Raw genomic sequence first — 60,948 nt, 5'->3', positions numbered from 1 at the left:
TCTGTCAAAAAATTCCTCCTGATTTTTGTGGCACATGGTCAAATTAGCCTGGGAGCATGCGACTCGTTCCTGCATTTGGAAAGGTGTGAGTAGCCGAGGAACCAATCGGGCAGACACCTTCCGCATGTGCAAATGGTCATGGATGATTTTTTCCACAGACCTCACACTGATCTTGACATCTTCAGCTAGTTGGCGAACGGTTATGCGGCGATCCTCCAAGATGGCGGCTTTCACTTGCTCAATGGTGTCTTCATCAATGGCTGACTGGGGTTGCCCGGGAATGGGGTTGTTTCTACTGAAGTCCGACCACACCTGAACTGACGATGCCAGTGCTTCACTACGTCATACGATGGGACATCCTCTCCATAGGTCACTTTCATCTCATTAAACGTTTCCTTTGGTGTGCGGCCTCTCAAGTAAAGAAACTGGATGACTGCTCGGTATTCCACTGGATTCATCACTACACCTTGTCTCAATTCAGTACTTGTAAGAGAAAAACTAAGAGGAGTTCAGAATTGCAAATTACCTCATGACCTATGCACATATGTATCATTACACATATAAAATTTCAGTATTCTACATTCACTAGAACTGGGTCAGGGGAAATCTTTAATGAACGTCCCTCGTAAATCAGAAAAAAAATATGTATAGATTAATCACATGAAGAGCAATACATTATAGAAAAACAACAAGTATTGTATTTCAATAAGTAGGGTGCATAGAAATCGTGAACAAGACTTGACATCTCCGATAATACAAAGAAATATATATCCTTTTAACAATGTGAAGATTACTGACCGTTTGGGACATTTATACCTTCAGACAATAAATCTTTACAATTATCTATAGATTACTACTAAGTAAATATGCACGTCGGAGGGTGTGGAGGGGTTTCCGACGAAAATCGACCATCGGTTGGCTACCAGTATGAGAGATACGTATGTATTCCCGATTTTCAATCCTCGGGCCGAGCCTAGCTTTGTTGTCATCTACGCAGAGAACATAAAGAGCGCTGTGCTCGCACCCAATTGTGGAAATGAGTAACACAACGGTATCTGACTTAATCATCGTTCTGATCGTTTGCAGAGCGGTCCGTCATGCAGATGCACAGACGAATTTGGTCTTTACGATCAAACCAGTCCTGGCGACGGGTTCGAATCCCACTCGGGCTTGGTTGTTTGTGAATGTCCATTCATCAATTTCATCATTTCATCACTCATCCGCATCATCGCAAATTAGCCAAGGGGCACAAAACGCGAAGTAAAATAAACTAAATCATTCAATCAATCAAACCAGTCCAGACGGTTATTTTAGGCCGCCCGGTACATGCTTCCGATTAATGATTGGCTGGTTTAAAATATTATCGGGTGGGTATTGGTTGATTTTCTGTACGTGAATGGGTTGAGGGAGGGTGGGATTACATTTTTCCATAATTCGAATCAAATCAAATCGAACCCGAGTTTGAAAATGTTAAAAAAAATGACCAAAAGTTGGATATATCATCTTAAGATTTCACCATGAATGTCTCAAGAATAGTATACTCTTTTTCATGTAACCTCATTTAGACGTTCATGACTTATGAAAGCATGCACTACAACACTGCTGCAAGTTAAAGCTAAACACTCTTAATTTTGAACATTGTGTCCTCTCATTCGTTTAGGTTAAAATCATTTACTGTACAAAATCACCAGATTCCTTAGCGGAGTGGTTAATAAAGCACGCTTTCCGACGCGAGAGGTCCTGCGTTTGAATCCTGGGCTTTGCGTGAGTGTTCCTTGTGAGTATCCCGTTATCAGTTTCATCATATATCATCTTAATTGTCGCGATTAGCCGTAAGTGGAAAGAAGCGACGATACATAACAAAAGTCAAATCAATAGAGCTCACTACAGGGTCCGCCATATTGTTGACACGTGCAATAAAACTGTGTATTCCAATTTTATTAAAACAAAATCTTTGTTGACAACACTGTTGATCATATGATAATTGTATATGAAGATTACATGTGATATCATTATTTACAATCTTGTCATCGCAGAATATTACTTTAGATAAGGCATAAGTTCCACCACAGGCTATCATTTCACTCTGTAGGTGAAAATGAATAAAACGTAAGTAGATGCCAAACTAAACTTGATCTACTTAGTATTAATGATTTGTTTTCTCTTCGACATATCTGTGCAATAGGTATTAATTTTTACATCTTGATACTGAGGAATATGCCATCCTCAACCCACTCCTTGGAAACGATACCAGTCTAGAGCATAGCCTGTTGGTAAGCAGAGCAATATACTCCACAGTAAGTGAATTTCTGCTTGATTCTCTATGTATTGCTGAACCCCTTCTTTTGAACATTTTCGTCAATATATTTTTTCAAAACTACATATTAACTTCCCCTAGATATTTATTTATACTCGAAACAAGATGTATGGCTCTCGAAAGCGACTGGTACGTTGTATTCGGGTCACCCCCTCACCTGCGAGCTCTTTATGCTTCAGCAAGGTTTCCTAGAGATCCCACTAGCTTGTTGCGAGCTTGCTGTGTTCACAAGAGTGAAAAATGCATACATTTTTTGGAAGTGTAGAAATTAAATTAAATGTTTTTCGGGAAAGTAGTCCAGTAAATGGAAATATCAAATATTCTTCTTCCCTCTGTTCAAATTTTAGGGGGACTTTGATATAGAAGTGACATACGACAGGTGACAAGGAGGTTTCCCACCGAAGAGACAAGCGACAAGTGATGCTACTATTTTACACACAATTTACATACTATTTTGTACACAATTTTCCGCATAAGCGCGAGCAACACATCGGGACGACATGATGCACAATCTTGGGAAGACGGGCCAGTTCAAGCAACATGAGAGCGACAAGCAAAACATGTAACTATCATGTCACTTCGATCCGAGAGGTTAGATTTATTTCTGAAGGTTGGTTTCCAAACAACACTTGTCGCTTCGGTCTGAAAGCTCCCTACAATTTGTTAATGAGTGATTTCACAGAATTTTGCGACCTAAATTATCCCGTAAACTTACGCAGGTTTAACGAGTAAAATGCTGAAATATTCACTGGCACCCAGGAATATAATAGATTTTAAAGATATTCTGACGGTTCACGATTTTTTAGTTCACCCTGTACCTACATTTAACACAGCTTGATATTTAAAATACATTTTTAATAAATCTACTGTCTCCCAATTTTTATTTTTCACAATTGCACGTGTTTTATTGACTATTGTAAAGGGGCTAATTTTAACTAAATTTAATCTTAACTATCTCTTATTCGAAAAAACACAAAAACATCTGCACATGTTCAGCTTCAGGAAGTTTCATTGTGGTGTAAATTTTAGATTTTTCCTCTGTCCCCCATTTGGGTTACAGAGCATCAAGCTTTTAATTTTCTTCAATTTTTTCCATTTTGGGGAGCTTATAGAATAAAAGGGGGCCCAAACACATTATGTGTTTCATAATTTTCGGACTTTCCTGACACTGCACCGTAACCATAAGAAATATGTTTGAGGTGTTTTGTTCCCTTGTTGGTTATTTTGTGCCCCAAAGAAGAGAAATCATGAACATCGGGTTCATTGTAGTGTAACATGGAAATTATTAATCCGAGGGAAAAATAGTAGATAAACCAGAGGAGAATTTATTTCTGAATTATTATTTTTTGTTAATAATTATATTTCAAATTACATAGCAAGAGTTATAAAACAAAATTTACAAACGTCTGAAGAAGCTAAAATCACCGTATGTGGATAATTGATAATGGCCGCCAGATCTAAACGCAAGCCTGAAAAATATTTTGGAATGACCCACGAGAAGGAGAAGTTGACATATGACATAGAGTAAGGTGGGGCAAGACTGCGCAGTTTGAGTTCATAATTTTATATTCAAGCTATGAAACTACAGACACACATGAAAAATGCAATACACATTGCACTATCCTTTGCTGACTCACAGTAAATTTCCGAAAGCTGAATGAACAATATTTCTGCATGAAACAATTACAAAACCGTGACCATGCAAATGCGCAGTCTTACCCGCACCGCGGGGTAAGACTGCGATCAAGTTGGGGTAAGAATGCGCACTTTCTACACAGAGTCACATTTGTATAAAAAGAAACACAAATCACATAAAAAAGTTCTTCTATCATATGGGATACATTTCTCGTGGCATTCTCACAGTAGGCACAGTGAATTCCGTCCTTCACTTGGGTTAGGAATCGCTAACACAGATCACAAATAAAGGTTCCTGTTTCATACGAGGTGCAATTTTCATGCCACCACTCGTCACATGTGGAACACTGGATCCAATCCTCTACTGAAGGATCGCTGTACTTCTCATTACAACCTGGGCAATTGTACTCTTTCTTCTGGCGTTTTCTGCTTGCTACATTGCTTCAACAATGATGTTCCGTTTCTGTTTCCCCTGAACTTTCTTCTTACTCTTCTCAGCCAAGGAGGCTTCCAAGTTGACTTTGAATGGAGATCCAGTTAACACCTGAGACTGCCTTCCCTTTCGTCGGCGGTGCTGAATATGCTCTGCACGTGGAAGTGGTGATATCTGGTTAACGGAAATGTGCCCGTATGATCCAGTATTGTTAACCCCACTTGTTGAAGGCTGCTCAAATGGAGTTGGAGCTGATACATTTGTCACAATAGAGGGAAGAAACTCGTCCTCAGTGAAGATGTCTTGATTGAATGGGCATAATTCAGTCACTTCAAAGCCCTTCATGGCATTCCCAACTGTAGCTGCCTTCCCATATTCCTTTGTAAAAATGGATGCCACTTGGAAAACTGTGATTGGGCGACCCGGATGGTTACTCATCCACTTATCACACTCAGATGAATGAAACGACTTCAGTGGACCAAAAAATGATCTAATGGCTGGGCCTTGAAAGCCACACACTTGCACCTGCAAGCCACACACTTGTGGGGTAAAATTGTGCACGTGCGCAGTCTTGCCCCGTGCTGCTTTCCTGAGCAAATCACGTGATGCTGCCCAGCCATTGCACAAAGCAATGGAAACTAATACACAGGTGGGCTCGGCATTAACACAGCTTCTTCTATCCATCAACATCGTAATATTGTATACATTCACAGTGACGTAGTACTCAAAACACGAAGTACCAAAATAAATAGCAAACACCCTCAAAATCTTTTCACTTACCTCTCTCAGCACAACGAATTTCAAACGTATCTTCACCACTGTCCACAGCTAGCTACCATCTTGGACGAAGTAACGGTGGCGCAGTGGTGCCAACTGTGTGTGATTTTCACCTCAAAAAACCGGTGCGCAGTCTTACCCGCCGCGCAGTCTTACCCCACCTTACTCTATGAAGGCCCAAGAGGAAGCTGGGGTCTGATTTTAATTCCTTGGGCAGCTTTCAGATCGAAGCAAGAGAGAGCTTTCATACTGATCAATCCAGTCTTTATAAAAAAGCCTTCCCTGAGCAACAGACGGAGGCAATGCGATGAGAAATCGGCCCAGTCCGAGTGTTACTACTGTATGAAAGGTTGCATTTATTTCTGAATATTAGTTTCCTTGTGACGCGTGTTGCTTGTCGCTTCGATATGAAAGCTTATTCTCGGACATACAGAAACAAAATTTCAAATGGGATCCTGTTCACAGCCACGAACATTTTCAAACTACCAGAAATGTACTGGGAGATTTCAATGCTCGAATTGAAAGCTAGCTCATGATTACTGGCGTACGCAAGAGGGGAGCTGATAGGACTGCAGCCCCTCCAGAAATTTTGAGAATACCAAAATTTTCAAATTAAAGCAATAAAGAACTCGCAGGAAGAACGACAGTGGAAATTACAAACTACCTTCTAATGACCCTCCAATTAATTATCATTGTTGTCTTTGAACAACTTTCAAAACGAAGTTTTAAAATTATAATTACGGAATATCTTATAATGCATCCTGCCACCTATCTAGAACGCAGTTTTACAACTACAGCCCCAGAAAAAATTCTGCGTACTCTAGTAAACCGAAACCGATGTCTTGGTGGGGTTTTCAGGTACGTGAGTGTCAGTCATCCTCGCAGACTCTGACCTACTGCTGTCAAGTTCACCATTTGCAATAATAGCTGGATACGAGAGATCCCTAGAGCCTCCCTGATGGCGCAGTGGTTGCGTCGTCGCCTTGTAATGAAGGGGTCCCGGGTTCGATACCTGGTGGTGGCACATAGTAGTTCGGATCCCACTTTAAACTGTAGGTTCAGTAACAATTAGCCTTTCTGTGCATAAAGTCGACTTAAACGCCAATTCAACTCAACGAGAGATAACTTGCAAGTATCGAAATTAAGGACTGCAGATCCGTCCTCACCCTGTACCACAAGGTATTTGTTCCTGGAGATTTGAATGCCAAACACCAGCACTGGCACTCACGACATCCAAATGGTGCAGGAAAACGACTCTACCACCTAGCGACCACAGTGGGATTTGAGGTAGATGCCCCTGCGGTGCCCATGGTCACAAATAAATACGATTATAAGAATGGCAAGAGTCTTGATTGATTTGGTTTATTTTGCTTCACTTTTCTACCACTTTTGGCTAATCGCGAAGATGAGGCTGAGTGATGATATGAAATTCATGAAGGGACTCACGAAGAACACCCATGCCCAGGCCGGAATACGAACCCGGGACCCCTGGTGTCGTAGCTCGTTGTGGTAAAGAGTCTTAGCAGCGAGATGTAGAAATAATGAATTATTCCGATCCCGGTATCGACTTTTCGCAATCCCGCACACCCCTGGTTAGAGCAACCAAATGAACAAAATTCCACTCGAACGCCTTGTGCCGTGGAAGGCTGTATTTGGAATTATTTGTTAAATAAATATCGCGGGGCTCTGGGCGAGATTAGAATGAGAGGCCCCAATCCGTTCTTTGAATTTGAAATCTCAAAGTGAATCCATACAAAATCGTAGCTCCCCAATTTCGTCACGATGATGGGTGACCACCGGTCCCATACACAGGCGAAGTATCACCAGAAACGTTATTACTCTTTCCCCACAAGACTCGAACCTGCGCGCGTCCTGTAGTCACGGCCACGGTGCGGGATTATACGTCAGCAAAGGTATAATGGCATTTAAATGCCTTATTTCTTCGAATTCCATGCGCACCTTTATCTCGGGTCTTCGGTCTTGAAAATTTAGCTGCGCCTTGGATTGCATGGTGTATTGATCCAAGGTAATACAATGGTATTAGTGTAATATGGAATGAAGTATTTGCACACTTCAATAATCAAGTTTTCTCCACGAAGTGTTACCGAAGTACACGTATTGGTAAGGAACCACCCTTAAGGAAACTTTGTTTCCTTTAAATTTGTTGTTAAAACAATCAAAATTTCACAGTGAATTAGCAGTGAAGCACGAAAGGAAAGCAAAAAGAGGGGTCGTTCTTATGTTGTTTGCAGTAAATAGATGGTCAGTGAGCCAGCTTTTGTAGAGTGTGCATTAAACGGAAGTTAGAAATGATGAGACAGAAGCATCACTCGTGTGATGCAGCACTTAAACATAAAGCTATTTAGTGCGCTAAGGATTTTGGAAACCCCGAATCTGGTCTGAGAAGTACCACAAGTGCCCATTCGTCGTTGGAGAGGTCAACGCCGGCACTCGGTCGCCATCCGCATCTCTCTTATACACGGGAAGAAGTGGGGGCTGTTAGTCCATTCTTCCTGCCACTCCTTGATGATCTGGGAGCTTAATTCTCCAATTACTTTGTAAACTCTCTCATTTGACAGCTTTCTGTGTGATTTATTTTTGTAGATAGGGCCATAACCCTGTAATTGTCGACGTTGTTCGAAATGCATCTGTCATTATAATAATATCATTCATTTGTGCTGATCTTATTTTTGTTATATAGGTTGCAAATTTTTGGAAGTCTACGCAGATTAGTGCGCCATAAGAAACAATCGCGTTGTAGATTGTAGATTTTTATATGTTCGAACCCATTGTTTCAATTTATTTATTAGCAACAGTCTCAGCTTTTGAAGTTACGTAATCGTTGTGATTGTTGCATATTTTCTTGTAACTTTACACCTAGATATTTAGCTTCCTTTACTATCGTAAGATTATTTCCTCCGAGTTTTGTTGGTTGGTGTCTATTACCATTCAACTTACTCTCGAGGATTGTAAAGTGCATCTTCTGGGTGACAATGGGCAATCACACAAGTCTTCGGAACACTACTATTTTACAACTCTGTTCTTGAATTACCTTCTATGACAATTATTATATCATGTACATGGTCTATTGTGCTTATGATCTCCTAAATATTTCCTAATGTTTCGAGATGTTTCCAGATGGCACAATTCAGAAACTACTCGTAGAATGGATCTCTGTGAACCTCCTTGTGTTGTTGATTTTGAGGCCGTGAAGTTTAGGACATCTGATGTGCTTTCCTGTCGGTGCAAAAGCTCTCCATAATTCTCTCGATGGTTCCCGGGCGATCTGTCCTGAACAGATGTGGTCAACTAGCGTTGGTACAGGTAGATCTTTGTGGAAAGCCTCACAACGCCGTCAACGTCTCTACCATCTGCGAGGGCCTCTTTTTTCAGTTGGAAGATGGACGCAAGGCCATTTGTACCTTACAGCCTTGTGCCGGAGAACCAACTGCAACCCACACAATATATCGATTGCATCTGTGTATAACAAGTTCTCGCTTTCATGTCCACTGCGATATCTTATATTACAACATGAATTATTTCTTTCTTTTGAGTCTGCAGCCTACTGACATATGTAAATCTAAGGTAATAAAAATTGCATAAAGCACTCAACCTAACCTTCAAGCTTGTCTGATCCAAAAGGAAGAACCGTTAGTGGTCTTACATTATATACCTACTATCTGCATACCTAATATACTGGCTACCAAGACTTACTACATTACATACTTACATTTGCCTGAAGTGACGTGGGAAAATCTCAGGGATTACTGTAATTACTGAAATTGTACTGTGGCAAGCTGGCAAAGTTTACAACAGCATAACAACAGTGGATGTTAAGCAAACGTGGAACCTTCCCGACAAGGTAGTATTCTAGAGCTGACGATCTCGTACTAGCTCGGAAAACGTCGTGTACTATCACATACTAGTATAGAGAACCAACGCAGAAGCAGGCTCAATCGTTGTCCTAGGTGGAACTTCCACGACGTCTCCTACGAAACAAGCAGGGAAGAACCTTATCGGGAGCGCACCTACAGTTTTACGTGCCATCAGAATAACAAGAATCCATGATATAGGGTTGAAACGTAACGTACGAAGTGCTTTTAATTTATAATGAAACTGCCTTGGTCAGCAACTGTAATGTATTTGATATGGAAACAAGGCTTAATCATGTTTCCGCGAAACTCCAAGTTTCTCCATGCAAATCGTGTGTGTTATCTTTTGTACACTATACAATAAGCTACTGTCAAATATAAAAATAGCGATGAAGAGATTAACTAGCATTCATCCTGTGATCTAGTAAGCTAGACAGCGATAGGACTTTATGAGTTGACTAGGCGCCATATAACTGGAAACTGGTTGGTAGACCTTGGCACTCAAAGACATGTTGGCGGCGTTCATCTATTTTGACAGACAAACACATTTGAGCACATGTAGCATTAAAAAGGGTCCCGGGTTCGAATGCCGGCATGGGAATGGGTGTTCTTTGTGAGTGGCCCGTCATCTCCATCTTCGCGAGTAGCCAAAAGTGTCAGAAAAGCAAAGTAAAATAAGTCAAATCAATAAATCAATGTAGCCACCGACCGAGTGTTAAGTGGTCGGCTTTCGATCTTGACACCGAAGTTCCCGGGCTCGAATCTCGATCTGGGCATGAGTGACCTTTTATTAATTTAATAACATCATCACTCATCCTCATGGTCGCTATTAGCCAAAAATTGCAGAAAAGCGACTGAAAATAATAAAATTCTAAAACTTACATACTATCCTGCATCTGCCAGCATCTCTCCTCTCTCTCTCTCCCCATCTCTCATACGTGTCGAGCCGTCAGTTTTTAATGTAGTTTCATAGCTACTGTAACGAGCTTCAACAATGAACAATTACTGCTCAATGTTGTTAAACATTGTTGTGTTCCAAATACGGTATAAAAGTCTTATGTCTCGTTAACGTACAAAATAATGGAAGTACGCAGTTTCGAACTTAAAGAAAAGATTAAAACTGAACATCAAAGGCCGAATCACACGGAACTGGATAGCCAGTTAGTTGGCGCTGAACTGGCTACCTACCCGGATGTGATGGCTGCTTGGCTGGCTGCTTGACTGGTTTGGAGGAATAAGAGTATAGGACATGTTCTAATTGCTACTGGCTTTCCTCAGCTGGATTCTGTGGAACAGCCAATCAGAGCAACGTTTGGTCATGTGAAGAAATCAGTGAATTTGCAAAGGGGAGTTTTTGTCTGTGATTTCCGAGTGTTGGCTGTTTTTGTTAGTTTCTCGATAAAAAAGGAAAAAAAAGAGATGACGTGCAGTACATTCGTGTTCAGTTCATTAATATTTAGGTATTTATGCAAAGCGATGACATGTGTACGTGTCAAATATGATTAGCCGAAAATGAAAATCCTTATTATTACAAGTGTATTAAATTATTATTATTATTATTATTATTTTAATTGTGAATGAATCTTGCGAATCTCATGTATGAATATGCATACCCGAGTTAATTAAAAAGATTGTTCGGAACGCATTGATTACCATATTTTTTTGAGCCAATCTCTAGTACATACCTTTTTTTAACAAAAAAAAAGATAATAAAAGCACAAAGCAGTAATTCTCCTAGAATTCTTCAAATTGCTCGTCCATCTTTACAGATTGTCTGTTCTGCGCAATGTCTTATAGGATCAAAAGTCTATCGACAGAGGGCCTCCCCCATGGCGCAGTGGTAGCGTCATTGCCTTGTAATCAAGGGGTCCCGGGTTCGATACCCGGTGGAGGCACAAGTGGTTCGGATCCCACTTTAAACTGTAGGTCCAGTCCCGATTAGCCTTACTGAGCATAAAGTGGACTTAAAACACCAAATCAAACCAAACCAATCAATCGACAGGTACGGTGTGAGGCGAAAACTTGCAAATGGGTAGCCAGTCCAGCGCCAACTAGAGCATTCGTACTGGATTTCCAGTTCCGTGTGATTCAGGCTTTACTAATTTTACCTTTTTGAATTTAGCCATTTTGACTTTGTTGCTCATTACTTATAGCAGTTCATTTTGAATTTAAATATTGTGAGTAATAACTGTGAACTTCGTTTCATTATATACGACTATCACCCGGCTTATTTAAAATACCAAATATTTCACATTTGATTCAAAATGTAACGTTTAACTAAAACTTAAAACCGGATAAAGAGAGAAGGTTTTAATTTTATTAGCTCTTTTCATATATTTTTCTCACTTCTATTTATTACATTAAAAAAATAAATAAGCCCCACAGGACACGGGTGGGCGGCCTTCAGGTGCGAGGCCCACTTCGCCCACCCTTTGCTACCTCTGCTCCCCTCGATTTCAAATTTTATACAAATAAAAATACATTTCGTAAAATTTTCTTGATCGTTTCGCTCGCAATATCTGCTTTTCTTACAGTCTCGTCAAGTTCAGAGCCGTAGCTAGGGTGTAGCGGGAGTGTTAGCGTGTTGTATATGTATTTTCTTATCTATGTTGCTTATGTGTAAAACATATGTTGTACATTAAAGTTGCACATGTCACATGTACAAAAATAATTATATTCATCATGCATTTACTGTCTTTCAAAAATACAGTTTGTGTGCTTGTTTTCCATTATTAGATAATGTGAAATTGGACGTGTTGAAAAAAAATATTTCAAATCGTTTGTTCCTTCCAACACAAATGCTTTAGCACCAACTTCTACCTCCTTTTTCCTTGATTTACGAGGATACTACTACTATTATTACTATCAGCACTACTGCTACTACTACTATTATATTTAGATTTATTTAAGAGGAATAAGACAGATCTAGCTAAATCAATCTGTCTGAGGGCAAGAAAGGGATACAAATGAGCTATAAATGAATCAAAGAAATTGTATAATCTAACAAATATTGAGGCATCCAGGAATAAATGCAAGACTGCCTGGAACTTAATTAATTCGATTCCCAAATACAGCAAAAAAAGATGTTATAGAAATCTCCCCTAATGACTTGAATAATTTTTGTATTAATTCTGTTGAGGAAATTCGTAACAACATTGTACGACCCTCTGAAACAGTTTCCGACTTACTTGAACAGTATAGCGTAAGACATTCTGAAATATTTTTTTTTTTTATGAAATAACTCCAGAGATAATTATAGATGTTGTGAAAAAGCTGAAACCATCAGATAGTGTAGATATCTATGATTTATCCAGTAATCTTGTGAAAAAATCATAGATTGTATAATTCTTCCACTGACCTTTTGTATAAATACATGTCTTAGGGAAGGAACTTTTCCAAATGTATTGAAATTATCAAGGGTTGTACCAATTTATAAAAAAGGTGAGGAAAAATGTTTAGCCAGCTACCGTCCCATCTCCCTGACTCCAGTGTTTTCAAAAGTTTTACAATCAATTAATCATTCTCAATTATGCAATTACTTGGACCATAATAACTTATTTTGCAAATCACAGTTTGGTTTCAGGAAGGGTAAGTCAACAATTGATGCCATGGACTCTCTAGTCAAAAATGTACTTAAGGCTTTTGAAACTAAGGACTTTGCTCAGGCCTCTGTCCGTGAGCTGAGCAGGGCTTTTGATTGTGTACAACACACTACACTTTTAAAAAAGATGACATACTATGGCATTGGTGGTACAGATCTTAAACTATTTCAATCATAGGCTACCTTCAGAACCGTAAACAAATTTTCCGCATAGGAATGGAGAGGTCAAATGTAGCTGAGGTCAAATGCGGTGTACCTCAAAGTTCGGTTCTTGGACCTTTATTGTTTGCTCTCATGATGAATGATTTACCATTTTGCGTCACTGCTCACACAATACTATATGCAGATGATACTACCTTATTTAATGCCAGCTCTGACTTTAACACTCTTAAAGCTATAACTGATAATACCCTGTATCAATCTTCTTTATGGTTCAGAGCTAATGGTTTCTTGCTGAATGAAAGTAAAACCCAGCATATGTTTTTCAGTCTTAGAGACATCCCGATCGATAATAGCTCAGACAATGTGAAATTTCTAGGTATTGTCATTGATAATAAATTATCATGGGAGCCACATATTAAATACATAACTGCCAAGCTCTCCAGGGTTATACATTTGTTAAGGAATCTAAACAGTCATGTACCTGAAGATTACGTAAGATCAGCTTACTTCGTTTTCTTTCAAAACATTATTTCATATGGAATTTTACTTTGGGGAACTGCAGTTATGTACAAGAAATTTTAATACTGCAGAAAAAAGCCGTGAGAATAATTACCAACTCACACAAATCAGTTCATTGTAAGCCACTGTTCATTAAGTTAAAATTTATGACTGTGATAAATCTATATATTTACACTGTGCTGTTGTATGTAAAGAAAAATTTGCCACAGCTACAAAGTAGACAAGATGTACATTCCTATACTACAAGGAACAGCAGGCGTATAAATATACCCTATCATAGACTCTCAAAATCCCTGAATAGTTATGAAGCTCTAGAATTAAGACGATTTAATATGCTACCTCTTGATGTGACAAATATGCCTATGAATGTATTTAAACATAAACTGTATGCCTGGTTAGTTGCTACACCATTGTACTCAACTCAATAATTTCTTAAAATTAAAAATATTGTATTTTAGTGCAACTTAGACATAAAACGGGTTATAATTTTATATTATTTTATAATATATTTCACATGTATTTTGTTCTTGACGTTGTCTATTGCTGTACAAACTTAATGACAATAAAATATTATTATTATTATTACCATTGGCACGTTTATCCTGGTATTTGCCCCATTACCCAGACAAAAATTCGTGGTTGCGCCTCTGGTCACTAGTTCTAAATAGACCTAAACTAACAACGAAAGTTTTCCGGGCTTACGTCAGACAGACGAAGGGCGGGGCGGAGCTCAATTCGGTGTGCGATGAGTGAGACCCCTAACGAAAACACATCAAGAAGAAAATCGTTCATCAGTCAGTCACCAAGTTGAGTTAGCACATTTGTTTGCGCTTGGTACTTGTTTGAGAATCTGGTGAGTTTTTGAACAACGCTGAGTCAGTGCAGTCATACAGTTCCAAAAACGCGTTGACTGAACGCAAATATTCGACTGATGGGTGTTATTTATGGGCGTACTGGAGCTTGCGTACATATGCGTTCAGCTGTCGTTCGCTGTGCAGTAAAAGACGGGCACCATCAACTCGTAATCTGGAGGTTTGCAACGGGCATCACAGTAATATTTGCATTTATATTTATACATTACTTTCTAGTTTTAGGAAGACATTTTTGTTGTTAATTATGTATAGTGGAAACGAATTGAACCAAGTTTAATTTTTCGGTTGAATTAGTTTTATTTTTATTTCACATTGAAGACCTTGTTTGACATTCATGCATTTTCCTGTTGTCCCCTTTCCTCCGTCGTTGCTGTGGTGAAAATGTAATTAACTTGAAAATCGAATTCTTACCGACATTGTTCAGCTAACACCACGTAATATTTTTTATAACAATAATCGCCTTGCACACAGCACAACAGGCAGTAATTTGTAATTAAACATGTAGGCCTACATGATTTAGAAAGGTTAGCATAAGGAATTAGTAATAGAAGGTTTTTTTTTCCAGGACAATGCTTCCTCAATTTTGTCACAGACTTTGTTCTTGATGTAAGAGAATGCTTGATATAGGCCCAAGTTCCGATTGTTTAATTCCGATTTCATCATGGTACACATGCATTTTTTACATAGTTCGATTTCTATTTATGTCTGTTAACGCATACGGAATTTTAGCAGTTACTTACTGCATGTTTCCTTTAAAATGAAATTTCACTTCTGAATACTCCAACATGAGGTACTATTATCGTATGAGGGAAACACCTACGAATCATATATTTCGGACTTCTTTACATTGCTAACGTGTTATTTTCGAATGCGGAACATTTCTTAAGGTGAAATAATGCATTTCTAACTAAGATAATGTCTATTTCTTCTATTTACGAGTACTTACTGTTACTTGTTGTTTCGAATCTGTAACACATTATGGCCGTGATAGCAAACTGGTTTAGGGGGCGTTCTGTGAGTGTTTTGTCGATTTATGCAGTGTTGCAACCTCGTTCACCGGAAAATATCTACTTTCGTGCCCGGATTTGAAATTATGCTAATACGTCGCAAACCATTGACGTTAGCCCCAAAAACCATTCACGTTAGCCCCAAAAATCATTTTCCGTAAGGTTAGGTTAAGTTAGGTTAGGCAAGCATAGTTAAAAAAAAAAATTAAAAATACTCGACACGTGGTTCTAGTGAAAACACGGCAAGGCTGAAACACTGGCTACGGGGTTGCATCATCTTAACACATGGAACATTGCACTCTCATGCAGAAAGCAAATGGCGGGAGCAGAAACAGCTTGTCGGACAGAGATTTTCGCAGAAAACAACATGCATTCACATTAAAATGGATCAAATCTATATTCAGGAACTTCCACAACGCTAAAGAAAATGATTTCCGTAAGTACTGTCTCCTGTAAATTTGAAGGAATCCGTTTCCCTCATACGATAATGTTACCCAAACATGATACTCACACTTGCTACCAGCCATTTGCTTACTCTTGTCTTGGTTAGGGACTGCTGCTGCCACCTAGGTCACAAGAGTGTGGTGTGAAGTGTTTTCATACTTAGGTTAGGCAAGATAGGGGTACCAGAACACATTTAACTCTTTTATTTCCGAATTATTTACATTTGTACTTACCTTATATGCATAGCGGAACATTTTTCAACTTGGGATTATGTTTTTTTCCCTGAAAAAAAAGCGTAATTTTTCACATTACAAGTATTTATTGGTCGTTGCTAATTCACTTTCGTTACACACAATATGGCGGGCAAATCTGGACTCACGTTGTCTACCGTCAGCTGATATGCAGTGTTTCTAAACTTATGAACCGAAAAATGCCGCACAAACTATTCACAAAAGGTTTTTAAGCGAAAATTGACTCACAAACCATTCACGGAAGGTTAGGTTAGGCAAACAGAAAATTAAATTGGGAAAAAAAACCGTTGACACGTCATCTTGTAAAACTACCGCGTGGTTGCTACACTAACACTTATTAACCGAAAAATGATGGTTTTTAGGCTAACATTGATCCACAAACCATTCCCAGAAGGTTAGGTTTAATTAGGTTGGGCAAACATAGAAAATTAAATTGTAAAAAAAAAACCCGCTCACATCTTGTAAAACTACCGCGTGGTTGCTACAGTGACAGGGGGTTACATATTCGAACGTACGGAACATTTGATTTACGTAGTCGATGGTAATGGTGGCACGAGCTATCATGCAATGGACATATCTTAATGTCGAAAATTACATTATTTACCGGCCGAATAAGTTGCACGAATGGAAAAAACACTATTGCCAGCTTCCAAAAGTCCTCAAGAACTCAATTCCATAAGTACTTTCCCATCATTTTCTCCTGTAAATTTGAAGTAATCTGTTTTCACTATATCTAACTGTTACGAAGTCAGGTATAGTGGAACCACAAGCAAAAAGACCTGAGCAGACCCGCAACTCTTTGGCACCGTACTCCCGTGTGGAGGGGAGGGGGAGAGTGGACCATGCTTCCTTATGGCCTTAGCTGAACGGAAGAAGGGAAAGCCGCACTGGGTCTTTTCATCCAAGGTTCTTTTCCTAGTGGTTGCTCTATATAACATATCTTAAATGTTTCGTGGGCTAGGTTTAGGGCTCTTAGCATTACAATTTCCCAAAATGCTTCCATCTTATAATGTTGGTCTCAAGCATGACACCTTTTGAGTCTCATGTTGGCAGTAGTCAGTGGAATCCTTTGTCGATGGGATGCGGGATATTTGGGTAAGGTTACATCATCTTTTTGCCAATAAATAGGACTTTTCATGTCCCAAGTTCCTTTTGTTTTATTCCGATTTCATCATGCTACAAATGCAATTTTTACATGGTTCGATTTCAATTTACGATTGTTAACACATAGTGTGGAGTTTTAGCGATGACTTAACATTTTGTTCAATATATGCTTTCATGGTTCGGTTAGCCAGATCAGGTTTGGTTCTCTTAGCATTAAAATAAAGTCCCTAAATCAGGCCCATAGCCACAATTGGTCTCCTATGGGCTCACAGGTTATCAGGGGGAGCTTTTGAGCAGAGTTCATTTTTCTAAAGTTTAAAAGTATTAAATAAAGGTAAATTATGTCATTAAGTAAATATAAATTTTAAAATTTAGAGATATTGAAGAAACTAGTTTTGTATGTCTTCTAGAATTGTTAATTGACTGGTCATGACACCATCCCTTAATGCAGGCTCCATACTATTTTTGTTGACAATTATTTATATCATACAAGTAAAAATGAACAATGTTCACTTCAATCATAGTTCCTACCCATACATTCCACCCCCAGCAGACACAATAAGACTCACCTTGGTTCCCAAACTTGTGATCTACTGACATTTTACGCAGATATGGATGATGACGTCAAAGTCTCAGGTTTCTGTCAAACGAGAGGCCGCAACAGGGGTTGGGAAGTTACAGATAAAGAAGTTCCCCTCTGGAAAAGAAATCTAAAGTCTACAACTGGGATTCCCAAACTTTTTAGTTTCACGGCACCTTTAGTATTTCAAGATTATTCCACACTGCCCAATCAGAATGTAGGCCTATCGAACACTTGCAACGCTCACCTAGTGTGGTTGGGTTGCTTCAAATTCAGAAACATCTTGTAAAAAAGTACTAAATAAGCACATATTTAGAAAAATCATATCATTTCTGTGAAATATTTGAACATTTCGATGCTCCCCTGCAAGCTAGCCACAGATCCCCAAAGTGGTGTGGTGCATACTTTGGAAACCACTGGTTTAGAGAATCTTCCAAATACTTACCGCTAATTAGACTTTGGCTCATAAACAAGATGGAACAAATAGGTATAATAGCTGCTGTTCATGTTCTGTAAATTTATCTTTCAAGTTGTGAGCTAAATCTGCTGTCTACGAGGGTCACTATTTATATTTTGAGCCTAACAATGAAAAAACAGGAATTTGGCATCGAAAACTGCTTTATTGTTTTTCGAAGTATTCTCCTTTATGGTCAATACACTTTTGCATTCGTTCGAACCATTTATCAAAGCAGTTTTTCCAATCTTCTTGAGACACCTCCATAATATGGTTTTTGAACGCATCAACGGCATCTTCCGCCGACGAAAATCGTTGTCCACGCAATTTATTCTTGACATTCGGGAACAAGAAGAAGTCATTGGGTGCCAAATCAGGACTGTACGGCGGATGACCAATCAATTCGATTTTTGACTGTTAAAGTCGGTTGTTAGACGAGATGTGTGGCAGGTGGCATTGTCTTGAAAAAGAATGATCCGACGGCGTTTGTTTGTTTTCCGTATTTGACCGAAGACCTCTGGCAAACAAATTGTTGTGTACCATTCAGAGTTGACCGTTCTACGTTCCTCTAAAGGCACACTTGCCACATGACCAGTTTTCCCGAAAAAACAGGCGACCATTTGTTTCGATGTGCTTCGAGCACGAACAACTTTTGTTGGATTGGGTTCATCTTGAAACACCCATACAGTCGACTGCTGTTTACGTTCCGACTCATATGCATATATCCATGATTCGTCACCTGTTACAATCTTATATACGTCTTTTGAAGCACCACAATTGTATTTATTGAGCATTTGTTTGCACCAATTGACACGAGCGTCTTTTTGAGTTTTTGTCAAATTGTGTGGGATCCAACGAGAACATACCTTTCTCACAGCTAAATGATCGTGTAATATTTTATATATGCTGGTGGAACTAATGCTTATGGTTGCCTCAATCTCACAGTATGTCACATGACAATCTTGCAGTATTAGGTTTTGCACAGCATCAATGTTTTCTTGAACAACAACTGATTTTGGACGACCTTCGCAAATCTCGTCATTGAGCGAATGGCGGCCACGATTAAATTCGTTATACCAGTGTTTCACAGTGGCAAAGGATGGGGCTTGATCGCCAAATGTGGAAGTAAGTTGATCAATGCACTCTTGTCTTGATAATCCACGTTGAAAATCATAAAAAATCATCGCACGAAAATGTTCACGAGTTAATTCCATTTTATTGTTGTCGCGCAATCTCCAAGGCAACATAAACAACACAAATGAAGCTATTGACAAAACATTTGAAGTATGTTATGGTCAATAATGCCAGACGATTCTGTGCAAACGTCAAATCGCGCCTAACTTCAATCAGTGTTGCCAAAGCTCAAAATATAAATAGTGACCCTCGTACATTTTCACTCTTCACTGCAAACAAATTAGAATACAAAATAGTTTTACCTAATGTAAAGGGGCTGGTGCCAGTGCCAGGGGGGCTGAGAATAATATCTATAATTTGAAACAGAAAATTTTGCTCCTTTTTAAATTCTTGGATATTAGAATGAAACATCCCCATAAGCGAATGCAAATGTAACAAGTAAATTAACTTATTTCAAAAATAAGAATTAAAGTTTTAGTTAGTTTAGATTGGGACAAGAAATATGAATTTGATGCCCCAACATTTCTAGCACCCTTTCAACAACAGGGAAAAGTAACAGCCACCTTACACTTTACCTCATATTTGTTTCTTCCTTCCTTTAAAAGCTGGATATTGCCATACTCCGTGGTGGAGTGGTTAGCACATCGGGCAACGATGCCAGGAATCCCAGGTTCAAACCTCGGTCTGGGCATGGATGTTTGTGAGTTTCCATTCATCAATTTCATCATGTCATCACTCATCCCCATCTTCGCAATTAGCCAACAGTGGCACAAAAGTGAAGTAAAATACAGCAAATCAAAAGTTGGATATTTTCATGCAACATCATTTTTTAATTTACACTTTCACTTCACTGTATTTATTAAAAGTAAATATTATTTAATAATCAAAATTCTCACTACGTGTTCCTGTATTGCATGCATATAACTCAAAAAGGAACTGTCCGACCTCCGTGGTGGAGTGGTTAGCACAAAGGGCTAGGATGCCAGTGTTTCCGGGTCGAATCCTGTCCTGGGCATGGGTGTTTTTTGGGAGAGACTTCATCATATCATCGATCATCCTCATCTTCGCGATTAGCCAAAAGTGGCAGAAAAGAAGAAAATTAAACCAAATCAATCAAAAAGGAACTGCACAGACTGCATGCTTTCCAGCAGTCTGGGATGGACTCAGAGGCAAAGCAACGAGTCTGAAGTAATAGTTCTCAGCTCCAAATTGCGTTGATGATCATTGCTCGAATACATAATGCACCCCAAGTGATATGCGTTAAATGATGATCGTTATGTGTGGAAGCATTCCGTATGCAGCTCATTGTGATATACTCTTTCCAAAAAGGAGGACATTTACCAATTATTAAAAAATCCAGACGGACACATGTCTGGATAAAAGATGTCTGGTAACCCTACCCGAGATGAATTCTACTAAGGTTCCGATTTACTTCTATATTAATTCTCACAAGTCTAGGATACTTACTGTCACTTATCAATGGGAAGGTAATTTTTATTTTTTTTTCAACATAAATAACTTTTTTTTTCGAATTCTGCTAGGTGAATTTGAAAAAAAATATAAAACAATTTGAAACTGTTACCCTTTTCAGAACTTCAAGAAGCTTCAAATTTACTTTCACAATCACACTATTCTGCAATACTTCTCTTTCATCTATGAATGAAAAATGCCTTGACAATGGGAAGACTTAATGTACTTTTTTTTTTTTTTTTTTGCCAATAAATTGTATGTGGTAATTACTTTCACCAAGGTTCAAATTTATTGTAACAACCATTTCTACAATTCAGCAATACTCCATCTTTCTCATGTAAACTTTGAAAAAGTCATTAATTTTTTGGAACTTTACCAATTATACTTTACCAGAGGATTTTGTGTAGCAGAAATAATTCTGTATTATACACAATATAATGTGAAAACAGGGTATTTTCCTTGACTGACCTTCCCTCAATACAATGCACACTTGGTTACAAGGCAAGTGAAATGTTTCTGAGTCTGTTGTGACTGTCCACCCCTTCAGATTTTCGAAATAAAATTTCCCCCACATAATGATTAACTGCTTTTAAGACTACTCCATGAAGTTTTTTGTAGTTACAAAGCCAACACATTCCAAGAAAGTGTACTATTTTGCACAACAGTACTCTAAATGTTTTTTTTTTAAATGGTAATTTTCTCAGCATTTTACCACTTCACCATTTTTAACTGAAATCACTGCACCTTATATCTACTTATGAGGCATTCCGCAAAAAGTGTAAATAATAAAATTAATTAATTGGAAAATTTTTATGGTTTTAATTCCATGAAGGCTTAAATATATGTGAATGCATATCATTTGTATATTTCACTCTCTCGTCATCTTACTATTATCAAGGCTAACGTTAACTTAACAATGTTCTTTATTGTACAACACGAAGTATAACAAGAAGTTACAAACCAGGACCATTCACTATCGGCCATATTGGCATTCACACTGGTGCCAGTTCCTTCTGTCTGAAGTCACTGTTCAGTACACATGTATTACATTCACCAACGAGAATTATGCCGGACCCTGTGGCTGAGTGGTTAGCATATCGTGTTGCTCGAATTCCGCTCGGGCTTGGTTGTTTGTGAATGTGCATTGATTAATTTCATCACTTATCTCCATCTTCGCCAATTAGCCAAGAGGCACAAAACTCGAAGTGAAATAAACTAAATCAATCAAACCAACGAGAATTACTTGTAACAAGCATCTGAAACCTATGTGCTTCACAGAAAAATGAAATCAAACTTCGCTACATTTTTAAAGCATCACACATGTACCACATTTTCATTAATGCTATTCATGAATTCAGTCTTTGTCATCATACTCAAGTTTTCTTCCATTTGGTAGCAGACAACACAAAGTACTTGGTAATTCTATGAAATCAGTTCAGTATGTACCTGCTAGGTCAATCAAAAAATAATGCTCTTCGATTACCAAAACTTTAATAATGAATAGATCAAAGTAAGACTTCCATGGATTGCACCCTGGTATCTCCTGTACACCATAGTTGAATCCTTGAAATCCATTTTTGATAATTTTTTTATGTTGCTTTCGTACCCATGACTTTACAGCTGCTGTAATACCTTCCAAATTGTTGAACTAAAACCAGGTGGGCTGTCCTTTATAGGCTCAAACACTTTGGAATCAGAGGGGGTCAGATCAGTGCTGTATGGCAGATAAGGCACCACGGACCACCCCATTTTGCAATAACCTGAGTTGTGAAGAATAAGGTGTGTAGTCATGCGTTATCATGATGGATGTGTGTGGAATGTATCTTCCTGACGGCCTCTTCCAGCTTCTTTAACTGTAGTGATGCAGGTCCACAGTCTATGTTCCCCATGCATCAGAAAGCTGGTGGTTCTCATCTCGGCAATAGAATAATTTCTCTGGTCTATTCATAGTTCTACTCACGTAGGCTATCTGATTCACAATTATTTTCTTTGATAAGGGATCTCTTGGATTTGGTCTACAAAGTACTACACCTATCCCAGAATCTGAAGCATCAGTATGTAACAGACAACCTCTCCTCGGCTTATGTTATTTCGGTTTCTCCTTGAATGTCATTCATTGCTAATGTCCACTACAGCATCCACATAAACCTTCAACAGTCGAATATGGATGTCCTTTTGTGAGCAACCCTCTTTCATTATAAATTAAGTGACAGCTCATTGTTTTAGCCTAACATTAATGGTTCTAAGCACTCAATCCGGAAAATGAAGAATATACACTAGTTGGGTAAGGACACATCTATAACATTCTACATAGATATTTATAGCAAGGTGATTTGATTTAAATCAGGTCGATTTATAGTATATTGTATAACGTACATAAGGATGATGTAGATAACAGAATCGCTTTTGGTGAAAGTACATTAATCTTGTAATCATTTAATGGTGTTTATTATGCTGTATGGAAGGAAAAGAAAGGAATTAAAATATATGCACTGATGGGGTGAAGCTCATATGAAAGACACTGAATATGTATACTATAATCACACTTAAATTTCTCTTGATTTAAAATTCAATAATTTTTATAGGTAAAAATATCAAACATTTTGTGTAGAATAATATAGAAAATACTATAGTCGTTTTCACGTTCAGAAGACACAACGGCACTTATGGAGAAACCGCACAGTGTGGCCAATACAGAGCTAGCTCATGTCGCCGGGAAATGATGAGCTTCCTTCACAATGAAGGTGTTACATATTTTGTATATGTAATGATAATTATATGTAATTATTAATATTAATATTATACTGTGAACGTTACAGTTCATTAGCATGTTATTTTCCCAATAGATTTAATTTAATACACAGGCACATTTAATATTCATTCGCCTTTCTCTGTAATTATTTCATAGAATAACATTGAGATTATTGTATTTGCGACAGCACTAATGTTGCTCACAACAGCAGCATTGGAAATAATTGTCAATTATTAAATTTAAGTACAGTAGAGCGTCGATTATCCGAAGTAATTGGGGGACATGGGTGTTCGGAAAACTGGTTTGTTCGGATAATCGAACTGTACATGTTTATTTGCCAAAAAGAAGTACTGTACAGTAAATTTATTCATAAAAACAGGCATCTCTTTAAGTATTACAAAGTAACGTACAAAGGCAACTTTAGTAGGAATATATAGTATGTGGTACAGTTTATTAAACAAAAATATGTACATATTACATATGCATTTTGCATGAACAATACACACAGTACACAAAATTAACGTTTAAAAAAATCCTTTATTTTGGTCAGCAGCGCCTTATGAAGGCCCCATTAGAAGCAATGTTCCGCCAGCGGTGGCTCAGTGCGGCGACTAGTGTGGGAAACTTGGTTTGGGAGTGAGGGGGATGATGGACGGTAGGGTGGGAGAGTAACAGGTGCGAGCGAGTACACAGTTCGGTTAAGCGGTCGTTCGGTTGACCGACGTTCGGATAATCGACGCTCTACTGTAATTGCAATTCTATTATAAGAAACTGCATGAAATTAAAATTTTTACTGAATGGAAATAAAATAACTCGAAAACTTGGTGGTGATTAGCCGGAATGCTGCGGTGAGTCAGCTCAAGATGGCCAGACAACGTCTCCTTACTTTGCGCATGGTTCGGTTTAAAAAGAAACTCAAAATGCATGGAAGTAATATTTCTGGGAACCTTTGAGTGATTATAAGAAATAATTTCATTATTTTCTCCACAACTTTGTCGCTTGAAGTTTTTACTTGGAATTACAGAACAAAAAATGGCCAGCAACGACATTTTCTACTGCACGAATATAAAAAATCTCCACATACTTTATTTGAATATTTTTTAATGCAAATATGCTTTAAGTATTGATCAATCTGAGCACCACCATCACCTATGACAATTAAAAAACAGTCAATTTTTTTCATAATGAATGCTTCAATTTTACAGCATGTTTCAACGTTAGGAATGAAAACAATATAAAAATTGTGTTTTCACAGAAAATTTGCATTTTTAATTTGTCTAAAAAAATGTAAGTAAGTTACCAGTTTTTTGAGTTCACCATCCTATTCTCTACAAAATTTCCTGCAAAACTGCAGGTACTGATTTTACGTAAGCTAAATTTGTAAATCGAGAAATTTCACAACAGCGTGCTCGTATTTTCCCATAAGAAAAGCATTGTCCATAAGAGCCCATTGTGTCTTCTGAACGTGAAAACTACTTTAGGTATGAAATTTTGGCCGATACCGATAAAGTACCGATATAAATTTTACCGATCCGATATAAAATTAGAAATGGTTCTTGAAGAAACTGAAAGGTTCATTGACCTCCTTAATAAGTGTGTGTTTCAAAGTGACTGCAGTGAAAAAGAAATTGCATATTTAAACATTTACTTTTTTAGACAATAGGGCAAGAACATTATCCATAAACATTACAAAAAAATGGCAGAATTTTGCACTAAATTATCAGATATTTATCGATATATATCGGATCAGTAAAATAATCGGCAATTTTACGGATAAACCGATATGCCTATATCGGTCGATACTGATATAATACCAATTAATCAGTCCCATCCGTAGAAAATACTAATCATGTTAAACCTTAAATAGGCCTAGAGTCATTATCAGTAAACTGGAAATATACATGGCAGCTGATATTTTGCACACCATCATTAAAAACATTGCTAGAATTCAGCTACAAAGACTAAAAAATGTTTTAAGTTACAATTATATAGTACATCCAGAATGTTTTATTTTCACTGGAAGAAAAGTTACTCAAATTATTACAGTTTCATTAACACACTCAACAAATATTTCCATGGTATTTTCACATATACAGTATCAGAATCAGAAATATGTATATTTACATATAGTTTTTTATTTGCTTTAATCAAACTGTTCTAATATTTTACAGGGTCGTTTACTAGAAAAAGCCTTTGTATAAAAAAAACACACATATCTATATGTATGATGCCAAAGACTATACGAGCAATTTAAAGAGTGTTTTTTTTTTTAGAAAAAGTCAAACCTTTTTTTAAATAAAAATCATGATTTTTATCCACCCTGTTCATAGTCATTCTACTTGATCAGAAATTACAAACATGGAGGCATTATTTATTGATTGCCCTGATATATTTTAATCCAATTGCATCTAGATTAAACTCGGGTTATGTCAGGTGTATGTGGTAATCTTATTTTTTCTATTTAAACAAATTAGGCATTATTACTAATTTGCATTTAAACACCACCTCTCCCCTTCAATCTTCATTTTTGTGCACATTTAATGCTATTTCAGAGGAAGTGCTACAAGTTCTAGAGGTGGGGGTGAGTCACATGTGGCCTTAAATTCACAATTTACAAGAGGTCAACATATTTTGATGAAAAACACAACTGATGAATTTAGTCCTTGTCCCAAATATCTTGCAATTAAAGATTTTATATGTGTGAGGTGAAGATAGTTACAAAAATTGAATGTAAATATTTTTCAGGTTAGTTAATAAAGATAAAGATGTTGAGCTTGGAACGCATTCCTGATCAAGTGGGATACCTTGTTATTACAGAAGATGGAGCTGTTGTGGCAGTAAGTGATGTTTCTTTTCTATAATTTAAGCCAGTGGCATTGTATTTAGATTATTCTTTTTGATTCCTTTTTCAGAATTCACCAGTGTGCATCAGATTGATGAAGCAGAAATTAATCAAAACACATGATGGTGATGATATGGTAGAATATATTTCATGAAAAAAGCATTTCCTCACTTTACATGCTCACTACAGATGTAATTGGTAGGGAACGGATTTTTAGGTACAGAAAAAATCTTTTTTTTCTTGCGTCAGGAGTTGGCCATACTTTGTGGGGGTGCCGACCATGTGACTGCAAAACAATATGTGAAGTATTATTTCACATAAATATGCATAATTTTACATTTAGCACATACAACATATTTCTAGGAAAAGAACAAAAAGTTACATATTTTAGACATTACAGACAAAATAAAGTCTCTCTGTATAAATGCATATTTTGAAATTAATGCATAAAATAGACAAAATACTTTGTGAAACTTCAAGATTTATTTATTAAAAGATGGATGCTTACAAAATGATTTGTGGTTTATGTCTGCAAATCTACGATTTTTTGTGTGCCTTGAAAGGAAATTGAACACACTATCAGGGACATGCTTGCAGGTACTTGGAGACAAATTCCAAAGTCTGTTCGAAAAAATCACGGGGTACCAAAAACTGTAAGTTGTTCAGGTTCTGGGAAGTAAACGTGTGTAGGTGAAATTGATGGTGTAAATGTGCATGACATCCTACACTTCAGATATGCACATCTGACTACGTGTGATGCGGAAAGGTCGTTTTTACAATACATGTCATTGTTTAGAGATAATCAACATACATTTCAATGGCCAATTTGGAAATATGCTTTGTTATTCATTGTAATGAACAGAATGCAACAAGCAACTAAAGTCCTGCTGTTACGGGTAATTATTTATTTGAGACAGAATTTTGAAAGAGAATATTTTTTACTTTTAGCTACAAATTTTCATTGTTTTTAGAACAAGAAAAAAAGACCTAAAAAATCTGCTCCTCAGTAAGTGATATTCTGTTCAAAAACAGTACTTGTGACATGTGAAGTATTTCCTGCCCATAACAGCATAACACTGATGTATGCTTGTGACGAATGAGCATATTTTAATTCATTTTACATGCAGTTTCTTCATCTTTAGTGCAACTAATGAGAAACATAGGTTTCAAAACGGATGCCATTTTGTTGCATAGCCTTCACCATCTCTGTGCAATAGTGCAAAAGGATAATGCAGTGGGTAAATCTGGCCAAAAATTAATGCATACACCTAACAGCATACATAATAGTAGGCGAATTGTTCATCATCATGTCCATTCATTTTATTACAAGAATTGAAATAAAGAGGACGAATAAACAAGCACTGTGGTATTTCTTAATACCACATAGGGTGAAGAAGGAAAAAGGACAAAAATAATGGACAATTTGACTGCTGTTGTCGGGGCTGTTCACGTGACATGTCCTTTTTTCCATTCAAGCCTCTTTGAGAGTCTTAAAGTGTTTTTTTATCGTGCTGTTTGTGTGTTTTGTGTTGTTTGTAACAAGTACGAGGGTGTACCCAAAAGAAACCTGATTTTTTTTTTTTTACAAAACAACCTTAATCACCTTCAAAGTACTCTCCATGACACTTAATACATTTGTCCAATCTGTGATTCCATTCTTGGAAACATTTTTTAAACTCATCTGTTATGATGGCTGACAGCTCCTTCCTCGTTTTTTTTCTTCACCTCTTCTACATCGTCAAATCGCTGTCCCTTCATGTCCCTCTTAATTCGGGGAAACAAAAAAAAGTTGCACGGAACGAGGTCAGGTGAGTTAGGGGCAAGAGAGTCATGCTGTTTTTTTGCCAAAAACTTGCGCACTGAGAAGGCTCTTCGTGCTGGTCACTCAGATTCTGAGGCACAAATTTTGCAGTGACCCTTCTCATTCCCAAATCTTCCATTAAAATTCGCTGAACTGAGCTCCAAGATAGTCCAGACAACTTCCCCAGCTCTTCAATGGTCCGACGTCGGTCCTCAAGCACAAGTTCACGAATTTTATCGACATTTTCGTCCATTCTGGAAGTTGACGGACGTCCAGAACGGGGTTTGTCATCAATCGACATGTCACCTTTTTTGAAGTGAGAAAACCAGTCGTACATTTGAGTTTTCCCCATAGTGCTGTCCTTGTAAGCTGTGTTCAACATCACAACCATTTCTGTGGCATTTTTCCCGAGCAGGAAACAAAATTTCACAGCCGCACGCTGTTCTCTTACATCGGCCATCACAAAAAACGAGGTGCGAGCGAAACTGCTTTTACGAAAAAAATCGCCGTGACCAGAGACAACCTTCCCCGGCGAAGCCACTGGGTGCACTGAACTCACAACAAGTTGATCGACGCTTGCCTAGCGGGAATAATTCGTACTACAGAAACTCCGCCCAGCGCATGGTTATTCCATTTTTTTTAGGGTACCCCCTCGTATGTTGCTGGCACGTGACATAAGAAGTTTTTTACTGTCATACCTCTAATTACACTTGTCTCTATGCTTAACCCTTAAATGCCGAGTTGTGACATATTGTCACAGCAGGTATTTACACCAATGCCGACTTGTGACATATTGTCAGAAGGAGCTTTTTCTCGTAGTATGTGACTTTTTGGACATACTGTGTCTCGGATAATGCTTGGATATACATGTTTTCAGTTCTGCACGAGTCTAGAGGTAAATTGTGATACTTTTTTTGATATTTATTTTCATTGGTTTCGAAAACATCTCTTCTTTCTCAATTGTGGTGTTTCAAAGCCAACTTTTGGTGCCAAAAGACGGTGGCTCCTTTTGGAGATCCACGTCCTGCCGAGCCTGCGTGTAAAAAATAGTTACTTTCCCTTTTTTCTTCTTCTAACTGATTACGGATTTTTTCCATGAGGATTATAGCCCAAAGTATGCTGAACAAAACAAGGTATCATTCGTACCTCTAACATTCTTAGTTTCGGAAATATAAAATTTCATTTAGAAGCATGCAGAATTTCAAATTTCCCACTGAAAACATGCTTGGCGTTAGTGTGAATACCTGGAAAATCAGCCTCGACTTCTAAGGGTTAAGCACTCTGCTTGCAAGTTATCTATCCCTGGTGCTTTACTATTAAGCTGCCTCCCATATTTCATCTATTGTTGGACTTTCAATGCTCTTCTCTTCTTCCTCTTCCACTTTCTTATTTAACCTTTCGTCCAGCATATCTGCTACAACTGCACTGCACTGCCATTCAATAAATTATTAAAATGTGTTCTCCATCTTTCTAAAGTGTCATAACTGTTACTAATATCATCGCCTGTTTCATTTCTACAGATTTGTGCTCGACTTAAAAACATCTTTTGTATTATTTACTGGCATATACATCTGCCTTACTCTGTTCTCCTTATGCAGGCTTTCCAACTGCTTCATCCATCCCCTTTTTCTCCTCCTAGGGACTCTTTTCTGAATCCTTCTTTTCTCTTGACATTCCTCCCTAACTCTTCTTGTTGCTGCATCCTCTTATGTGCATCATTCTTCTCTTTGGTTACATATTGACATTCCTCATCGAACCACTTTTCTTTCTTTCCTATATTTTGTGTTCCAAGAATTTCCTTTGCTACATTACCAATCCTAAGCTTATATCCATCCCAACTCTCATCTACATTTTTCACTACCGCATGTTCCATTCCGATGAATCTCTCTTGTAATTTGCTTCTGTACTTCTCAACCACCGTTGGACTTCTTAAATGCGCGACATTCAATTTCATCATATTAGTTGCCTTCATATTTTCACTATTAGATATTTTTGCTCTAATCCTTGCCATAAGCAATCTATTAGCATGTGGTCTATTTTATTATCTGGGGCTCTCCCTGTCACTTTATGAATATTTTTATGCTGGAATAGAGTTGTTCTTATTACTTGATTTCGAGATGCTGCAAACATTATTAGCCTTATTCCATTGTTACTTGTTACTTTATGCATACTTTGTTTACCAATTGTTGGTTGATAAAACTTGGGTTGTACTTGAAAGTTAATGGCAGAGTTGCAATCGAGAACTGTCCGTGACTGTACAATCCAACAATGGAAGATTAATTCAGAGCATAGGCGTGTGCAGACCCTCTGATTAGGATGCAAAAGCCTTGATGAAAGTTCAGTGGGGGGGAAAAAAAACACATTTTATCTCACAGTTTTAGTTTCATTGCATTGATGTGTGTGTATAAATGGTGGTCATTTGTCTGATTTAATTGTATACCATCCTCTCATCATATGCATGCTGTTAAAATAAGATTTTGCAGGTGTGTCTACAATTCAAAGAGAGGAGTGGGGGGGGGGGGTAATGGGACTTTTGGTACACCCTGTATATATCAACATGGAGGCACCATAACAAATAAATAAATTGTCTCTAAAATATGCCGCACTTCTTTTCCTCCAAATAATTGTGTTCATGCATTTAAGACAAAACTTTTTAGCAGCAAGAGCCTGAAGTACTTAGTAGTTTAACTTCTCTCTCTGGTAATTTACAATGCATTACAGAAAACAAGAAATTTGCAAGCGAAGCGAGAAAGAAAATTGTTAGATCCAAATTTTTGCAAACTGAAAACACTATTGATTTAATATGGCACAAAATTATCCATGGCGTGCCATGGCATTCTCTTTTACAAGTTTCTTGATTTAGATCGTTCGGCACCCAGGGCCAACTCCTGCTGCCCCTTAGCTACAGCTCTGAACTGGACAAGACTGTATGAAAAAAGAGAAACTGCAAGCGAAGCGAGCAAGAAAATTTTACGAAATGTATTTTTATTTGCATAAAATTTGACATCGATGGGGACAATTTCAGTTTGTGCCACTGTGCAGATGCTCTTGGCCGTCTGGAAGAAATAATGCAAGAAAGGCGTAAAAACTAATTCCATCTTGAGTATCCTTTTGTTCTGTTACTCTTAGATTCTAGTAGTCTTGCATTCTGTTACCTTAATGTTTGCCCACCTTGCCCCCTAGAATTGGTTTCCATCCAAGGTTGGGGAGGGGCAATGCTCATTGCCCCCCTGTGGTGGTTGCTCCACTACACTCCCTTCTCCCGTAGTTGCCTTGAACTTTAATTGGCTTGAAAATACTTTATTTTCTTTAAGAGTATAATATCGTTTAATAACAGCGATAAGATTCCTCTACACTAAATTTCTAGGTGAAAGCATAATAATATAGGGACATGGACGTCTGGAAGGGGGAGCAAGGATGGCCACACGTCCCCCTTAGAAATCAAATGTCAAGATAGAAGTATATATTTCACATGTATAATTTGATTTCAGTCATAGTAATTTACATTAATGCAATAATTTCAAATTCAGTTGTTGTTTTTTGAGGGGGCAACACTATTATCGGGGTAATATACCTTGCTTGTCCCTTCGTTGAAAATATCTGCGGACGTCCATGATTAGGGGAGCAACTGCCCCCCTTGCTCTTCCCCCATTAAACAGAACAGGGCAAATGTCTACATTCTTTCCATGTTAATTGGTGCATGTTCTCAAGGGTCACAAGCCCAAAAGTGGCAGTAAAGCGAAGGCAAATAAACCAATCCTTCAATCAAGGTTCACAAAAATATTTGATCCAGTCCCTTTGAGCATTGATGATGCATGAATACCAGTGTCGATAACATTGCAATGATTAAAAGAAAACTACATCAAACTTCAATGTTTTTGCATTTAGGTATGTACTCTAATAATTATATCATTTTTACTATTGTGTTACATAAATTAACTTAAAATCAAAATGGTTAAAAGTTATCTAGTTCAACGAGAGAGATTCCCAAATAGATAGTTTCTAGGGGAAGGGGGATGAAACCATCCGTCCCTTCCAGTCACCCATACTTACTATATAGTTAAAGTTTGAGCCGCTCATGGACTTTCTATTTGATAAAACAGTAGTGCAGGCATAAACTCCATAACACCAGTGTTGATATTATTTTACATAACTGTATTGTTCTTTCCATTTCAAAATGGGGATGTGGCTAATTTTTTTAATTTTCCTTTATTGTTTTTAAACCTTTGTCTCTTCATCCCTCCCCAAAGTACATGCTGCTGGGTGATGCAGTCACCATACCCAGAGAAAGGCAGGCTGCTGACAGATGAGAAGAGGGAAATGTGGAAATACTATTGACTAGTCACCTCTGGCAGGAGATGTGGTTTTGGCATGACGAGGGATGAATGAAGGTTTTTTAACCCCATCACACAGAGTACTTGTTTTGTTTTCTCAGCAACATGAGGCAATTCATTCATCATGAACATTCTTCCTGCCACATTAAAGCTTCGATATAATCACCACACTGTTGATTCATCCATCAAAACCTCACCACAAATTTCCTTTATTTGATGATTGGTTAAATAAATAGAGGAGTGTTTTCCTTACAGGAATAACACAAACATCATTGGAGCAAAAGGCTTTACACCTGCAGCTGTGATACACAGATTTAATCTATATTCCATATATCGCCCATATATTAAGAGTGGCATCATATAATAAAAACATGCGTAATTCCTGTAACTGTATACAAAAATTATGTAAGCATAATGAACAATTTATTTTTACATCTACATTTTAATTACTTGTTTTATAGGTATTTCTTGTCAGAAGATTTTAAAAAGTGCATAGATTGTGTACAGAAGGATAAAGATTATGGTTAAACCGATACTGATGTATCAGTATTGGCCAATACTAGTGGTATCAGTATCAGAAAGTATTGGTTGGATATCAGCCAATACTTTTTTGTGATTTTGGTCTTTCACAGGCTCTTCAAAACTATAATGTAACATTTTCGCGGAGTCTGGTTATCCTGAAAATTATGCAAAATTCAAAGTTTTTTATATTACACAAGCTTCACGTGATAAAACTGAATTTTGTGATAACATAACACGTAATTTAATTTTCAGATGCAATTCTTGAATAAAGAAATAATGGAAAAATCTTTATGATTGCATATAATTAGAGTGGAGTACTTACACACTAATATTAATCAATATTTTGAACAACTTATTATTACAATTTTCAAGCATCGGTATCGGTTCAAAGTGGAATCGGCAAGCACTAGTCATCATCATCATCCTTTGTCGTTGCCTGCCTCTGGCTGGGTCGGCATAGAAGTCAAGCCTGTCCATTTTTTCCTGGTCTTCCACTACTCCTCTCTTTCCATGGTGTTCCAATCTTGTCCTCTTCTTCTGCCACTCTCCGCTATCTGCTCTTTTCACTGACATCTTGGTCTCCCCCTTTTCCTTATTCCCACTCCTTGTGCATTGTAAGCTCTTACTGGTAGTCTTTCTGCACCCATCCTCTTCATGTGTCCGAACCATCTCATCTCTGCCTGATCTATCCTGTCCTGGAGCTTCACCACACCCACTGTCTGTTGGATATCCTCATTCCTTATTCTATTCCTTCTAATCTTCCCCACTATACTACTTAAAAAATTCATCTTCACTGCCTGCATCTTTATTTTTCTGTCATTGTCCAAATCTCTGCTCCATACATAACTATTGGCACACAGTATGTGTTATACACACACTTCCAGTATCTGCTGTAGAGCTGAAAATTCCATTCCTGATGCATCGCATGGTTGCCAGATGCATGTACGTAACACTATTTTCATGAACATTTCCAAGTTTCTTTTTTATTGTTTTCAGTAATTGATGTATACAGTTTCGAAACACATCTTTTGTGGCACTGAAACACCAGCAGTGTTGCCAATGCACAGTCTTAATTTCTAAAAACAACAATTTTCCTAGTTCACCTTAACGACACCTCATCCGATTGGCTATCGGTAGAAATGAACATATCTTTTTCACTGCCATAGATGCCGACCTAATCCACCTAACCAAACTGAAAATTACCGACAGCATGTCCATACATGTGTGTTATGTGCATTTTTCATGCTTTGTAAAAAAAATTATTTACACTTCCCATTACATCTGGCAACACTTCGTGGACACTAATGAATGGAATCATTGTTCCCCGGTTTAAAAATATATGCATGAACAAGGAGGCTTCAATTTGGTATAAGGATTATGTGTGTACCACTTCGGTTCAAAAGTTGTACTATCCCCTACTCCGGGTTGCATTGTAAATGGAACACCCAGTATATTATCTTCTTGCATTTCATAGGTACATCCCTGTTCCATATTAATCTTCGAACACTTTGATATAGTCCACCACCCATTTGTCCTCTTCTGTTTACCTCCTCATCTATTCTTCCACTTCCGTCAATTATGCTTCGACCGTTGAGGTGCAAAAAAAAAAAAAGTTACAATTTATACACATTTTCTCACATTTATTAATATTTTTCTGTAAATAAAAATTGAAAGAAAAATTATAACATTAATGAAAGTTACTGAAAACATACTTTGAATAGGTAATATAGTAATATTTCATGAAAATAACCTAAATCATCATCTTTAGATCGAAATTATCACTAATTGCAAAATCTGAAGTGAAATCCCGGTAAATAATTTCTATAATGTGCACATAAATTGTTCAGTAGTATTCTCAATAATATAAGCAAAACTGCAAGGTAATTCGACACAAGTACAAGGTAAATTCAGCAATGAAGAAAATGAATCATCTATCAGTTGAAATTTGAAAGAGCTGATTTCAGCACACATGCACAAGAGACACTTGCAATTATCGCCCATTGCTCATTCGGATATAGTTATTGGTGAAAATAATAAGCTTTATAGTTGCAAACAGTGTTTTGAAATATTACTGTCTAGTAACAGTTTTAGGAAATACAATTCTGAGTCAAGACTTGGATAATACGAGAGAGACGGAAGTAAGATGCAGTCAGTGGAGGTGGAATTCTTAAGGACTGCTATAGGGAAGACATAAAATAAGAAATTGTGGATGCTTTACATACATTTTTTTAACTGGAAGATACCATCCCCACCCTCTGAGCACTGGCTGCAGATGCATTATACAAGATTATATTTCATGCCATGTGTTGTAAACATATTAAATAATAATTCAAACTGTGATAGAATCACATGTTCTATAGGACTACTATCCTGAAGATTCCAGTAATAACTATAATCAACAACTAATAATAACCATCCACGATCCTACTGATGATTATTTCCAGTTAGATTATTTTCATTTATTTTTTCATTTTACTTTTTTCCTGGTTTGCAATAGATACATTTTCTTCCTTCTTTACATCAGCTAACTCACATTCTTACCATTTTCTAACCTTCTGATATACCCTTATTTCATACTTCCCTTACCCACCATCAACTCGACTACTAACAATAATCGTTATATTGTTGTGGTTACCCAAACATAGGACCTAGTATATGCATCATATGCAGTATACGATCGCATGTATGGCACCATGAATATCCACTTTACACACCATGCATCTTTCATTATTTTTTTTTTATATTTACTCATTTTATTGTACTGAATTTTGAAATAAAAATAAAATGGGGGAACTGTAAAATTCCACAGTATGATGCTCTGGTTTTATTTTATAGGCACCAGGGCACTAAGCACTAATGTATGCAGGTGGACGTTGGGCTACTTTGTTGGTTCCTCCCCTTTTCATGTTCTTTGCTTTGTCCTCACAAGGTGACTGCAGAGGCAGCTGCAAAGAATAGCTGTTCGCTGCAGAGAAATGATCAGGTTATCAGTTCTTTAATCCATTTTAAAGAGACAAGTGATTTTTCTTGTTTTTAATATGCTATTATTATTATTTTTGAATTAATTAATTAAATTTTTGTTTGGCCATATGTGTGGTGGCACAATTTCAGAGTGTACAAGGAGAAATAGTCTTACATAAAATTCTCACCTTAAAGTAATTTTCTTTTTTTTTCAGTCCAGTGGTGAACTGGAAAATGATGAACACATTGCAAACATTGTCACGGGTCTTGTGACAATATCGGAGAAAATTGACCCCATTGCTTTTCCTTCTGGAGAGAAGTTCAGGAAAATATCAGGTATGTTACATGTAGCACTAGAAAAACACTAAAGATGCTAAGGTAGACTTCACAAGTATCGTTCATTTGAACCGTGTATCAGGGTCTCCTTCAGACTAAGAACCAAACAATGCTTAATAGTAGGGCTAACATAGGCATCGGAAGTATCGTTTGGATATTATTTACCCATACCAGCCTATACTGTTCCGATGTTTTGATCATGCCATGCAACATTTTCATGGAGTCTAATTTTCCTGGGAATTGTGCCTAATTCGAAATTTCCTATGACTTTGTACCAATTTTGTGAGAAATTGTACTTTGTGATTACATAACAGGTATTTTTTATATTCTGATGTATTTTTTTTTAATATTTTAAAGCGAAACCCTGGTAAATTGATGCTTATATAATTTGTTGTGTGAGCCGGCCCCCGTGGTGGAGTGGTTAGCACATTGTGCTACGATGCCTGGGTTCCCGGGTTCGAATCCCAGCCTGGGCATGGCTGTTTGTGAGTGTCCATTTACCACATCATCACGAAGTAAAATAAAGCAAATCAATCAATTAATTCATCATGTGAAAACCAAAGGGGATGTTACTCCAGTTTATCAAATTTACAGGAGAACCCACCTTGCTCCTAACGATTAGAAGTGGAGATATGCCCATCTCATTCCAAATAGACCTCTTCAGAGGAGTTTATTTAAATAAAGCTGAAAACTGCATTTTTGGATTTATGTTCCTTTGGTTTTCATACAATGAATTGGAGTGAAATACTCACCAACTCCACTAATATTAATCAATATTCTGAACAAATTTTAATTGTTACAATTTTCAAGCTTCGGTATTGGTATCAATGGGAAGTGGTTAGAGATGGTGCAGTGATAGGTAGCTTTGTCACCTTGCAATCAAGGGTTCCCGGGTTCGATACCCTGTGGAGGCACATAGTGTTTCAGATCCCACTTTAAACTGTAGGTCCAGTCCCAATTAGCCATACTGTGCATAAAGTGGACTTAAAATGCCAATTCAACCAATCAATTATGGTTAGAGTGTTGACATTGGTATGGGTATCGGTTCAAAGTGGTATCGGCTCAGCCCTATCCTGTAGTGTTACCCTGTAGCACTCACTAAACTAGAGAACAAATACAATAGAACCTCGATTTTACGTTTTTCAGTCGACCAAGTTGAAAAAATTTAGAATGTGGGAAAATGTAAAATCTCTGAAAAGCGAGCGAAAGTAATCCCATGCAGTACTCCAGTTACATATACAGTACATCCATCACTTGTTGAAAATGATATCTATTAATTGTCCTCCATTTGCATTTAAGCATTCCTGGAGGCAATGTGATAAGGCTTTCATGACATCATGAAATCATATTGTCGATCGATGCATATTACTCACTATTAAATGAAATAAACAACGTTAAATTGTATAAAGTTAAATTTAGCACTACTTATGTGAGTGAGTATGAAGCTTTTTTGGAACAACGTTTCAGGGTCCTACTGCCCTATTCAACAGGTTCGTAAATATTTTCCTAAGCACTGAACATAGTGCCACGTTAATAAGTGTTAAAAGAGGATTAGGTTGAGGGTAGGGTTGAAAACACTTAACACTTTCCCTGACACATTCTTAATTAAAAAAAACTCCACATATTAAAAATCCCGTAAAGACAAACCACCTATTTCGATAAAAAACACTTAAAAACGGGAACACTTGAAATCGATAAAAACCCACTCAGTTGCGAGGCCAGCACTGGTGAACAACACCAATCTGATTTGAGGTGAAAGCTGCTTCCCCTCGGGGTAGATGTGTGTGTAGATTTCATGGCAGATAACTTATCTCCAACTAAATAATTTACAGCTGATTGGTAAAGACTTTACCTTGAGGTATCCCCAGAGAAAGCAGTATGGAGCTGTGAAATCCGAGAGAGCAGGATAGCCAACTCAAATAATCCAAATCGAGTACCAGATGATTGGGTGAACAATCCCCACAGGAGTGCCACATGGATTCTGTCTATATTCTCTTGCATAATGATGTTTTGTGTCTGACCTGGGGACATCTGGTTCTCAACTTCCATTATGTGATCCTACCTCGTTATACTGTGCTGCTCTGAAACGGGTTGATGCCAATTGTCATTGGGTCACTGCAGTGCCCTCTATGGATCCAGAGTGTATCCTTTTCACCTCTGCTGTCATGATTCATGTCTGAACTGATCAACATTCCATGGCAGACTGATTGCAAGCTTTGCAGCTGTTTAACGTAGGATAGTTCTTGCACATGCATGTTTGTGGTCAGACAGGGCACCAACTAACATTAGCAGATACAATACACACCACCTTGTAGTTCAAGATATTGCTTGATTTTCCATTGCACATAATTTTCAAACTGAGCCAACAAAGTAAAAATGCCCCCAAAATATAAAATGACAGCTACATAATTTTTACTTGGTAGTGACGAATGGTCCATATTTCAACCAGCAGTTCACGGCAGTAATTAATACACCATTTCTTGAAAACTGTATATATTTCAGTTCTGTCCTTTTTTATCTTTAGTATACGTGTGAAGGTATGACCTACTTGAATTACAAAACAATATATCCATTGTTATTACTATTAACAAGCAAAGTTTGAGAAAGTCCTTATTTTCCCTTCATTTGTCTTCATTACCACCATATTATTATAGGATAGATTTATAAGATGGCTTTAACTCCAAAACTACTGCATCTTTTTGAAAAATTTTAATTCTACAAGCAAGAATGAGTAAGAAGCAACATTTTAAGCAACGTCAGACAATTAAGGATTCGGGGGGGGGGGGGGGGGGGGTCAAATTAAGGTGGATTGATCACGATTTAAATCAGGTATTTTTTTTAATCACTTTAAATAAATAATTTATAGAATAACGTTCCTAAGGATTTTGCAGATATCAGAATCAATTTTGGTGAAAGTACATTAATCTCGTAATCATTTAATAGTGTTTATTAGGCTCTAAGATAGGAAAATAAAGGAAATAAAATAAATGTACTGATGGTTTGAAGCTCATATTAAAGAAAATGTAAACACACATTTCTCTTTGTTTTAAAATTCAATAAGTTTTATAGGCAAAAGTAAAAAACATTTTGTGTAGAAAAATATACAAAATACTAATAATGTTAAACCATAAATAGTGTGATTATCATTAAACTGTAAATAAACATGGTAGCTAATACTTTTCAAACTATCATTAAAAAAATCACCAAAATTTAGCTACAAAGACTATAAAAATATTTAAGTTACTACTTTAAGTTACAATTATAGAGCAGCACATCCAGAATGTTTTATTTTCACTGGAAGAAAAGTTTCTGGAATTATTATTAGTTTGAAAAACACATTCAACAGTCAGTATTTCCATCGTAGGTACAGTATCAGAAACAGAAAAATGTATATTTAGGTACATTTTTATTTGCTTTAATCAAACTATTCAAATATTTTACAGGGCGGTTTAGTAGAAAAAGCGTCTCTATAAAAAAGACATATCTATATGGATGATGCCAAAAGTCATACAAACAATTTTAAGCCTGTTTTTTTTTTTTTAAAAAAAATCGATTTAAATTAAAAAATCAACAAAAATGATTTTTATCCAGCCTGGGACAAAGGCTTGTTGAAATTTCATGTTAGCACACAGCAGCAATTAACATGCCATTTTTAAAAACTATGCACTATATTTCAGTTCTAGTATATGTCTAAAGGTATTATATACTCAAATTACAAAACAGTACATCAATTGTTACTATTATTAACAAGCGCTGTTAGAAAGAGCTCTCTATTTCCCTTTTCTTACTATCGGATAAATTGAAGATAAAAGCTGTAACTTCTCAACCACTGCATCTTTTTGAACAATTTAAATTCTAAATGTAAGAATGAGTAAAAAGCAACATTTTAAGTAACATCGGACAATTAAGGGTCCAGGGGGAAGAAAGTGCAAAGGCCCAAAGTTCGAAAATTTCCATAATTAATCAAAATGCTTTGCTCCCGAAGCTGGTAACACTACCACTTTATATAATGTTATTAATTTTTACTCAAGAAGTATCAGTCTGGTTTCAGCAAAACTTTGCAAGGTTGTAAGAATGTGCCACTGCTACATACTACATTTTTTCATTTACTTCGGTCTATTTAGGGGGGAGGAGGTCACAGGGGCTTTCAATTTTTTTTTAAATTCAACTTTCTTCTTCTTCCTCCTTGAACACTAATTATTGTGAGGCACAATCTATAAATTTTACCTCCACTAAAAGCCCTGTCTTTAAGAAAGAAAGCCGGTCCACGTGGTGAAGTGGTTAGGAAATTGTCCTACGATGCCAGAGGTCCCACCTTGGACATTGTTGTTTGTGAGTGTTCATTCATGCATTTCATAACATCATCATTCATCCCCATCTTTTCAAATTAGCCAAAAGTGGCACAAAAAGTGAAGTAAAGTAAAGCAAATCAATAAAACAATAAAAACAATTTACCTGTCTATGACATTTGGTTCTCGAGTTAACGATTTTGTTGTACTCTACGGCAAGTCCAAAAAGTTGCATGCTTGAGAAGGTGCCAACTTCATCTAGAATACAGCTGCGTGAGACGTCTGGCATCTAAAGTTTAAAACTTGGGTAACAGCCAATAATCAGGAGTCATGGTGGGAGAGTACGGAGTCCAACAAACAAGAGAAGTGTGTTTGGCCAAGAAAGTTACTTCTGCTCCATCATTAGAAGCAAATTTCGCAGACACTCTTTGCATGATCAAATCCTCTCAAAATGAAATGTTCTGAGCCAGTGCTTATCCCCACCTTGTCTGCAAGTTCTTGGATGGTGACACAACAGTCTGCATGACCAAAGTTCGTACTTGGTCAGTCACCTTGTCAGTTGGGCTTGTTGAGGACCTACATTTCCCATGGCTTCATCAGTGAACCCTACTGCACTTCCGAATACTGCTTCTCAAGTCAATTTGTACCACATGAAAATCTGATAGGTGTTCGCTACACTCAATCACTGACTGCCAACTACGGAGCTCTCTGCTGGCAGAAAAAAAAATCACACGACACATGAAAGTGCCCTACATCTCATCACCAGACAGTACCTTCCACTCTTCAGTTGTTTCCATGGGGGGAAAAAATACAGTCTGATACTTTTTGAGTAGACCTTGTACGCTTGGAGAGAAATTTATTATGGTTGGATATCTTGCAACTAGAGGGTATTTCAGTTGATTTGCCCTTATTTCAATCTTTGTTTAAAAAAGTTTTACAACAGATACAAACTTACACAGTGTACCTTTGGAAAGAGGAAGGTTCAAAGTTTATTTAGATTTGTTTAAACTTTGTAGTATGTTTTTAATATAGCCACCATGCAAGTTTGGCAACATGACAAAGGCGAACACACATGTTGTCGAAAACATGTTTCAGCGTTTCCTTCAAAATGGTTGCGTTTATCCTCCTGACTTGATCTTGCTGTTCATGGATAGTTCTCGGACCAGATTTAAGAACTTCTTGTTTCAGGTATCCCCACAACAAAAAATCACATGGATTTAACGATAAGTCTGGGCTTGTGGGGGGAGGGGGCACGACATGTCATAGTTGAACATTTCAGGATAGATTCGAAATAACAAGATGTCGGAAATGCTTGTTCAGGAATTCAAGAACTTCTGTGGTGTGTGACCTGACCCCATCTTGTTGAAACCACTGTTTTCGTATTGGAATGTGTTTCTGTAGAATTTTCAGCAAAAAATGCAGGCTCGACCAGGACTTGGCATACCGTGCCATTGCTCTACCACTGAGCTACCGAGCCGGCCTACCCTTGCCGAAAATTCTACGAAGTACATCTCGTGTGTGTGCCTAATTTAGTGGAATATATTTGCATCATAGTTCTGGTATGAAAAAGGTATTGAACGTTTCAAAGTAATTTTCAGATGTGACGTACTCCTTGGAAAAAAAAAAAAAAAAAAAATGGACACCATATCTTGAAATTACACCTGAAACTCATGTGGGTTCTCCGTAGCCCAAAATCAAATGTTTTATTCATTCACCTCCCTGGTGAGATGAAAATTAACCTCGTCACTTACCCATAACTTTTCCAGCACAGAATCATTGTCTTCCACAAGATCTGAGAATTCATGGGCAAAGTCCAGGCATTTCTGCTTTCCTGTGTCTGGCAATGATTGCGACATGGGAAACTGGTGGCGCCAACTATTAGTAGAACTTTGAACCTTCCTCTTTCCAATAGTACCTTGTGTAAGATTTGTAACTGTTGCAGTAATGTTTTTAATGGAGATTGAAATCAGGGCAATCAACCTTGTAACCATGTAACATGTAATACTGCTGTATTAAGGCTGAAAAGCTGTTCTCGGCAGTTTAAAAACACTTTTAAATAAAAATAAAATAAACTGAAACACCCTGTATGTTTATACAGATAATAAAACTTCTCGGGTTACCCTATTGTATTCTGTGTTGGTTTTCAGTGTGAACATTATGAGTCATGGAAATCCTGATAGTAATTGCCCTGTATATTTGCACATTCTCATTTGTGTCAAAACATGAAGACTAAAATTCCATTGAATTTGAGACTTTGCTTTCTTTTCAGTGAATTACGAAGACCACAGCTATGTGATTTGCCTCTCCAACAGAAAGATACATGTTGTGAAGAGGAAGTATGTGCCATCAGAACCAGTCAGTGTGTGATCTGTTCCATGCTGCAGCATGGATTCTGCAGTTGAGTCTAATGTGATGATATTATTTGTCATGGTCTAAAATAAAATGATTTTGGACAACTTGGGCATATGTTAACACTACTATGGAATGATTTTTTTTTCCAGTCTGTAAGTAATCATTATGAAAGCATGATGATTTATCAGAGCATACTTTCTAAGAAGGTTCCTTGTCTACCAAAGAAAGGATATTTATAAAGAGAAAGAGATTTTTTAAGGTTTATTGTGTAATACACATTTTGTTAATATTAAGAGATTCATAGGTTTGTAGTAACTTTTTTTTTTTCACATTGTGATTACAATAAAACTATATGAGGTGAAAATGAAGTTGTAATTACTTTGTATAAGAGTCAAAGAAACACACTGGTTTTAAAATTTTAATTGTTCACAACCTTCAACAACCAATTTTCTGTCTTTTGGTTTAAATAATCTGATTTTCAAGTTGTAAACTTTTCTTCCATGCAAATTCCAGGCAAGAAAAATGATCATGCTTCTTGTACAGTCACGGACACTTCTCGGTTGTAATGATCCCCTTGAAAGTCTATGGGTGGTTTTACAACCCAGAAGTGTCCATGACTGTACAAGGTAAAGAAATAAGTTCCCAGCATTATGGATAACTTGTAAAAGTCGGGGAAACCAAAATAGGTGTTAAATCAGAATACCTTAAAAAATATTTGGACCTTCGGAATTGATTGAGACTGTGTACCATGTGCCTATATGCTGTAACCGAGAACGGAAGTGAGAGTGGTGTATAAGAGCGGTGACCTTGTACTGTACCCTCCCAAGTTTAATTTTCCTAGCTGCAGACGGCTTCACGTGACAGGCATTTGTTTCTCGCAGTGTAGTCAGTTGTGGACAAGTTAAGTACTGCCAAGTGGAGGTGTACGATATCAGCATGGAAGGCGACTACTACTGTGAAACGTGAACCAGGTGGTTCCTGTGGAAAGAATGTCTGCCTCGAGCTATGATTCATAATCAGCTACAAGCAGCATGTGGCAAATTCGCTCCAAGTCGTACAAGGAGTGCCAAGAGAGAAACCAACCCTGGAGATCATTGCTCATCTAGAACCCCTAGCTTGATTCAGCAGGTAGGTGTCTGACATAGTAATGAACGACAGGCATAGTTCTTTTTTCCACAGGAACCACGTGGTTCACCGTTCACTGTGCTAGTTGCCTTCCATACTGATACCGTACCTCTCCTTACTTGTCCACGACTCTGACTACACTGTGAGAAATAAATGCATGTCATGTGACGCTGTCTGCAGCTAGGAAAATGAAACTCATGCGGCACACAGTCCAAGGTCACTGCTCTTACACACCACCCTCACTTCTGTTCTCGGTTACAGCACATAGGTACACAGGACACACAGGACACTGTGTCAATCAATTCCGAATGTCCGAAATACATCCAAGACCCTGGAAAAGTCAGGGAAAATGAAGTGTTTCTTGTAGTGAACAGGATTTGGAGATAAACAATCCACATTTATCTTGAATCAGTTTCTTGTTGGGAGATGTTTTACATAAAAATGCCTTTATAATTTGTTTTTTTCTAATTTATTTTGAAGAATGCTGAATAAACTTGATTTTCTTGAAAAGCAAGTACAGGTTAACACTTGAAACTTAGTTATTAGTAGAGTTGGAAGTGGTTGGAGAAAAAAATCAGATATTTTTCTGTTGCTTTTTGGTTGGTCTTTTTTTTTTTGGCTTTTTACTCAAAAGTGTTCCAAATGAATGAAAGTACATGAATTGGCAATATTTTTCTATTTCTATGCCTTTCATTTATTTTTCTACTGTAAAATACAATTTACAACAAGAAAATCTTATCCAGACATAAGCAGTGCTTTCCAAAAAGCCAGCTTTTTTGAATGGGTATTTTTTTCAGTGTTATTTTCACATTTCAGAATGCATATTAAATATACGAGGTGTGCCAGAAAAGTAATGAGATAGATTTTCTTTTAACCATGAATATTATTCTTTTTGCAAATCAAGGTTAGCCCCTTCAAAATACACTGCTGGACAAAAAAAACCGGACACTTGCATTTTTTGTGATAACGCATAAATTCTGATTCGAAGGCTAACTAAAGGTTGCAGAAATTATTGGAAATAAGAAAACCTGAATATATTCCAACAGAAGGTAAATTAAAATTTATTGTTAATAAGATAAATTAGAACAAAAACGAAAGTTACAGAAAACTACCCCCCCCCCCAAAAAAAAGGAAATCTTACCAATATATTTTTAATATTGTTAACTGGTACTGGTGGGGTATATAAACTGTCTAGTAGTGGGTGTTACCTCCACTGGCATCAATTACAGCTTGTAACCGCCGTGGCATACTTCGAATAAGGTTGGCAATCACTTCTTGGTCCAATTGCTCCCATTCTTCTTGAATAGCAAGTCTTAGCTTTCAATTGTTTCTGGAACTATTGCGCGGTTTCTGATATGTCGTTTCAGTTGATGCCAGACGTGCTCTATCGGATTTAGGTCCGGACTTTGTGGTGGCCATTGTAATCGCAACTTCGTCCAAGTACTCCGTGACAATATTCGCAATGTGAGGATGCACATTGTCATGCATAAAAACAAAGTCCGGTCGTATGAATGGTGCATATGGTACTACATGATCTTCCACACATTCTGTAATATACCTGCAAGCTGCTATTGCCCCATTCTCTACAAGAACCAACTCTGTACGTCCTTGTAAAATGATACCTCCCCAGACCATGACACCACCGCCTCCAAAGGGTGATATTTCAACGAAACAACATTGCGCATAACGCTCATTAGGTCTTCTATACACATGTTCTTGCCCGTCTGATGAACATAGGTTGAATTTTGACTCATCGGAGAATAAAACCTTTTCCCAGTGCTCCACATTCCAATGTAAGTGTTTTGTAGCTAGGGACAATGATTTATGGTAAATAAAGTTCATGAATTTCGCATTTAAAAAGTTACAATTTCGGTATATAAAAGCGGTGAAAAAAGATCATTTCATTGAAAAAGCGGTAAATAAAATTCAAAGTTAAGTAGTCTGCACCTACCTTCTTTAAGTGCTAGCAGCATATTAATTAAATTCAAAGTTACACCTGACTCCTTCACATCCCTCTTTACCATATCCTGAAAAGATTTGTACCCTCTCAAAAAATTTAATTGTGAACATGTTTTTACAATAGGCACATTCTTGCAAATGTCGTACAAGTCTTCATTGACAATATTTCTTGAATACTGAATAAAACATTAACATTTTCAAAAAAAAAATCTTTCCTGGATCTTCGCGGAGCAAGTCATTTAATTTTGTACAAACCTTGTTGCCTTGAACTCTCGAGCACGTTCAAATACTGAAATAACTTTGGGCATTGTAATTCGCCAAAGGAACTATGAGCAAGCCCTCAAGAAGCACGGACACGAAAATCCTTGAAACTCGTATTTTTGTGTGGCACGTAATGGAGACACAGACTACACACGATCTTCTGTAGGCCTCTGATTGGAACTTTTTGGACCGCAAACTTTGGTTGAAAAAAAAATAGTCCTACTAAAACATTTGCGTTTTAGCTACAAAAACATAACATTAACAGCAGAAAACTAATTTCCGTATTTTCTGCATGACATCAGCGTATTTACGCATTACGTTGGAGCGAGATAGCCTGAGTTGCAGGAATGGAGAAATGAACGAACGGAGAAAAAAGTGGCTAAATACTTATCACTGACACCATTTGCACTGTGCGGCATTGCGCTTCTGATGATGTAAAACTACTTTACGCAGTCATTGTCACCTGTAATGAAATGTTGAACTTTCACGAGCAAAATAACAGTCCAATATTATGAAAGAAGGTAAATTAATGTTGTTCTTTTGTTTTGACAATTGAATTTCGGTGTTATTTCGTGAACTTCGACACTTTTCGTTTCATTTCGCATTTTGATTTGTATTTCGCGGAACTTCGTGAATAAATTGGAGCCGAAATTGGTCATAACTCTTATCCACTTGTCTCGAAACAAAATTATGCACACTTGAAAATAATTTCGCGTTTAAAGCGTTCGCGAAATTTCAGTGTCCCTATTTGTAGCAAATTCCAGTCTTCGCTTCCGGTGACATGCCAACAACCTGGGACCTGTTGCCGGCCTCTGAGATGATAAACTACTTTCATTCAGTCTTCTACGAACTGTTCGTGAAGAAACCACAGCTCTATGAACATTTCTCAAACGCTGTGCAACAATATTTGACGTCGTACGACGGTCTCTTAAGACTATGATATGCATTAAACGATCTTCCCGTGCTGTTGTGCATTGTTTGTGACCAGAACCCGGTCTTCTACCGTAGGAACCAGTTGCATCGTACCGTCTGAGAACTTCATGGATAGTACTTCGTGCTATATTTATCACCCTAGCAAAATAGCGCACACTACGACCATCATCACGAAGAGCTACTGCTTTTACTACCTCTTCACATCTCATTTTCAAGCTAGCAAACTTACAATAAACTTGCAAGAAAAATACCAGCAATGACAATGTCAATAATATCTGTTACTATGAACCAAAACATTAACATTATGAACTAGACATTAAACAAAATAACATCAACAGGAATTGAAAATCAATAAATTAAAACAAAATTGCATCAAATTGATTTTGAGCCTACTAGTAAAATAAGTAAATATGAGTAATAGATAAATAATAAACGGAAAAACTATGGAAAATGTTCAATAATGAATGTTCAATTGTTCAATACTTAACTGAGAGCGTAATTCATAAGTAATTGCAATTCAGATGTCAAATATTAATGTGTCCGTTTTTTTTTTTTTTTTGTCCAGCAGTATAGTTTCCTTGGGCAGCTACACAGCGATGGAGATGTTGTTTTGTTCATAGCAGTGGTGTAAGGCTTCTGCTGGAATACCCTCCAGGTCGGCGGTTACTCTCTTCTGGATATTATCCAAAGTACCAAAATGGCACCCTTTCAAGTGGTTTTTGAGCCGGGGGAATAAAAAGTCACAAGGACTGAGATTCGGTGAGTACGGGCCCTGAGAATGCTTTTTTCTGCCAAAATTTCATTGACAGAGACTGCCATGTGACATGGGACATTGTCGTGGTGCAGCATCCAAGTGCTGAAATTTGATGGAAAGTAAACCGGTTCAAATTTAACTCACTACTGAGCATCCTAAACATCAATCGACAATCTGACCTAATAAGAGACCACATTCTTTCCACATTGTCCTCCATTTTTGAGGTTGAAGGTCTTCATGCACGAGGTTCGTCTTCCCCTTGTTCTCGGCCTTCTAAGAAGGACTTGTGCCCTGGATAGGGAATATCCTCCATAAACCCTTTACAACTTTTTATAAGTCACAGTAGCAGATTTGCCAAGCTTTACACAAAATTTGATGGCAAAATGTAGCTCAAACTTTTTGCCAGTCCTTTTTCGTAATGCACCTCACAAACACAAGTTTTCTTCAGACGCTTTCAACAATCGTGTATGAACTGTAGCAAGTTCAAACTTATACTGAGTCAACGGCAGGGGTTAAAGTAACTGCCATGTGAAGGGGAAGGCAGCAGCATCATCGATTTGTGCAGTGTTGCCAGTCTCATTACTTTTCTGCTACACCTCATATCTACATAGTGTATATCTAGAGACACAAATTTATGGTCAAAAAAATATCAAGATCTCGGTTCAAAAACTGGGCACATTTCATGATCAAAAGTGGTATGTATAATGGCATTTCGAAGTAAAAAAAAAATAGTTATACAAAATTATATTTTCCTTTCTACTGACACATTTATGTAGTTGTCAGAGTATTAAGTTTATTCCTGTGTAAAGGAGTCCATTTTTGCTTCTGAAATATGTACAAGAAAACTAATCAATTTTCTGATATTTGCATAACTCAAGAATAATTCAGACTTAAAAAATGTCACGTAAGTAAATAAACTCTAAATTTTGTTTTCAAGAGCTTATTTTGTATTTTGCACTTCATTTTCCATCATTTTGTGATAAAACATGGTATAGAGACACTCCAAATAAAAGAACCTTCCGCTAAAATCCTTCATGCATCTTCCCCTCGATCCATTCAGCTTGGGCCATAAGGAAGCATGGTTCACCTTGCCGCACCCCACCTCGTGGGAGTATGGTGCACAGGAGTCACGGGTCTGCTTGTCACACCTTACAGAAACATGTAAAATATACATTGCAGTGTGTTATTTCACATTTCGTGGTTCCGCCAAAACAGAATCTAATAATGTGACATGAATTTCAACGTTTGAATTTGAAATACAAACATCCACATAAAGCACAGTAGCCCTAAAACTGACACAGAAACAAATAATAGTGGCTGCAAATGACAAAGTCCTTTAAAAAAATCTGGCATGTATTTTAGAAATTTTTTTTAGGCTAAATGGGACTGGACCTACAGTTAGAAATGGGATACAAACCACTGTGCCTCGACTGGGAACCCCTTGATTTTTACAAGGCAACAGCATTACTTTATGCCATTTCAATGACCCCCATTCGTAGAAGCATTCTGTTAAAAAAACTGGCCTTTTTCCAACAACAGTACTTGCTGTTAATTCTGTGGGCTATGTAGGCTAAATTAAATGTTAATCTCCTGTGAACTAGCAAGAAGATCTTGTTATGTATTAGAGAGCATTCACACAGAAGGGACATGCGACGAGTGGATTTCATGTCAAAGCGATCCTTCAGTATATAAGCAAGCATTCACAATGCATGCATGAACAAGACTCAGGCAATATGATGTGTACCATTGAGAAAACTGCCAAGCGACATGTGCAGCTTGTGGCTTCAGTCTGAAAGTTTCATTAAACAGGGTATGTACATTTTACGTACATATTATCATTGCGAGTTCATAGCCACATAGCAAGCAATAAGAAGCTACTATTTAAAAAAAGAGGCAGGTACAGCTGACCAGTCAGGAGAAGATCCCTGACGGAAGTGAAGTGATGTAGCACAGGCAACTCCACTATTAGGGTCGGGGGGTGTGCACCCTGAGTAAAAAACACATGTGGGCTCACTGTAACTGGTGCAGCGACGCAAATTGTTTAGGATTACCAGAAGTTCTCTTTTACCCGGACAAATCCTGTTTTTTGGGCACTAAAATGCTCCGGTGGGTTTTTAGGAAAATTTGGAAATATCCGATTTTTTGGGGTATAGACAACGGCTTAATTTCAAGATTAGTAACAAAATGTTATTTGTAAATAATTGTTTATATTGTCTACGTTTTCAAAATACAACACAATCAGTTGCAAGTGCAAAGAAAATAAACTTTTCTTGCAACAAAGAAAAATTGTTGGACCTTTGCGTCTATTCTGTTGTCACCACCGTGCCGCATGAGGTTTTGATTTGAAAGCATTTGTGACATCTACCGTGGCTCTTGGTGAGCACCAAGTTTTCTGACAATATGTAAGAATACGCAGCTTCCTTTGATTTGAGTTTCATGACAGAATTCAGAAATAAACAGTATTTTTTAACTGCCGTAGTTACATGGTAGTGGTGTCAATCAGCGATCTGAACCATGCCAAAATGCAAATGAATGGCTTATTGCAGAAAGGGACCTGAGTCACATTTTTGAGGTATCGAAGTCACAACCTTTTCATCTCCACTGTCTCTAGCAGCATACTGCAGGGGGGGGCGCATTGAGGGTTGCAAAATTAACTTTTCTTTATGCTGAATATTTGAGCCAACAACGGCACATTTTTTTCTTACACTATCAATATTATACAATTTTTCTTGTTTTTCTCAGAATTGTGCAAAAGTGACTCAGGTCCCTTTCTGCAATAAGCCATTCAAATGTGTTTTTAGTGACGACTTACAAAAACAGTTTCTTGACTTTAGGCCTGGAAGAAACAACTCCAAGGCAGAATGTCAATTTATGTTATTCTTTTAAAGTAAGATAGCAAGCTTCACAACCGTATAATATTACGGGCATAGTGAATAAATATTAGAATATTCAGACATTTACCTACAGTGAGGCCTATTAGTTATACGGAAACAGTGTAAAATTATTTTACAGGGATGTGTGATCGATCTATAGGCCCACCAAAACACCAGTAAACACAACACGTGTGTCTTCATCTAAAGTTAACAACATTTTGCAATCTAAAAATGCCTTCTTTTTTAAAGTTTGTCATCTGGTAACCCTAAAGTTGTTGCCGTATATTCTTTTCAAATTCTTTGAAATACAGTCTAAATAATGCACAGGATAAGCAATACAAAAGTATTCTGGCCACTGAAAGAAAAGCAGCAAACTGTTGCTGCTGACACACGCTCTGCGTGATTGACGCAAATCATCTTCAAAAAACTGCAGTGGAAGGCTTTCTGCTACCCCTAAAATCTGCAAATGGACCGGTCCTTCCATTCACACCCGCTCCCCGTCACCCATCGTTTGGGGATCTTCTCGTGAGTGGTGAGCTGTAGTCACCTTGTCATGTTGTTTTAAAGTCTATCCATGAAGAAACAAAGTGATCTTGAAATGTAGTATAACAACCTCTTTTTTAATATTATTTAACTATTTCTTACTCCCAAAATGATATGGAGCAGTTTTACAAGGGAAGTTTTGGCTGTGTGACTGATTGTGTTAATTGGCTGGCTTTCAATCTTCATCATTCTAATTAGCCTAAAGTGGCAGAAAAGCATTGTAAAATAACAAGGAAAGTAAGGTAAGTCTTCAAAACTAAAAGGTGAGTAAAATCCCTTTTAAAGCTATTTGAAATATTGTGTGTCTTGTGTAATCATTAGGGAAGGGTTGGGAAAGGGGAAAAAAAAAGGTCCCGAAAATGTTTTCAAAAAGGGGCAAAAAAAAAAAAAAGTTGCTGATAAAATGCCTTTATTCAATGAATGCTCTTTTTCTGTGCCTTCTGTATATAATGTGCACAGACTGCATGGAGAACTGTAGTTGTGCCGAATAGGTTTTGTTGAAGTTCGTGTTTTCTCTCGTGGTTTATGTTAACATTATCTTGGGAATGGGCTACAATACCATTTTATAGCTCTCGTTCTGCTCTACAAAATGAGACTATAGGATTTTATGTAGCTGCTCAAGAAAATTGAAAATCATTTATTTCTCGGTTCATTTTTTTAACAAAACAGGAAAGGTAAGAAAAAGGTGATAAAGCATCTAAGAGGGGCTAAAAGAGGATACATGGGATAATCTCACGGAAAGGTGCAACAAAGTATGTTCATTTTACTTGATTTCATGTCCAAAAATACATATCTCAAACAATCTGTATGAAAACAGCTATATACATATATTTGAAAAGGTGCTTCACCTTAAAATCCGTTCCCTAGTAATCTTTCAGTTAAAATGAATAATTCACTGCCTGCCACAATCATTATTTTTTAAACCATTAATCAATTAGAATATGCAGGGTTCCCACACACCTGGAAAACGTGGAAATCTCAGGGAATTTTAAAAAAATACAAATCTCAGGGAAAATCTTGTAATTGATTAATGGTTCCCAATGAAGCAAAACTGAGGGATTATAATATGCCCCTATCTGTGGATAATCCAAGCTGTTGTAGCATTTCTCTTTCAGCAAGGAACTCATATCTATTTGTTTGTCTGTTTCTTGTTTTTAAATGTGATTCCAGGGCTGGTGACCAAGTGTATACCCTCATAAATTTTGCACTTTTTAAAATTTAATTAACCAATTTCGATCTTTTACATGACGTAAAATATATTTCAAGATATATAAAACGCATAATAAAGATAACCTGATATCTAAAGTTAACCAGCGTTCATCTGATTTCCACTGCACACCAAAGAAATACTGAAACTCAGTTGCATCGATCTGTGAAAAATTATTTCCTACCAAGCACAAAGTTTGATGGCCAAAATAAACGTAGTGCTGCAGTAAAAAGTGAGTTAGAAGAGTCAATACTTTCAGTTCCTTCACTAAGTGAATCAAAATCTACTTTGGAAAATTTTCTTGTGAATGAAGATGTAAGAGCAGCAGAAATTATGTGGACTCTAAAAATGGTCATGGGATATTGTTCCTTTAATTTTCAGGCAGGCTTAGGAGACATTTTCAAGAAGATGTTTAAAAATAGCAAGATTGCTCAACAGTTTACACTTGGTCCTACGAAAGTGTCATATTTAATTTTGTATGGATTAGCACCATATTTTACAAATTCTCTTAAAGACGATATTTTGTTGAGTTCCTCCTTCGTTGAGTGCTGTGATGAATCTTTGAATAAGATTGTTCAGCGTGAACAGATGGACATTATTTTGAGGTACTGGAATATAGTTGATAATAAAGTGTCCACCCAGTACCTCACCTCAGTATTTTTGGATAATGCAACAGCCAAAGATCTTCTCGGGAAGTTTCTAGAAGCTTTGCAGTCTCTGCCTGTTCAAAAAATGGTTTAAGTGTCAATGGATGGACCAAATGTAAATTGGGCTTTTCTCCATGAATTGTCTAAACATTTGGTTTCAGATGAAGAAGATCCAGAGCTACTATCAGTTGGTAGCTGTGGTCTTCATGTAATACATGGTGCCTTTCAGCATGGTCACAAGAAATCTGGGTGGAGTGTCCCTGAATTTCTTAGATGTATCTATTATTTCTTTAAAGATTCTCCAGCTCAGCGTGTAGATTACACAAAAATTACTGGCAAGACTGATCTGCCTTGGAAATGCTGTGCTTCTCGGTGGGTTGAAAATGTAGCTGTTGCTGAAAGAGCTATAGCCATTTTCTCTGACTTGAAAAAGTATTTTCACCAGAGTAAACGTTTCAAGGGATAATACTGTTTGTCAAGAATTATGGCAGGGCTTAATGATCATTTTATGATTGCAAGGCTCAATTTCTTCATGACTTTAGCTAGCTCATTTGAGCGTTTTTTGACAATATTCCAAACCCCCAAACCTATGTTCCCATTTCTTCATGACTCCCTAGAAAGTGTTGTTAGAGATGTAATGGGGAGATTCATAAAAAGTGACACCTTGAACAATGCAAAAATAATTTTAAATTAATGCAAATTGATGTCAGGAATTCTGACAACTTGATTCCTTTGACAAAGATTGATATTGGAATTGGTGCCAAAGCTTCTTTGGAAGCTAAGGAGGAGAATGAAAAGGAGAAGCTTATGTTTTTTACTAGCTGCAGATTTTTTTTGCAACCAACAACAGAGAAGATTGTGGAACGTAGTCCCCTTAAGTTCAGGTTGGTGAGAGATGCTAGTTGTTTAGTTACGAAGCAAATGAGTCAGTTTCCAAAGCGATGTGCTCAGCGCATGGAAGACCTGATACAGGAACTTCTCAGGAGAAAGAGAATGAAGGCTGTAACTGGTGATAAAGTAATTCGCCAGTTTAAGACACTGTTGCACAATGTCAGTAGTGAAAAGGAATTGAAAGAGAAGTTTTGTAACTTTTCAATCAAAACTGATGCACTAGATTCTTTTTTTTTACAGGTGTCATGAAGGGCAAGGATGACTTCTCTTGGAGCACTGTTAAGTTTGTTTTGATTTTATCACATGACAATGCATGTGGAAAGTGGGTTTTCTGTTAATAAGCAGGTTTTAATAGAAAACTTAAAAGAAGAGTCTGTTGTGGCTATTCAGCAACTTTATGATGCAGTGAAAGTGGTAGGAGGAGTGTCAAAGATATGATCCAGAGTGTTAAAGGTAGACGTATTAGATACAAAGAAGCATTGCAGAAGATGAGAAAGAAATGTGAACACGGAAAAGACAAAGGAAAGAAATGAAACGTAAAACAAGTGAGATCCGTTCTTTACAAGCCAAACAACAAAATATGCAAGAAGAAGCAAAGGCTATTGCAGAACAATTAAAGAAACTTGAAGCTTCTGAGAAGTAAAGTTTCTTAATTTGCTGTATCAGACATTAAGTACATTTCTTGTTTTATATTTCAGTCTCAGTAACTTATTATTCCTTTTTATATCGGTACTAATAATTGTCACTTCATTTTTATACATTTTAAAAATTCCAATAATTTGTTTGTCTTAACTATTATTGTACGCATTACAGATTCCACACAGCAGAACCTTTAGTTCTAGAACCTAACTTGACTGAAATTAAAGATGCTATTAAAAGGCTAAAGAATAACAAAGCACCTGGCATTGATTTAATACCAGCTGAGTTAATTAAATATGGTGGAAATTCATTAATATGTCAAATTCATAAATTAATTTGTTTAATATGGAATAAAGAAGAAATCCCTCAACAGTGGAAAGAATCCATAATTGTTCCTGTGTTTTAAAAAGGTGATAAAATGAACTGCAATAATTACCGTGGAATTTCTCTACTCTCAACAACATACAAAATATTGTCTAACATTCTTGTAACAAGACTAACCCCATATGCTAATGAAATTATAGGTGATTATCAATGTGGATTTAAACGTAACAGATCAACTACAGATCAAATTTTTCACATCAGACACTTGAAAAAAGTGGGAATATAATCAAAATGTCCATCAGCTATTCATTGATTTCAAAAAAGCATATGATTTGGTCAAAAGAGATAAATTATATAATATATTAGTAGAGTTTGGAATACCTAAGAAGCTTGTTAGTATGATAAAAAATGTGCGCCAGTGAAACAGAAAGTAAAATTAATATGTCTGACAAATTTACAATTCATGATGGGTTAAAACAAGGAGATGCATTATCTCCATTGCTCTTTAATTTTGCCTTAGAATATGCTGTTAGGAAGGTAAAAGAAACTAAAGAAGGATTAAAATTAAATGGTGTGACTCAGTTGTTAGCATATGCAGATGATGTAGACTTACTGGGGGATGATGTGAATACAATTAAGAATAATGCTAAAATATTTTTCAAAACTGTTAAAGAGATAGGTTTGGAAGTTAACAAAGAGAAAACTAAATATATGCTTACAGGCCGAAACCAAGTTTTAGGTAATAATGAAAATCTAATTATTGATAACAACTCGTTTGAACCAGTTTCCAAATTCAAATACTTAGGAGTAATATTAACAAATGAAAATTATATTAAAGAGGAAATAAAAAGTAGGCTTAATTCAGGAAATGCATGTTAGTTCTCTCTTCATAAACTTTTATCTTCTCGTTTAATATCTAAGAAACTAAAAGTTAAAATATACAAAACAGTAATTTTGCCTGTAATATTATATGGATGTGAAACTTGGTCCGTTACATTGAAAGAGGAACATAAATTGAGAGTATTTGAAAATAAGATCCTTAGGAAAATCTTTGGACCTAAAAGGGATGAGGAGATAGGTGAGTGGAGAAGGCTACATAATTTAGAACTACATAATTTGAATTCATGTCCAGATATTATTAGAATAATTAAATCAAGAAGACTTAGGTGGGCAGGCCATGTGGCACGAATGGGAGAGGAAAGAGGAGTTTACAGGATTCTTGTTGGGAAACCTGATGGTAAGAGACCTGTAGGAAGGCCAAGACGAAGATGGAGGGACAACGTTAAGATGGACCTAAGGGAAATCGGTAGGGATGGAAAAGAGTATATAGAACTTGCTCAAGATAGGGAAAGATGGAAGGCCTGTGTTGCTGCAGCCATGAACCTTCGGGTTTAAGAAGGCTATGGAGTTAGTTAGTTATTACAGATTAATTGATATTGTATCCATTTATAAACATCTATGAAAAGTGTGAAAATATATCAGATATGTTAGAAATTGTTTCAGAGTTGTTTAAAGTTCTACAAAACTGGTCATCTTTGTTCTTAATTACATGCAAAGAAGTGTAATTTTATTTTATGATTGAACTAGTTTTGTTATTTGCATCAGAAAACAACAGTAATAAAGAAGGTGAGTATGGTATAGGTATGAGGGGAAATGGAGGAGGCCATTGTAAAATTATAATAGTCATTTGCTGTGCATTCAATACTCTGGAAAAAATATGAGGATTCTGGAAAACTCAGGGAAATCTCAGGGAAAATGGATTTGGAGTTTGCGTGGGAACCCTGAATATAACTACCAAGGGTTTTTTAGAAGGATATGATTAAATACAGGAAAAATTCTAGTCTGTATTTGTAAGTCAGCATTAAGCACCATGACACAAGAATCTTTGGTCTCAATGGATGTTTGGGTTTTTGCATCATCCATGTTATGGCGATCTACCATCTTTATTGTATACAATTAACAGGGTGCTAGGAAAGTGATGTAGAAAATTCATAGACTGCGAGATAGATTCATTCTTTCACTGACTAGCATCTATATAACCAGAAAAAATATTTTTCTGAAATGTTTATTATTGCGTACAGCCTACAGCCTACATCCTTGACAATAATAGGCAAATTATAATCCATCACCACTTCTATTGACTTCTATTTCTGCAAATGTGTGTGATATGAAACAAAATTGCCAATAAGGAGCATCAGCTCAATTCCACGTCTTAACTCCTTAAGTGTGGATGGCATATTTTTTTACGTGGGGTTGGCAACACTGGTGAAGTTGAGCATGCGCAGGATCATGCCCGAGCATTCTGTGCTTGCAACAGAGATAGAATCTTCAGAGTGGGGTTGCGTACGTGTGAGTAGCAGTAAGGTAAAATGGCTGTCGTAATACAAAATCCCACCAAATTTGAAGTGAGATCTGTCATATGATTTCTGAACGCCAAAACAGAATGCAGCTGACATCCATTGGGAATTGTGTGCCATTTATGGACCCACAGTGATGAGTGAAGGGAAGGTCAGGCAATGGCAGTGTTTTTTGGGAAGGGCATTCAAAAGTCCATGACGATGAGCAGTGTTCAGACGGATGATCTGGTGGAATGCGTTAACGAGAAAGTGCGTTCCAATCACCCGTTCACAATATCTGAACTCGCCAAAGAGTTTCCAAAAATGTCTGCGAAAACAGTGCATCGAATTGTGACTTGACAACCTGGGGTATCACAAACTGTGTGCCAGGTGGGTGCCAAAAATGCTGGCAGATGCTCACAAAGAGCAAAGAAGGACAGCTGCACGTAATTTTTTGGCCCACTGGGGGGAGGATGAGTACGACTTCTTTTCGTACATAGTGACGGGGGATGAAACGTGGATATCGTATGCCACTGGGGAGTCGAAGCAGCAGTGAATGCAATGGCAGCACTCTGGTTCTCCTAAAGTGAAGAAATTCAAACGAACACCATCAGTTCACAAAATCATGGCAACTGTGTTTTGGGACCAAAAGGGTGTGATTTTTGTGGAATTCCTGGAACCAGGACGAACAATTACAGCAGAGGTGTGTTGCAAAACACTAAATTATCTGCGACGTGCCATCCAAAATCGGCGGAGAGGAATGCTACGCTCTGAAATTTTTCTGATCCATGACAATGCCCGCCCACACACAGCTGCTCGTACTGTTGAGACAATTCAAAGATTTCGATGGGAACTATTCAATCATCCCCCTTACAGCCCCAACCTTGCCCCCAGCGATTTCTTTCTTTTTCTTCACCTGAAAAAGTGGCTTGCATCGAAGCATATCAACGACAGTCACGTGCTCAAGACATCAGTTCTGGACTGGCTGCACTCTCAGGCGGCAGATTTTTACGCAGAGGGTATACGGAAGCTTGTGCCACGTTATTAGAAATGTTTGGAGGTTAATGGTGACTACGTCGAAAAATAGCCAAGGTCTGTACTTTTTAATCAATCCCCATAAATTTCTTCTATCATTTTCTTGTTTTTTTAAAAAATATCTGCCCCTTTATTGACATGCCATGTCATGTCATGTATGCCATTCACAATGTGCTGTTGCAGTGCGGAAGGCATACATATATGCTTTGTGTTTACTTTTATTTGATTCGACTGCGAGTAGTGCATATATATATATATATATATATGCATGCCCAGATGTTGAGAATGCAACATCCATGTTAGGTGAGTAACTAATAAAAAAAACATAAACCGTAGCACATTAACCATAGCAGAAGATGAAGAAGAAAGTATATAAGTTAGACATAAGAAAAGTTGTCTACTCTCATGAAGTGTAGTTCATGCATAACAGAAAACCGAAATATGATTAAAAAATCCAACTTTGCATGATGTGGACATTGAATTACACTTGTATTTTTAAAATTTTGCTTTAAATCTCTCTATGTGTTTAGGTTAATTGGCACTGGACCTACGATTTAAAGTATGATTCGAACCAATAGTGACTTCTTCAGAAATTCTACACTTAATGGGTTAAAACAACATGGACTGTAGGATAGAAAGTAGGTGGGCAATTTGCCTTCCCTTATCTTAGCCACTGATTCTACAGGGTCAAAGAGTTTAGTAATACGTTGTGTTTTACACAGTGTATAATGATACTTATTTCTCACCGTACACATGGCTAGAAGCTTTTTTACATCTTCATTAATAAGAATGAAGGTGTAGACCATATGGAAATTATGGCTTTATCACGGTCCAGTCATGTAGGCTGAATTGTACAGTTGGATTCATAACTATTACCAAGCAAATTGTACATCACCAAGTATATTCAATTTATTTCACACACTAAAAACTTCAAGAATTGAAAAAAAAATGCCAAACAAGTTGGTGACAACCTCTGCTCCAGCAGCATAAAAATTCATTTCGTAAAAACGTGTAAGATGGAAGAGAAAAAATAATGAAAGTACCCATGAACAATTTGCCAGACAGTACTTATGCATTACACTGTACACATAATAATGCCCCCATCAAACTTACAAACTAAAGTCATAATCATTTCCCCCTTCTCTCATGCCTGTGAGCCTTGGGACTACAGCACCACAGGCAGGTGCATTCTTATCTTGGTCAACTGTATCTTCTGCAAATATACTGTATAAAGAAAGAAACTGCTGGACTACTAATGATGTGAGTACAAATGACTGCCAAGATAATAGTAGGTAGATTTTCCATCACCATGCTCATCCACTATAATAATAAATGTAAGAGAATTAAAAGAAATAATGCTGGACAATTTGCATCCTGTTGTATTTTCTTATTGGTAGAAGGAAGAAAGAAATTGTAATGTGACAGAAGAAAAATTTTCAAGATAACAGTGTACAACATCTTCATTCGCGTCCTTTGGGGTATCCCGTGTGCCGACATTGCACAATATTGCCGCGTGATTTTTTGACGAGCGTACCCAATTTCTTAGTGGACCGTCACACACCGACGACTTCTCTCCACCCGTTTTGCCATTATTCACTTCGGAAAATCATTTTCCCACGTTTTCAAACGTCAATAACTCGGCAAGAAAGCAGTTTCTGGAATTTCGTTACATGAACTTTCCACCTTATTTTCACTCGTACAATCACCTCCCAAGCGTTGTAAACGAACTTACCAAACACCCTGTATGAGTACATTTCACACAGATTAATTTAGGAAAAGAGAATATATTCACAATCTTCTTTATGTTGTTTACTTTAAAATAGAAATTTGTACATAATCGTAAGTAATATTAATCTCCCACAGTTATTTAGTAAGAAATTCATTGCTAATTAAAGGACGCTGGTGGATTGCGTATATCTTGGAAATGGAAACAATGATGTCTTTTTTTGCTTTTTGGATGGGTCAAAATATTTGTGCGTAATAAGACAATAATAACCTTTTTCTTTCTTGACCTACTGCTTTCATTGTATTGTTGGGGAAGTTTAGTGGTGCAAAAAAGAACACCCCCTCCCCCTCTTGTAGGTGGGGCGGGGGGCAACTTTGAAATTTCAAATAGAAACCCCTATTTTTTATTACAGATTCGGATTTTACGAAAAAAAATACATAAGTTTTGTCTGAAACATTTTTTTCGATTCGTGATAGATGGCGCTATAATCGACAAATTTTCATGAGGTGACATGAGGATCATGGGCCACAGCAGCTAACACATTAATTTCATTTTCTTCTCCAGTAACTGTTCTTCGACGGGTTTTTTGTTTAGGTTTAACACTTCCTTCAGTAGTAAATTGATTGACTGTACGTTGAAACGAAGCGAAAGAACGCACCCTGTCTGCAAAACGCTGAGCATAAACGACAGCTTGACGGAGATTCCTGCCAGATTCTCCATACACGAGAACCATTTCAATTTTCTCTTCTACAGTTAATACATCCATTGATATTAAAAAGTATCAACAGCTTAGTCAAATTAATCGCTCGGACCATTCTTGTGATCTAAAAAGCAATGAAAAATAAACAATGATTTAACAGGAAAAGTCTAAAAA

At 37.2% G+C, this 60,948-nt stretch overlaps 1 protein-coding gene across 3 annotated transcripts; it reads left to right on the top strand.

The window, feature by feature from the left end:
* Window positions 1-14,104: 14,104 nt before the first annotated feature.
* Window positions 14,105-43,202, top strand: Lamtor4 (Late endosomal/lysosomal adaptor, MAPK and MTOR activator 4). 3 transcript variants are annotated; one of them, XM_083130445.1, is made up of 4 exons: window positions 14,105-14,169; window positions 26,130-26,221; window positions 36,060-36,180; window positions 42,739-43,202. In XM_083130445.1, exons 2-4 carry the CDS (start codon window positions 26,150-26,152, stop codon window positions 42,834-42,836), a joined length of 291 nt encoding a protein of 96 aa, XP_082986571.1. In that variant the 5' UTR covers window positions 14,105-14,169; window positions 26,130-26,149; the 3' UTR covers window positions 42,837-43,202. The 3 variants fall into 3 exon arrangements, with proteins under 3 accessions (XP_082986571.1, XP_082986570.1, XP_082986573.1); XM_083130444.1 differs by lacking the exon at window positions 14,105-14,169 and adding an exon at window positions 14,201-14,367; XM_083130447.1 differs by lacking the exon at window positions 14,105-14,169 and adding an exon at window positions 14,694-14,712.
* The last annotated feature ends 17,746 nt before the right edge of the window (window positions 43,203-60,948 follow it).

This window comes from Lepisma saccharinum, chromosome 10 (genome assembly GCF_977018435.1).
Source record: "Lepisma saccharinum chromosome 10, izLepSacc3.1, whole genome shotgun sequence".
In the NCBI taxonomy this organism is placed as follows: Eukaryota; Metazoa; Arthropoda; class Insecta; order Zygentoma; family Lepismatidae; genus Lepisma; species Lepisma saccharinum.
This window is presented reverse-complemented; position numbering and strand designations above follow the sequence as displayed.

What these genes read in the sequence shown, in the direction of transcription:
- Lamtor4 (XM_083130445.1), top strand. Translation starts at nt 26,150, where the DNA reads ATGTTGAGCTTGGAACGCATTCCTGATCAAGTGGGATACCTTGTTATT. An exon ending in AAGATGGAGCTGTTGTGGCA is followed by an intron (nt 26,222 to 36,059) that starts GTAAGTGATGTT and finishes TTTTTTTTTCAG; the next exon opens with TCCAGTGGTGAACTGGAAAA. An exon ending in GAAGTTCAGGAAAATATCAG is followed by an intron (nt 36,181 to 42,738) that starts GTATGTTACATG and finishes CTTTCTTTTCAG; the next exon opens with TGAATTACGAAGACCACAGC.